Here is a 72,089-nt window from a genome sequence, read left to right on the forward strand (position 1 = left end):
TGGGTCGCTACTCAAGTCGTTGACAAGTCCAGTCTTCTTAAGATGTCTGGACACAGGTCCTATTTCGTGCGTAGGTCGCCAAAAAACGGCCCAGAGCATAACCCCCGTTACCTACGCTTGCTCCAGCCCACTTAGATCTGTTCCGATTTCGGGAAGGTTCTGGAAACTTCCGAGGAATGGTTTATTTTTTTATGTATTTTCCATTCTGTGTTTTCTGCAATTTTCATACTCGTTCTTTCCTTTCCTTTTTCTGTTCTTTCTTGATTTTTTTCATGTCCGTATTTGTTTTCTTTTTATCATTTATTTTTTATTTTCTCTTTTTAATATTTACATCTTTCAAATTGTGGAAATTTCTTAATAATTGTTAAAACCTTTTGAAATCAGGAACATATTTTGAATTCGCAGAAACAAATTAAATGAACATTTTTTAATTGTAAACAGTTTCTCACAAACTTTTTTTTACCAATTCACAGTTTTTTCAGATTCTGAACTTATTTGAATTCGTGATCAAGTTTTGAATTTTTCAAAATGTTTTTGGAACTCATGAACATTTTTTTAATTGTTGAGTGTTTTTTTCAATTTGGCAACATTTTGTGAAATGCATGAAAATTCTCAGAATTGATGAATAAACGAATATTATTATCATGAACATTTTTATAAATTGTGAACATTTTTTGAGTATGCGAACATTTGTTTTTTAGAAATCACGAACTTATTTCATGAACATTTTAATTTCTGTATATTTTTCAAAATCATGAACATTTTCTGAATTCATGAACACTGTTTTATGAGTTCTTAATTTCTTATAAAAAGTCCGGATTCTCATTAAAATAAAAAGAGGACAAAAAGAGTTTAAAAAAAAATGAAAAAATTGGGGGATTGTCGCCCCACAAATGGGCTGGCCCAAAAGAGCACACGGGGTGAACGTTTTGGGCGCGTTGGCTGGTTTCCCAGCATGCACCATGCCTCCAATAGAAAGCAAAAACCCTGTAATTAGAATAGTTGAAAACTCAAAAAGAAAAAGGAAAATGGGTATTAAAACACAAAAAAGAAAAAAGAAGAGAAAACTGTAAAGGAAATACTACGCAGGCAAGAAAAGAAAGAACATAACTCAATAAAACTGAAAGCAAACCATAAACATAGAAAATGGAAGAAAGTAAAAAGATCAGCAAAATCGAACCAGTTTACAGAAGGGAAGTCCTATGGTTTTCTTTAGTTCTCCTTCTCCTTTTTTTTTCTTTGGGTTTATTTCTTTCTCGGTTTTCACCAGTTTTCTTAAGTTTTCACTTGTTCCATTTTTTGGTTTACTTCCGCTGTCTTTTTTCTTTTCCTTTTTGTTCAACACATATCTAGTTTTTTCACACATAATGCACATCAAGAACAGATTTCTATATGTCTTTAATATTTTCAAAATACACTATTATAACACTTAAAAGAATATGGATATCTACATTTTTCTTATACATCAAGAAATGTTTCCTATAAGTATTTAACAATTTCCAGTACGTGATTAACATTTTTATTCAATAAATGCTTCTATGTCTTTTTTATAAACGTTCTAAATTTTTTATATACAAATAAAATAATTTTGATGCATCTTTAATTATTTTGGAAATACAGTATTATAATTGTTACAATATGTCTTCATATCTCCTTTTTAAATATACATTGTATATTTTTGTATACATGGTGAACATTTTTTCTACACATTTAAACTTTTTTGAATGCAATGATTAACAATTTATTAAATACATATTTTCTTAGATATTGTAAATTTATTTTATACAGATGAAAAATTTATTTTTATTCATTTTTTAAATACTTGTTTAACTTTTTTTTTCAATCACATTGTTTTGATTTTTATTGAATTCGTGTTAAACATTTTTCAAATATGCGTTGTAATATTTTTTATTCCAAATGCTATCAACATGTTTTGAAAGTTCCGCAAACATTTAAAAAAAATTGAAGTATTTTTGTGTGGAATATTTGTCTTTTAAATAGTTTTTTATAAATATATGCAAAAAAAGACAAAAGGGAGGAAAAACGAAACAGGGTGAAGAAAAATAGAAGCCTGCTACTGGGCTGGGTCACTAGGGGCGTTACTTCAGACAATGTTGTCTTCTGTCTCGCTACAAGCCATACATAGTCGCGCACATGGGCGGAGACAGGCCCCAGGCAGCCCAGGCGGCGGCCTGGGGTGTGCGACCCATCTCCTTCGTGCCATGGCCCAATTCGCCTGGGGCGTAGGGCACCGAGGCCCATCTCCTTCGTTCGCTTTACTTCGTTGCCTGCCTGCCTCGCGTCCACTGTGCTCGACTTGGACGGACGAATCGATGGCTCGCCGCCCCTTCCCCCGACTTGGACGAACCCTAGGCGTGGCTGCATGACCTGCGCTCCGGCGCCGCCCGCAGCCGCTTGCCGTCGTGCGTGCCTACCCAGCCGCCGCCCCCCCCATTCGATCCACTTTTGCGACATCAGGTTGCGCCGCTGCAGGCTGCTGTCCTGTCCGGCGAGGCGGCAGGCTGCCCGGCGTCCGACAATGCATCCGTTGTTTGCCAGGAGTCTCGCAAGTGCAACCCACCCCATCAGCCTTTGTCCTCAACCGAGCCGCATCACAGAGCAGATAGCAGAGCAAAGGTAGCTATTTCCAAATCCCATTCTTTTTGCTTCTAGAGCAAAGGTAGCTATAAATTTAGTCATATAGCTTGTAGTTTTTGTAAAAATGTTGATAATGATTTACTGTAATGCACTGTTAGATAAAGATGGAACATGGCAGCGTAGTCCAATTTTGACTAATTTGAATGGGTTTGCTTTTATCAAATAGGAGCATGTCTTCTACACAGTACTTCCTATGTTAGTCATTCTTCCAAGTTTATTTAGAGAGGTAGTAGAAACAGGCAAATGGGTCTACAACCGATCCAGCTAATCTACTAGCTCCAAATCTTTGCGGTACTGATCTATATATATATATGCTACATATTGTCCTTTGATTTATCTCGCTTTATTAGTTGACCCGTCATGGAACAAATGTTTAGTTTCTTAGTAGTTATGCAACATAGATTCACTTTTGTATGCCTTGAAACTAGAGTTTTTAGGGGTAGTTTTTAGCTCATAAGTTTCTCGCCTGGGGCGTCAGCCATTCCTGGCTCCGCCATTGGTCGTGCACACTCTTTTATTTGGTGCTTTAGCTGCCATTTGAAGTCAAATTCGTACAATGCGCACACCCTTCTCCCCGCATTGGGCCGGCAGGTTTAAGGCGCCGGCGGGAAGCTCCTATTCCCGGTTTTGGGAAGCTACCATAAGCTTCCCGCCTTGTTTTGGGTAAACTTCTGTCCTGTGTTTTTGGTTTATTTGGACTGGTTTTGTTCGGTTTGCTTATTTTATTTTACTTTTCATGAAATGCCTGAAACTTTTTGAGTCAATTGTTTTTCAAATTCAGGATTTTTTTCAAATTCACAAACATTTTTACAATACCCCATGAACTTTTTTCAAATATGTGAACTTTTTCCAAATCCACAGTTTTTCAACTTTTTTGAAGTTTTCTGGAAATTCATGAACTATTTTTTACATCCTTGAATTTGTTTTCAAACTTGAAAATTTGTATGAATTCATGATATTTTTTATAACATATGAACATTTTTGATTTTTTCATGAACTTTTTTCACATTTTTAAACTTTCCGCCACAACCGTGATTTTTTGTTGCGAATTCATAACTTTTTGAAAACCAAGTTCTTTTTTACGAATTTTCAGATTTTTTTACAAAAGTCAAATGGTCAATGGTTGACCGGTCAACCATCAACCAAACAAATGAAGAGACAAGCGACCGTGCGACCCGAACTAAGAGATGTGCGATTGTGCAACCCGTATATTGGGCCGGCCAAAGCGAGTGGGGCGCGTGAGCGCTAAGTGGCGAGTTGGCGTAAGGCCCTAGGGAGGAGCTCTCACATGTATCTGGTGTGTAATTCTAAAAAAACTATCTAGGCTTTTTTTGCGGGGTAAAGAAAACTACCTAGTCTGTATACCCCTAAAAAATGTAGCTTGTAATAACTTTCATAAAAAATGGTTTGTAATAAATCATGTTTAGAAAAAACAGGTGTTCGCTCAAGAAATGAAAACATAAATAAGATGATTTTAGTTTTTCAGAGTACACCCATGCCATCCCATATACTTCCAACATCCAATAGGAGGAGGCAGATGTCATCTTATTAGGCTTTAAATTGTGATTCCAAGCTTTAAATTGAGATTTCAAGATTCATGAACCATGTTCCAATGCCCATCGAGAATATTCATCTGATATATCATGTAATTGTTTTTTGTGTAATTCGTGAAGTACTCCAAAAGATCACAAAAGTATGTTCCATCTATTTTATAACTTTGTTAATATAGATTTTGTTGCCTATGGAATATGTCCATCTACATACTATTCACTTAAGTTGTGAGTTACTTCATAATATTTCCAGGACAAACATGACATGTTTTACTAGTGTGTCTTCTCTTTATATCTAAATATAATCGTTACAAGTACTAACCCCTTTTCTTATTGATGCAACAAAGATATATTGTAACATTTATACAAAAATAATGTTGATAAAACTCATACAAAATTATAAAACATAGAAAACCAAAAAAGTAATAAAAATTAAAAAGAGACGATATAAACACTTACAAAGCTAATGGAAATCAAGAACGAAGATCAAATAGTTCTTCCCCAAGTCCTAAGAAAAGGAGGGCTTAAATTCCGCTCCGGCCTTCTCCTCTATCTCCGGACCGAGTTCGGCAAAGAGCGCGTTGGTCACTGCCCACTCCTACCGGAGGAACTGCCGGTTGGCCTCCATATAGGCCTCATCCTGCATGGACTCCAGGATGGCCTGCTGCTCCACCATCTCCGCGTCTTGGGCGATGGCGAACTCTGCCTCCACCTCCTCCATGTTGAACCCCGGAGCAGGCTGCTCCGCCTCGTCCTCCTCCAGATCTGCCACCTCCATCGGCTCCGGCAGCAGCTCTCCCTCCTCCTCCTCCTGCCCCGGCGAGTTCGGAAGCAGCCCGGCAGCGATGCGGGCGGCATGCCTAGTCTGGGTCTCCTCCACTATCTTCGTCCAGCACTCCGGCGTGAGCATAGTGTATGTGGTGATCTTCTGCCAGACCATGACGATGTCAGAGAGCATGGGAGAGCGGAGGAGAGGAGGCAGACGGGCTCGGGTGACGGTGCAGAGAGGGAGAAGGTGGATGGGCTAGGGTTGGGGGATGCCGGCCGGCTTAAATAGCTGGATTTGGCCTCGGGCGACGAGCCGGAATGGTGCCACATGGTGTTCAAACCATGGCGACGGAGGAGGCGTCTGTTGGACTGCGGGTTTTCGGGTGATTCCACGTGGGACCTCATCGTCAGTTCCACATGGCGGACGCGCCTGGGCGCACCCATATCCACCCCATATTTGGGCTGGATATGAGGGGTGCCAGTCAGACCTGGTGTTTGGGGCCCATTTGAGGCACTCGGCTGTAGATGCTCTTACTCTAATGGAGTGTTCACGAAAGAGTGGCCTTGTTCTCCATGAGGAGCCGTCTTCAAGTGTTGAAATCTCTCACTAGGGGGATAGATAAGCTAAGCTCTATCAAATGAGTTCTATCCTTAGCTAACCCTAGAGAGGAGATGATAGAGGAGTATATATAGGTTCTCCTATGAAGGATAAAGTTAAGGGACAAATGGGGAAAGAAACATGGGCCTTTGATCCCCTTTCTCTCGCAGACAGGCGAGCCAGGAGGTCCAGTGTCAGAACAGATAGGTAGCCCGCCAGAAGGGCCATGGAGCTCAGGGTACAAGGCCCTGGATCCGGAATGTCTAGAAGCTCTGCCATGATGTCTTCGCCTAGACGTTCGTCGATGCTTCCAGAACCCCTCCTTCGTCATTTCGATTCCTTCTACTTCCATGTTTGCCTTTTAGATGGCGCAAATGTTCTCTTGTGCTTGATATTCTCCGTGCCATACATGACGTTCGGGTCAACCCTTTGCAGTGATGGCACACACGTCAGTTGGTGATCACTCTGTCACAGTTCTATTTTTGTTACTTTCCTACATTTAGCTTTAAAGATTTTCTACAGTTAGCCACACGGGAATGACACACCTGACAACTACGAGCTTCGCGGCTTCGCCCAATAACACACACACACCCCCGCCGACGCGTTGTCCTGACAGTTTCTGCTCTTGCACAACCCAGGCCGTACCAACCCTCCCGGTCATGGCCTCCAAGTTGACGGCGACCCGATTCATGGGAGCGAGATCTCGCCAAACCCGGCTCCAAGAGAACAAAGCAACGATTGCATTCACTGTGACGCAACACGCGAGGGAGGACTCTTCTGTTCTGTCAGGGCCGAGGCAAGCGTCAGCTCTCACGTCAGGTGTTCGTCTTCGATGATCCGGCCGAGACGGTGACATTACACGAAAGTAACAAGCTCGCAAAGCATGCGTGTGGTGAGGCACGAGGCATGGTGTCGGTCGATCTACTTGTACATACTCGAGTCATGAACTGTGTTGAGAAATAAAAATATATGATCAATTGTATGGGAGGAATACCTCCCAGAAGGTGTCTGTTGGAAAAGAGATGTCTTCCCAACACACTCCTTCAACATGTATATAAATGACCACATTGCAATAGATCTAAGAGAATCACTTATGTCTCTACTTTGTCTCTTACTTTGATATTACAACAAACTGCACCCAAATAACTTCTGGCGACCCAAATAACTGGTAGACGGACGCATACCCTACGGAGGGAAAGAGAGCCGTACTAGCCTGGATTGCACCTGTCAAGTTCGTGTCGTGATGCAACCAAGTGAAGTGGTCATGTCCAAAAACACCAGGTCTTGACAAACACTGTTAGCGTTGCATGCGAAGCCACACATGCATGGACAGTAGGACACACACCGTCAAGCACACCGCGTCATGCATGCTACCTGTACACATCTGCAGAGGCGGCCAAACGCATCTTGTCGCTCTCCCGTTGAGGGTGGGTGGCAGTGAGATAATCATCGATGGACTCTAAGCTAACAATGTCACAAAATGATTTGAAATTGGTACCTTGAGGAAATTGCTTGATGAGTTGGTTAAGCAAAACTACAAGGGAAAACATTATGCCATGAGAATAAAGGGTACAGAAAATACGCTAGTAATATATATTCCACTGTATCAGTGAAGCATCTAATCAATGTAAAACCTGAATATAAATGGCATATGTATTATGGAGGGGAGCGGCGAGTCCTTAAAAAGGTAATGTTCACAAAAGTGTACCCCTTCTCTAGCTGATCACAATCATGCATTGGATGCTTCTTTTAGCCTTGATGCCAACTATTTTCTATATATGTTAACATGTCTTATATAAATCCCTCTTTGTTATTTACAACCATATATATTTTTTGAGGCAAAAGACAGTAGTTTACAACCATATTTTACCGATCTCTAGTACTACACATATATAAGGACCCACATGCAGAGTGAATGTTAGAAATATCTCTCACAAACTACTCTTGTTTTCCCAAGTCAAACAAAGTGCGGTAGGTGAGTGCTTTAAATACTAGTTCTTGAATCCCCCCTCCCGACCACGCGTCCCCCCCCCCCCCCCCCCCCCGGCGGGCGACTCGGGGGCGACTAGGGTTCCGCCGCCGCCGCCCCTCCAACCCTCTCCTCCCCCCTCGCCGCCACCGGAGACGGCCGCCAGGACAGCCAGCGCGGGCACCGGTGAAGGTGGCAACGGGGACTGCGGCGCTTTGTCCCTCTCGAAGGCCATTGGTACCTGGGGCGGCGGCGCCGCGCGACCGCCTGCGTTCGCAGGCGGTGTGCTGGCCAGCATGCTCGGCCGTGAGGGTGGCGTGCCGCTGGTAGAGTTTCTGTCGCGGCACAGATCTCATATGCGTCAGATCTGGAGGTACGAGATCCCGCCTCCTTGCTGCCTCTCTAGCTCTGTATGCCGTGGACTGCAATTCGCTCGTTGGCTTAGGTGTTGGTGAGCATGGTGGAGTAGCTTGGGGCCCGGGGGAAACCCTGGCCGACTTGGCTGGCCCGGCGGGGTGACGCCCAAGGGCGCTACCAAGTATCCCAACTCTCCACCCTGACCTCCTGCCAGGGTGAAAACCCACAATCCCCTGTGGATTTGGCGGTGGCGGCGCCTTGCGCGTCGTGACCTTCTTGAAGTCGTCGTCATGGGTGTAGGGGCTCGGATGGGAGGATGTGCAGGCGCGGGATTGAGGTTGCTTGTGTCTCGAGCTTGTGTGGATGCGGTGTGGGCTGTAGGCACCGTCGTCTCTTCTGGTTGGTGCTCTCCGGTGGTGGTGGACGCCTCTCGGCCCCAACCATGCGGCATCTCGATCCTGACGGTAGGGGATATGGTTCCCCTTCCCGGCGGCTGTGGCTTCATGTAAACCGAAGAGATCTGGGTCATCTCAACGGTGGTGCTTTGCTGCCTTGCCTCTCGCATTTTTGCTCGGTTCCCTGCTGCCTCCTCTTTGGCGTCCGACTCCATGAAGCTTTCCTTCTCCAACTAGTTGGGCGCGGTCAGGGCCGTCTCCAGAAATTTGGGGGCCCGGGACAAAAATCAAAATAGGGCCCTAATTTTTTTTAAACCATATAGTTGAAGAACTAATGTAAGTAAAGCATACTCTCCTTAATTATTTAACTTAAAATATGTCTGCTTTGGTACAATATTTAGGAAATATATCAAATACTCATGGTAAAATAGTAAACATGGTGCTAAAGCAGTAAACTTCTAAACTGACCTCATTTTCTACCAAAAAGCAACATTCTTCTAGTATTTCTTGAAATGAAATCTTCGATCAAATCTTCATAATTAATCTTCTCCAAGATATCATTTTCAAGTCCTATAGTTGCCAATCCATTGAGTCTTTCTTGTGACATAGTAGAACGCAAGTAGGATTTCAACAACTTGAGTTTAGAAAAGCTCCTTTCTGCGGATGCAACCGTCACAGGAATGGTTAACAAAATTCTGTATGCAATAACAGCATTAGGATAGATTAAGGAGCGCTTCTTCAAAAAATTCAGAATATCAAGTGGGCCCATAGATTTCTGAAGTGAGTCTTGGAGAAAAAGTAGCTCGCAACACAACTCAAGTCCATCAATATCTTTATTTTCTCCACTCTTAAGTGCACCTTCAAGATTAACACAAGCAGCCAACAAACTCTTATCATCCAAGGATCGCAGCCTATTTGAAGTAAACAAGAAACCAAATATTTTTTCATACCCTTCATACTGTTGAAATCTCGTGTTAAGTGAAACTATAGCTTGATCAACAACATGCAGAAAATAATTGACCCTAAATGACTCCTCTGCCGATTGTGAAACAATAGATGGATCATCTGCACCCTCACCAAATTGCCTTTTCCTCTTGATTTGACGCTTGGTGCGGAACTCTGGATCAATATCCATCTCCATTGCAATTTTTTTTGCATCTTCCAATGCTTTTGAAAAGCCAGATTCTCTGTACTTGGTGAAGAAGGAAATCAAGCCCTTTACAGACTCAATTGCGATATCAATAAGCATATCCTTTGACTGCAACTCTTTGCTGATGAAATTAATAGCTGATAATATTTCATACCATATGATTATTGACACTAAGAATTCAAAGCCACAAAGATCATTTTCTGCCAATGATTGAGCTTCACTACTTGTCGATGGATCTTTATCATTTTCAGCCACTTGTAGTAAAGCCTCCCTTATTTCTGGTAGTTGAATCCTTATAGCCTTAACACTATCAACACGACTCTCCCAACGAGTAGCTGACAATGACTTGAGTGTTACTCCTGTTATATTATTTTTGAGAATTTGCCATCTTTTAGTAGAATTAGCAAATGTTGTGTAGATGCGTTGAATAATGCCAAAAAAATCAGATGCTTTACGACAAGACTTTGCCATATCACATAATGTCAAATTTAGACTATGGCAACCACAAGCCGAATAAAAAGCTCTCCGGTTTATTTCCAAAACTTTACTTTTTACCCCTTGATGTCTTCCTTTCATATTTGACCCATTATCATATCCCTGCCCTCTCAGATTATCAATATCAAGGTCAAGACTTTTCAATTCATTTTTTAGAACATCAAACAATCCTTGCCCGGTGGTATCATTCACATCCAAAAAACCTAAGAATGATTCCTCAATGCAAAAAGAACCAGAAGATGCATCAACATACCTAATTATCAAAGACATCTGCTCTTGGTGGCTTGCATCGGGAGTACAGTCAAGTAAAACAGAGAAGTACTTTGCTTCTTTTACCTTTCTAATGATTTCAGACCTGATTGCAACAGCGAGCAAATTTATTAGTTCATTCTGGATGGAAGGACCAAGATAATGATCACGGATTTTATCATTTGTGATGCGGTCAACATGTTCTTTTATAACTGGGTCAAATTCAGCCAACATTTGAACCAATCCTAAGAAATTCCCATTGCTATCTTGGTACACCTTGCTATTACTGCCACGAAATGCTATATTATGTTCCGCAAGAAATTTCACAATCAAAAGAATCCTGAGCAAAACTTTTCTCCAATGCTCCCTTTCTTTTTCAAGTTCTTGCTGAGCAACTTTATCAATTGTTTGATTCTTCTCCAACCTGAATCGCAAGTCATACCAAGTACTCATATTTGTGACATGTTCTCTGCCATTTTCATGCTCTTTGAGTCTACTGATAAGATGATGCCAGTCACTGAAGCCATCATTTGCTAATTGGCCTCTAACATGTCCCTTCCTAAATAATTTGCAGCAAAAAATACTTTATCAAGATCTTTGCTGTACACAAGCCACTCTCTATCACACTTTTCTCCATTCGAGAGAACTCTAGTGTACGATAATGCAGAAAACCTTCTACCAAATTTGTCTGTACGACCATGCTCAATAGACGGGTCTCTTTTAGGACCACTTTGCGCCAAAATATCAATCATTGTAGGATCAAGTGCATCCCAAGTTCTTGGATCAAATATATCCGGTTGAACAGAATTATTAATGTTATCAGCAACATTACCTTCAGCAACAATATTAGCATCATCACCTTCATCAACATGAATAGAATCATCACCTTCGACTACAGTGTTAGTATCATCATGTTCATCAGATTCTGCAATGTGAGCCTCAACCTCTACTGGATCACCACCATGTGCATCATCAATATTAGCATCAGAAGTTTGGTTTTCAAAATTGCTTTGAGGTTCTTTCACAACAAATTTATCGAGAGCGCCCTTTTGGGTCCGAGCATCTTCTTCTAGCTTTTGTTTCTTCCTACGCTTCGAAGCACCAGAATCATACTTCCTCCCTGGATGCATGAATATTTTTGTTCAATGAAACAAAAAGTAATCTGAGTCAATTCAAACTCTAGAAATTGTAGCACTGTATAGCTAAGAAAATAGATAAAGACTTCACCCAGATGAAATATTAGAAAATATTGTTTAACAAAAAATAGTTTACCGCCTAATGCCTACGCTGGCAAAATAAAAATAGGGTTTTGTCTACAAGGAATTACGCCGGCGAGGGATGAATGATCCGCCGTGGGGCTTCGGTGGCCGGCGGCCGCGTACGAAAGGCTGAACTGACGTGTTTGCTCTGCCGCCGTTGCCTTGCTCTATTGCCGTCACCCAGGCGCCCAGCCGCCATCGCCCCTGTGTGCCTTCTCGTCGTTCACGAGCGCTGATCGATTAGGTCATTGGGATTAGATCGGATGCTAAAACTGCTAAGCGATGGGGGTTAGAGAAACTACGGGCTGGAGGGCTGCACTGCATGCGTACGTGTATATGGGCTGCCTGGCTGCCTGGGAATGCTTTTTTATTGGGCCTTATATATATATGTATACATACGTATTCCTGGACTGGGGCCCCCCAAATTTTGGGGCCCTGTGCGGTCGGCCAATTTGGCCTTGGCCATCGACGGGCCTGGGCGCGGTCAGTGGCGATGCTGCCGGCATGGCTTATCCCAAATTGAGGTGGTCTCCCTAGGTCCACCATGCGATGTGAGGGCGGCATCCTTCTAGTTCTCGGGTGAGTTTCTCTGAATCTCGATGGTATAACACCTACGAGCCATGGCGAGGGGGTTGGGTCCGTCTTCGGTGACAGAAAAGGAAGGTGCTGTTTTCCCTCCTTCCCTAGGTGCTCCTGGAGCAATGTCCATTTTTGACAGCCAGCTTTGTCATGCCCTGCTGCTCCGTCCTTCATTTGTAGGATACTAGTGTGGAGTACTCTGCCTCTAGCAAGCTGTAATCTTCATTTTCCTTTCTTAAGTTAGCTTGTGTAGGCCATGGTTTTGGTTTCTTCCCAGCGTTCCCCTTTGTATCAGTTTGGTCATCGTTCTCTGGGTTGTATGATGTAACTCCTGGCCGGTTGATGGCTTTGTTAATTCAAAGTCGGGCTCTTCACGAGCCTCCATTCCGAAAAAATACCGGTTCTTTGGGTCTATCTTCAAGCATTCCCCAGCTTCTTCTTCGACCATGATGGCACACGTCAGAGCATCGCTCACATCGAGATCTATACTTCCACACCTACCTCTCTATTCAATTTGTAGTATCGATGCTAGTTTCCCCATAAGATCAATTTCTTGTTCTACTCCATGGTCCATCCCAAACCATCGCTTCTAGTGAGATATAAAATTTGAGTTCTACCTCTCGATCCATTTGGAAGACTGCTACTGGTGTTCACATAAGATCTACACTTCATCCTACTTCAAGATCCATGTCAAAGCATCGCTAATGAGAGATTTACTCTTGATTCCGGAAGTCTTATAGCTTTGTTTTTGGTGAGATCTGTACTTTACTCTCCGCCATGATCTTCTGAAAGCATCACTACTGTGATATCTATACTTTGAGCGATACCTTCCCCTCTTACTTGGGGATCTATGGATCCTTATTTATGGTAATTGTGCATTATTTTCCATCTTGAGATCCACTTCTATGTTTTATGTACTCGAAATATTGATAGGTCATACTGTAGTTCCTTACTTCTTTATATCTAGATCTATTATGATATTTTTCTTAAAACGCTTATCTCTAATTTATCTCTATTGCAGATAAAATTTATCCAGAGTTTTGGAGGTTTGTTCCAACTTGCTTTACTATTTTTCCAAAATCATTCTTCTTTTAGTATCTCAGGATCTATCTACGTTGATACCCATTTTCTCTTATGAGTGCGATAATCCAGCTAGAAGCATCGCTCATAGAGAGATCTTTACTTCGAGGCCTATCTCGTTATCTGCCTAGAGAATTGATATTGGTACTTTGGTGAGATCTATTTTTATGTTCTACTTCATGATCCTTCACCAACTACCTATTATAGCGAGATGTAAAATAGGAGATTTTACAATTAACCCATTTGAAAGATCGCTACTAGTGTTGATGTAAGATATATACTTAATTCTACTTCCCGATCCATGTCAAAGCATCATTAGTGACATCTTTAATTTGAAACTGTGAAGTCTTAGAGCATTGTTTCTAGTGAGATATGCACTTTTCCTTTGCATGATCTATCTCAAAGCTTTGCCTCTAGTGAGATTTGTACTTTCAACGATACCTTCACTCTGCTTGAAGATCTATGTGTGGTCTTGAAGATCCATCATGCATTTTTTTACATCTCAAGATCCATTCTTATGTTCTGTGTCCTCATAGAAAAATTTCTAAACTATACTATGTAGTTCATTACTTCCTTATATCTGAATTTGTTATCATATTTTTAGAAAATTCTTATCTAGTTTTTATTGCTACTCTGGATAAAAGTTTTGAAGTGTCTTGAAGTTTTCCACTCGCATTACTTTTTTTGGGTCAAAATCATTACTCTTACAATAACGATTTCGATGACATACTTCTTTCAATACCTCTAGATATATCCCATGTCCATTCTTGTTATCCTATAAAAAATCATCTTCCTGATCCACCACGATTCAGTAGCTCACTTCTTTTATGATCTACCATATAAAACCCCTACATGTTCCATTCAATTTGTCAAGGTCTCTTACAATGATCCATCACAACTTTATTTAAAACCCACTTTAAAATCCACCTAGATCTACTCAAGCTCTTATATAAGATTTATATACAAGCCATGTTTATCTTGTCTTATTTTATCAAACTGTTTGTTCACGATCTATCAAGAGTAGTTGTCACAATTTCTCTATTTGGTCTACCATATTCGACTCAAACTTCTTCCACTATCTACAAATCATGTTGACAAATGATTTTCTCTCATTTTTGTAAAAGAATTTTTCACGATCCAACCGGAATAGTTATTGTCCTACGATTCATATATTTTATAACAGTCTTATTCATCCTTATAAATCATTGCATATTGTCTTCGTGTACGATTGAGGCTAAAGTTTGTATGATCTCTTATTCCTTTTTAGATCCTATTTTTTATGTAAAAAATATTTTTGTTATTTATCTAGACACATTGAAAGAAACTGAAACATTTTTGCCCTCAGAGAGAGAGAGAGAGAGAGAGAGAGAGAGAGAGAGGGAGAGAGAGAGACATTGGAGAAAAGCAATGACATGTTTTTTTTGTTTTAGGTGATCACACATCATGTTGAAGAAGAAGATATAGTGCGGCTAACATCAAAAGAAATGGAACCTCAGATATGTTAGCTTTATCTTTTTTTGTCACCATTTTCCTTTGTTTATTTATTCAATTACTTTTTAGTTGAGTTACACTTTTATAATCTCTAACAGAAATAAATGCGTAAAGGGGTGTTTATCATATTTAGTTATCTCACATAATCTAACATGTTAGTTTTTTGATTTGATACAACGAAACCATGGATATCCAAGTGAGACTTTGACTAGAAAAAAGAAACACCATTTTACTAGGCTAGCTTGGCCACTTTGGAAAAGATAAAATTGTTCTACCAGACTGTATTAGTAATGAATGTTTCACCCTAGCAGTGCAATAAACCATTAAATTCTCATGGAAAAAATCTCAAATGCATTACGCACACGCACACAGGCACACGTGCGCGCGCGCACACACACACAAACACACTTATCTATTCGGTGCGTTATGAAGCCATCAAATTCTCTTAGCAAAATGACAAACTATTTTGTTTGGCAAAATGAGAGGTGTGATTGTTGGTATCTCCTAAAGCTGGCTAACTTTTCCTGTACTGTTGTGCCTTTGCTTACAAATATTTTTTGGTAGATATTTGGATGGATCTAATCAATTGAGGTTGTTGTGCTTTTGTCTTATTCTCCACTAAGTCACGAAATTAATCCTTACCTGTAGTATCATACCATACTTGTTTGACATATTCATAACAAAAAGGGTGGTTCTTCTCTAGCTTATAAAGCCAAGCTTGCATTCACATCACTATCTTTCGCTGGAGCACATGAGATACCCCAAATACACACCATTATTTTTAGGGAAGTGAAATGCATTTTTCCTTTATGTGTAAACAGTGTTAGTGGCATATAATATCATGCATTTAGAACCACGGACATACTCTAAAAGAAGGTTTCAATCATAAACATTACTTTCTTGTAGTGACTCGGGCTTTAATCAAGAATGATGGTTCACGTTTGCTCTTAGGCACTTCCACATTGGAGCACCTTATCGCTAGAGATGTCAATGTAGTACTTCTTTTTTTCCTAAAACACACATACTTGTTTTTGTCCTTTTTTCCGTGCTGCTTGTCTGAGACGCACGCCGACATATTTCTAGTGGGTTGTGTCTATAGTAGTCATGATGAGTATGGACGGTATAGCGAGGCGGAAGGGCCTACGTTATCTGTGGAGAGAGAGCATGGCCACGCTGAGGCTAGGAGCACCGGCGCCGCATGGTGGCATCAGCTTCACTGCCTCCACCCTCCCCGCCTTGCGGTTCCAGTACTTGAGGGATGACCGGTGGCGCACCTCGGCGAGGGGTTAGCTCCGCTCCGGGTGAGGGAGTGTGCGCGGGCTGCTCGCGGTGGCCGCGCCATCGCTTCCTATGACCCCATTGGAGTGGCACGGGCGCGTCTAGCCCTACGGTGCTGTTGCCGCCGCAACTACTGACGTTGGGTGCCTGGAAGGTGTGCATGGCAACGTTGTAGAGATGGTGGCTCACGAGGGAGAGGGTGAGCACACCGCCACTGGCAGGTGTGGGGCGTGACCCAACAACTTGTGCTGCTCGAGCGAGGTGCGGGTGATGCTGGTAGTGCGAGGCCTAGAGGGAGAGTGGGAGGGGAGCGTGTGTTGGCTTACCTGCGTGATTAGGGTAAAACAGCGGCGAAGGAGACAAAGAGGAGGCTACTAGATGAGAGATGATGATCCGACGCAAGGCTCCTCCTCGGTCGAGGTACTTGCGGTTGTTGTTCGGGACATCGTGTCACCTAGCCACTCCATACCGAGCCTGGCGGCAATGGACATGAATCACATGATGACATAGCCAAAATCCCTGTCTCGCGTGGTTTTGCTCTCAGTGTTCTTAGTTCTTCCCGTGTAGTGTTCTCTGAGATTAGTCCAGATTTACCTTTTCGTTTCCTTTCCTTTGGTGTGCGTTCATTTTTTGCAGCAAGTCGGCCGATTGGAGCAGGGCCTATCAGGTTCCTGACAGAGTAACTGGCCTCTTTGCTGAATTTCGCGCAACCAAACTGGCAAAGATTGGAAAAATCCAACAACAAGAACAGATCAGACGACACTGTCAGGTACCAGATAGGCCCTGCTCCAATCGTTCGGCTCGTAACAAAATAAACATGCACACCAAAAGAAAGAAAACAAAAAATAATAATTTCTGACTCGATCTCATATAACACGGCACAGGAAGAAGTATGAAAGCCGAGAGCAAAATCGTGCGAGAGGGGGATTTTGGCCACCTCATCATGTGGTTCATGTCCATTGCCGCAAGGCTCGGTATGGAGTGGCTGGGAGACGCGACATCCCGAGCAGCAACTGTGAGTGCCTCGACCGAGAGGAGCCTTTCATCAGACCAATGTTTCATGTAGCACCCTCCTCCTTGCCTCCTTCTTGGCTGCCATTTCACTCTGATCACGCACGCGAGTCAACACACACTCCCTCACACTCTCCGCCTATGCCTCACGCTGACGGCATCGCCTGCACCTCGCTCGAGAAGCTCAAGTCGTTGGGTCGCACTCCTCCTCCGCCAGCCAGTTGTGCTCGCCCTCTGTGCACGTGAGTCACTTGCTCTACAACGTTGCCACGCACACTTTTCAGGGATCCAACATCGGCAGTTGCTGCGCCAGTGGTATCACGGGGCTGGACGCACCCGTGCTGCTCCAACGAGGCCATAGAAAGCTCCCTTACAACCACCGCGAGCCGCCCGCGCACACTCCCGCTCCCATACCGAAGCTGGCCCTCTCCAAGGTACATGAACCACAAGGTGGTGAGGGCAGAGGCGGCAAATCTGATGTCACCATCGGGCGCCGGTGGTCCCAGCCTCAGGGTGGCCACGCTCTCGCTCCACTGGTACGCAAGGCCGTCCTCCTCACTATACCATTCGTAATGATCATTACTGCGTGTATTGTCGTAGTTCTCTACTAGTTCTTGTCACATGTAGTTCTATGCCTCAGTTACACTTTTTTAGACTCATCCAACACATTAAGCATGCTTTTTTTTTCATGCATGACATCCATCCATCACATTAAGCATCAATGCATCACACTAAACAATGCCATTAATAGTTTTCATTGTCCTTGTTTGTGCCTGCTCGGGATAGATAGATACATATACACATACATATATGATCTTCGTAACCATCTACTGGACATGCATGCTAGATACATAGAAATATATTGTTTTGTTTAGTTGCTAGTAACCCACATAGACAATGACATCGTCGGTGTGAGGCTGCTCAGTGGATCTAGTTCTCGTCATGCCGTTGTCATTGTTGTGTAATACTATTGTTGCTAAGAAGGTTTCCATGACAGTGACCAGATCCGTGGAGGAGACTCACACCAACGTTGGTGAGAAGCAGCCGAAGAAGAAGAAGAAGAAGCAGCTCAGGCAATAGCCGCTGTATCTAGTGCAGGTCCGGAGGCGAAGAAGCTGACCCCCGCAATGACCCATTAAGATTTCAGTTATTTGTGTCGTACAAATTTAAAAATACCCTTAAATTAAAATTCCATGCCCTTCTAACCAAAAACATTCCAAAAAATGGAAGTACAACAAATTTTTTGAACAAATTCTGTAAGATCAATTATAATATACTAATCATTCTTGGAAAGTTTCACATATTTTTTGTCTACCAGATTTATAAATACACTGGAATTACGGTTTCAGCCACTTTTTTTTCGAATTGTGTCCAAGTATTGAAAGTATCCAGCAATATTTGAAATAATTATGTAAAACCAAGACTACTATACTGACAATTTTAGCAAAGGTTTAGATATTTTTGCCAAACATATTTGAAAAGACTCCGAAATTATGATTTCATGCCCATATTTGGTGAAATTTTATCCAAAAAATGGAAGTATCCAAAAATTTGAAATTTTTCTGTAAAACTAAGAATAATTTACTGATCATTGTGGTAAATTTTCATATATTTTTCCTTAACAGATTATACAATATCCTGAGTTTCTAACTCTTTTTTTGTCAAATTATATCAACAAATAGAGGTATCTAAAAATGAAATCATTAAGTAAAACAAGAATAATATACTAATCGTTCTGGTAAAATTTTAGATGTCTTAACCAAACAGATTTAAAACTACTGTGAAATTTCATTTCCTGCCCTATTTTAGTCAATGTGCTAACATGGTTGCTGACTGGATGGCCAACAATGTCAAACCCAACATGCGCTAGCAAAAACAAGGGTTAATTGAGCGGGGGGTTGAATCCTGTCGGTTTCCAGAGTTCGGGGTTGATTTTTTAGAGTCTAGGGTTGAATCTTAGACAAATCGAATAGTGCAATGTTGTAAAGTGGACTTCTCTCATCCCATATAAAGTGTACTATCGAGGGGGAAAATGAGAACAAATGAACTTCATGTGCTATTAATATATATTCCATTGTGTGAGTGAAGCCTCTATTAAATGCACTGAATGTAAAATCTAAATATAGAGGGCATATGTATTGTGGAGGGGTGCGACGCTTCTTTTAAAAGGTAATGTTTACCCCTTCCCTAGAGGATCAAAATCATGCATTGGATGCGTTCTTTTAGTCACGATTTCATGCATTGGATGTGTCCTTTTAGCCATGATGGCAACATTATTCTATATATGTTCCTATGTGTTATATATCTTTGTTATCTACAACCATATTTTACTGATAACTGTTGCCACACACATCTAAGGACCCACATGTCAGAGCGTTAGAAATAGAAAAATCCAGCACCAACTACTCAAGATTTCCCAAGTTAGACAACGTGTAGTAGGTGAGTACTTTCAATATTTGAGGCCTACCTCATTATTCGTCTTAGATGATCGATACTACTCTTTCGGTAAGATCACTTTCTTGTTCTATGCCATGACCATCTCTTACCATCACTTTTGGTTAGATCTAAAATCTGAGCTCAACCTCTTGATCCATTTGAAAGATCGCTACTAATGTTCACATAAGATCTACACATCGTCCTACTTCAGGATCCATGTCAAAGCATCACCCACGAAATATTTACCTTGACTCCGGGGAGTCTCATAGCGTTGTTTCTGGTATGATCCATACTTTGCTCTCTGTCATGATCTTCTCAGAGCATCATTAGTGGGATATATATACTTTGAGTGATACCTTCCCCTTTTACTTGGAGATCCGTGGATCTTCAAGATTTATGTTCATTGTGCATTTTTTCATATCGATGTCCACTTTTATATTTTCTGAAAATTTTGAAATATTGATAGATCATACGTAGTTCTTTGCTTCCTTAGATGTAGATATGTTATGATATTTTTCTTAAAATGCTTATCATTGACTTATTACTATTCCTGATAAAAGTCAATTAGAGTTTCTAAGGTCCGTTCTGACTCAATTTACTCTTTTAGTCAAAATCATTCTTATTTTAGTATCTCTAGATCTATTCACAATGATACCCATTTTCTCTTATGGCGATAATCCACCTTGAAGCATCGGTCACAGAGATCCTTACTTCGAGGCCCACCTCATTATCTTTCTTGGAGAACCAATACTATTCTTTTGGTAGGATCTATTTTTTTGTTCTACTTCATACCCTTGACAATCCTCCAATTATAGTGAGATCTAAAATAGGAGATTTTATAGCTGACCCATTTGAAAGATCATTACTAATGTTGATGTAAGATCTATACTTAATTATACTTCATGATCCATGTACAAGCACCATTGGTGACATCATTAATTTGAAACTGTGAAGTACTTTGTGTCAGCCATGATCAACCTCAAAGCATCGCCATGAGTGATATTTGTACTTTCCCCGATGCCTTCCATCTGCTTGAAGATCTATGTGTGGATCTTAAAGATCTATGTACGAATTTTGACGATCCGTGGCTATCGTGCATTCTTTTTCATATCAAGATCATTCGTATGCTTTATATCCCCATAGAAATATTTCTACATGGTACCATAGTTCATTACTTTCTTAGATCTGGATTTGTTATCATATTTCAAAAAAAAAATCCTTATCTGGTTTTTATTGCCACTCTTGGTAAAAGTTCTCAAAGTTTTCAACTTGCTTTACTATTTTTGTTAAACCATTCTTCTTGAAATAAAAAATTAAGGGCAAACTTCTTTCAGTACATTGAGATCTATCCCATGTATGTTCTTGTTGGTGCCAAAAAAAAACCTCTTCCTGGTCCACCAAGAATCATTAGGTTACCTCTTTTAATATCTACTAGATCAAACCCATACAGGCTTCCTTCCATTTGTCATGGTCTCTTACAGTGATACATCAAAACTTTCAGTTGAGTTTATCTTATTTATCCTCAACTTCCTTTGTGCATTTATTCTGTTACTTTTCAGTTGAGTTACACATTTGTACTCCAATTATAGAATTGAAGCACATCTCTCTACCAAACAACAAATGCGTAAAGTGTTGTTTATCATGTTTAGTTACATCTCTCTACTAAAGACATTTTTTTGAATGAAAAACTTCTAACCTATTCATCAAGCATCATGGAAGTACAAAGAACACAAAAAGTAATTAAACTTACATCCATGTCTGTAGACCACCTAGCGGCGACTATAAGCACTGGAGTGAGCCGAAGGTGCGCCACTATCACCAGCCCTCCCGCCCCATGGCCGGGCAAACCTTGTTGTAGTAGACAGTCGGGAAGTTGTCGTGCTAAGACTCCAAATAACCAGTGCACTAGAACAGCAACCGTCGGCCTGTCATCAATGAAGAGAAATGTAGATCAGAAGGATCTAGGCTATGGATACACTAACACGCCTGAACGAGGACCGGATCCAAGCAGATCCACCAGAGACAAATACCGACCGAATCTTGCAAGATCCTTTGTAGACTCACCTCCACATGCCTTTCGATGACGCTAGAAGCGTCACCGGGACTGGGTATAGGCAATGAGAACCTTGTTCCATCTTCAGGAAGCCACTGTGAGCTGGACACAAACCCTATACAAACTTAAAAAATACCTAAAACCGAAGCATGAGTCGTCCCGCCATAAAAGGCCATGATCCACCATGCCTCCATGGCCCTAAGCCCACAAGAGAGAAAGCAGTTTGGCGCCGACGCCGACAGGAGGCAGGAAATCCCTAGACTCTCAAGGAGTCGCTCGTGCAGGAGGAGTTGGAAAATGTTCGTCGAATCAGAGTCACATAATCTAATATATTAATTCTTTTTATTTGGTACATCGAAACTTGGGCCATCCAAGGAAGAATTTAACAAGAAAAATGGGACATCATTTTCCAGGCCAGCCTTTCCACTTTGCAAGAGATAAAATTGTTCAACCGTACCAGACCGTGCTAGGAATTTATGTTTGCAGCCCAATAGAGCAATGACCCATTAAGTCCTCATGGAAAAAGCGCTAGTAGATTGTAGATTAAATTGTTTGGATTACTTAATTGTTTGATACTAGCTATTCCACACGCTTGTTTATTCGGTATTTTCCAGAGCAACCAAATTCTGTTAGCAAAGTGGCAAAGTATTTTCTCGAAAAACTAGAGGTGCTATTGTTGGTATCTCCTAAAGCTGGCTAGTTTTCTTGTGTTGTTTTGCCTTTGCATACAAATGAACATTTTGGTAGGCATTTGGATGGATCTAATCAGTTAAGAGGTTGTTGTGCTTTTGTCACATTCTCTACTAAGTCATGAAATTAATCCTTACTTGTAGTATCATACCATAATTGTTTGACATATTCATAACAGAAAGGGTGATCCTTTTGTACCTTATAAAGCCAAGCTTTCATGCACTTGAGTACAAAAAAAAAAGAAACTTTTTATCGGAGCACACGAGATGCCCCAAATATATGCTACCAGTTAGTGAAGTGGAAGGCATTTTTTGCTTTTATATGAAAAGAGTGACAATAGTATATTACTCCTTCGTCGCATAATGTAAGACGTTTTTTGACACTAAATGTCTTACATTATGGGACGGAGGGAGTAGATCATAACACCTGCCATTTCATGTCACAGAAAGAAAATCAATTTTCTAATTTAGGCATGATAGCCCATATCTATATTCGAACCTAAGGCATATATCCATTTTAGATGTAGTGAGAACGATGGTACTTTTAGCATAAAAATCAATCTTAATGGCTACCAACATTAGAGATGCTATTACATATGTATAGATAGATAAGCATTTGTTTTTTGCGGTATATAGATAGATAAGCATGCATTAATTAGTCTAAAACCAACGGCGCTTATCCACCCAGTGCGACCTAAGTGTTGATGGGTCACGTGAGCGTGGGGATCGTCACGCTCACGCCTCAGGAGAAGCATTGCGTGGGTGCGCATTAGCCGAGGCCCTAGCTAGCAGCATTCCGCTAATCACATATCTGTAGAGGCTAGGGAGCACGAGGACAAGGCAGAGAGTGGGAGGGGAGAGTGTGTGTGGTGATCGGCAGCCAGGGAGACAAGGAGGAGGCTGAGACGCTGCTCCCGACGCCCCTCCAAACCCAGCCCCGCCGAAATGGACGCGAACCACATGATCAGGTAGCCCTCTTGCCGCCGGGATTTTGCTCCTTGGGGTTCTTCCGGTGCCGTGTTCTTGGTTCTTTGTTCCTTCCTGCCGAGAGATCGGGCACGGGTTTATGTTTTCTTTCTTCTGATCGAGTCCGGAACTCCGGATTCATTCTTTCGCCCGATTGTTTCTGTTTGTGCTCTTTTGTGCGGATTTCCATCGAACAGATCTTCGAATGCTCGGGGTTCGCACTTCAATTTTGCAGTTTGTAAACACGTTTTACTTTTTCTTGTACAGATTTTGGTTCCCAAATCCTGGCCTCGCGTTTTCTTGCTCGGGGAACAAGTGTTTTTTGCTGTTCGTTTCGTGCTGCATCCAAATGTTCAATGGTTCATTTGATTTTGTTTCGTGTGCAGGTCCAAGAGAATCAACCCGGATTCCCTCGCTGATGGCGGCGGCAGCAGCGCGAGCAGGAACCCAGCGGCGCCGGCGCCAGCCCCCAAACCGAGCAAGGACGAGCGCGCCCCGGACGTCGTCGCTGACACCTCACGCCTCGCGCCCTACTTCCCCCGCACCTCGCTCGAGAATCGTCCGGCGTCCTCATCCGCTGCCCTCCTGAGCCACCATCGCTACAACGTCGCCGTGGACACGTCCCACTCCCAGGGACCCAACCTCGGCAGTGGCGGTGGCAGCGGCATCGCCTTGTCGGACTGTCCCTTGCCGCTCCAGTGGTGGGGCCACGGGAAGCGCTCGCGCAGCCGTCGCGAGGCGCCGGTGCCCGAACCCGAGCTGACGCGCGCCGAGGTGCGCCGTCGGAAATCCCTCAAGTACAGGAGCCGCAAGGCGGCGAAGGCGCAGGCGCGAGCAGCGATGGCGCCGCCGGGCAGCCCTGGTCCCAACCTCAGCGCGGCCCCGTCGCCTCCTCCTCGCGCCGGCACCCTCTGGCTCCACGGGTACGCACGCGCCCCTCCGCTTGGCTGTACTATCTTTTTTGTCGCAGTTCTATCTGGTTCGTGTCGCATGCAGTTCTATCTATCTTTCTTTGCAGCATCACTCTATTGCACTTTTTTCGAGTCATCCAACACCATGTTTTGTTTCCATGCTAGCACTGGCATCCATCACATTAATCATCCATGCATCACATTAAACAACGACATTAATAGTTTTCGTTGTCCTTGTTTGTATGTTTACTCAGGATAGATGGATACATGTACACATACATATATGATCTTCACAGCCATCTACTGGCTGGCATGCTGGCTAGATACTTACAAATATATTGTTCGATTGCTAGCTAGTAACCCACGGAGGGGAAGTAGTTTTTAATGTTCATTTTATGTTGTATTCAAATGTTCGACTTGGTTCTGTTTGCGATCCAATAGCTCGCTAACATCGTCTCTCAATTGTTTGTTTGATTTTTTTTTCTGTGCAGGTACCCGAGAATCAACTCGGATTCCCTCCCTCTCGCTGATGGCGGCAGTGGCAGCGTGATCCTTAGGCCAGTGGCACCGACGCCGGGCCCCACACAGAGCAAGGTCGAGCGCACCCTGCTCGTCGTCGCTGACACCTCATGCCTCATGCCGTACTTTGGCCGCACCTCGCTGGAGCACCACATGATACGAGGGCGCCCGACATCCTCAACCGCTGACCATCTCTACAACGTCGGCATGAACACATACCAGGGACCCAACGTTGGTGGCGGCAGTGGCGGCGACATCGTGCACACCCCGCTTGACCAGCACAGGTTGTGGGGTCACGCTCCGCACGTGCCCCAACCAGCGTACTCATCGATTGTCCCCGTGAGCCACTATCTCTTGAACCACGCCATGCACACCTCCCAGGGATCCAACGTCAGTGGCGGTGGCGGCAACGGCATCACCTCACCGAATGCCCATGTGCCGCTTCAATGGGGCCAAAGGAAGCGCCCGCGTAGCCGCCGCGAGGCACCTGCACCCACTCCCGCGCCTAAACCGGAGTTGACCCCCGCCAAGGCGCAGGCGCAGGCGGTGACGTCGATTGTGTCGTCGGGCGCCCGCGAGCCCAACCTCATCTCCGACCTATCGCTCCCTCCTCGCGATGTCACCCTCTCTCTCCGCTGGTACGCAAATCCCTCCGCCTCGCTATATTGTCCATACTCATCATCACTACTGGCATGTTTGTCGCAGTTCCCTACTGGTTTGTGTCGCATGCAGTTGTATCTTTCTTTACAACTTCACTCAGTTAAACTTTTTTGGACTCATCGAGCACATTAAATGGGGCCCGCATGTAAGAGGCGGAGAGAGAGTGTGTGCGCGTCACTCAGTTACAATTTTTTGGACTCACCCAACACATTGAGCATGTTTTGTTTTCATGCTAGCACTGAATCCATCACATTAAGAGTATCTGCAACGAAAAAAAAGCATTAGTGACCCATTCACACCAATGCCATTAAGAGTTACCATTGTTTGTGTGTACGCGGAGCTGGACGGATGAACTGGTGACATCACTGCTAAATTACTACTCTACTCAGGAAAGATAGATACATACACACAAATATGATCCTCGTAACCATCTTATATATGTACTGGCTGGGCAGTCTACATACATACTCTCTCCCTCTCAAAATATAAGAACGTGATGGATTGACTGAAGACAAACCTTTTCTAGCTGGTTGTGTCGTCCTTGTTGCGTCATACTATTTGTTGCTAAGATGATGACAATGATGAGCAGCTCTGCGGAGGAGCTTCACAACACCGTTGGCGAGCAACAACCAACGTTGAAGGAGGAGAAGGTGACGCCGCCGCCGAGCGCCCTTGGTCCCATCCTCTCGACCATCTCTCCTCATGCTGCCACCCTCTCGCACCACAGGTACGCACTCCCCGCCCAATAAGCATACTGTACTCGACATTCTCTGTAGACGCAGGCAGCGCCATGGTTTTCAATTTCAGTTTTAGAAAAATTTCAGCACCAACCGAAATCACCGAAATTCAGTGAATTTCAGTGATTTCAGTTTTCATTTCAGTCAAAGGACCGAAATATTCACTTGAATTCAATTAAAATTTTGAAACTTTTGAAAAATATTTAAATTTATGTGTACTAATGAAATTGCCGAAATATTTTGACCGAAACATAATATTTCAGTGTCTGCTGAAATTATTGAAATTCAGTGAATTTCATTGAAATCCCACTGAAAGTGAAAACCATGGGCAGCGCCCATGGGTCGTCGACGACAGCGTCGCGTCTATTCTTCATTTGTTTGTGTTGTGTCGTCTCGGTCGGGTTTGAGCCGCGGGTCCATGCGATAGGTTTAGGGCCGGCCTGGTCTTTTTTTTCTATTATTATGGGTTCACGTTCGCTCTGGTCTCTTTTTTTTTTGAGGGGTGAAGCATTTATTCAATCAAAGGAAATCTAACAAAGTCTGAAATCTCATCTGCAACAGCCTGCAGAATACAGTCTGGTGGCACCTCAAGCCATTCTTTATTCATAAGAATGCTAACCCCTTCCTTTGCTAACTTATGCGCTACTTCATTAGCCGATCTACGCACCCAGCTCACCTTAAACTCTTGCCGAGTCTATAGTAGCAGCTTGATCTCCTCCACCAACGGACCTACAGCCGACAGGTTCTTGCCGTTACCATTGATCATCGCCACCAACGGACCTTGCTGTCCAGCTGAAGATGTATCCTCTCTACGTTCTGCTGTATCTCCAGTTTGACTGCTTGCCTGCTTGCCAAAACCTCAAGCATCTCCGGGTCGGAAGTGCTTGGGAGGAACGAGCACGCTCCTCCTCTATATGCACCACCATGGTCTCGCAAGACCACTCCTCCTCCGCCGTAAACCTGCAGTTTTGAGGTTGCCCCGTCCGCGTTCACCTTGATCCAGCCAGCATCGGGTGGCTTCCATCTCTCCACCTGTTTTGGCTCCATGGTCCTGGCTGTTCTTTGGTGAACCTCAGTCGTCCACTCCCTCATATGATCATGAACCCGCTCTGCCACAGCTTTCGCGTCCGCAATTCTCTTCCCATCGCGATCGCGTGCCTCATTCCGAGCAAGCCACAGCCCGTAGAGGCCCTGCACCATTGTCTCACGTTCAGCGTCACTAGCACCGGCGGACCACTCCTGCAGCCACTGTGAAACGGCGCTGTGGGAACCATTTAACTCCGGCGGTGTGACTACAGGCGCAGCCTTCTCCTGTCGGAGCACTTTCCAGAACTGTTTGGAGTGTGGAGTGTGGACAGCCCCAAAAGCGGTGAAAAATAGATTCCTCTCTCCCACACGCAGCACAAATACTCCGCCTATGATCAGCCTCCGATCCGGTGCAGCTCCGCTGGCCTCCCACCGCGAGTCCGTTCCGCAGCAGCTCTGGTCTCGTTTGTTTGTGTTATTATGGGTTCATTCAGGCTTCGTCCGATCTAGTTAGTGGCGTGCTGTGGGCTATCACGCCCCCTCGAGGTTCGGGCCTAAGGCCGTCGGCATAGGGGATCATTCCGATGGTGCTCCATATGGGACTGTGGTGCATTTATTTTCCCATTTATGCTCTCTCTGTTTTTATTTACTGTGCATATTAGAATTGACTGAAGTCAAACTTCGTAAAATTTAATCAAATTTATAGAAAAAAGTACAAACATTTATATAACAAATCTATATGATGTGAAATTACATTCAATAATAAATTTGATGATATTGATTTGTTATTGTATATGTTAATAATTTTGTTTATAAATTTTGTCAAAGTTTACAAAGTTTGACTTTGACTAAACCTAATACGCAGACTAAATAAAAATGGAGGGAGTACACCTTCTGTAACCTTTCCATTTACAACATGTTTCGTTTCCATAATATGCTAGCAGTACCAGTGCCACATAACACATTAAGGATCATAATATAGTATATCCGGCAACAAATGAAAACTCAAGAAATATATCCATCCATCACCCCGCTGGGCTCGTCCCGGATCCACTCCAGATTCCTGGGTAGAAAATCATCACCTCCTCACGTCGGGATAAATCTCTCTCTCTTAGCCACCACCCTCGTCCACCGCATCTGTCTCGCGAGCTCAGCCACATCGTGACCACAACCACCGCCGCTCTCTGTCGTGTGTCCTCTTTCGCGTCCCACCATGCCTCTCTACGTAGAAGCTTGGCAAAACAAGTCTCCTTCTAAGTCCTCACCCTCCGGACACCTTTTCCATCTCTACTCCATGTGACTCACTATCCATGCAGAACTCCAGGAGCCCATTCCACTATGCCACACCGATGCTTGCATCCATGGTCAGTCGCTTCTTCCAAATATTAATGCGTGCCTTGAGCCCCTGGCTAAGAAAGGCCAAACCGCGAGTTTCTCCCAGCCATGGTGGCCAATGGCAGCAGCTCCCGAGAAGTCAAAGTCAGGATCATGATGGCGTTCAGATCCACTCATTCTCCCACACACGAGTGAGATCCTCATTTTCCCACTTCTTCTCCGCATGCCTCTCCGACCTTTCGACATGGATCTCGCCGGAGTAGCCGCAGGCGGCGTGCGGCAGCCCAGCATCCGTCCACCCGCCGCACCTGCGTCGTCTTGCAGCATATTTGCTGCCCGTCGTTGTGGTCTGTGTTGCCGAGCATCATTGGCACCGTAGGCCGCCGCTGTGGTCGATGCTGCTGAGCGCGTTGGTGCAACACCGCTGGCGTTGCAGGTGAGGAGCGCTTGGTTCTCCCCGATGTCTGAGGATGCTTCCATGGAGCGCATGTCTCGTGTGTGTGTGGGGGGGGGGGGGGGGGGGGGGGGGGGGCTGCAGTACAACCCAAGTGGTGGTGCTACCATCGCAGATCTCGCCGGCGTACAGGGATGCTTCCGTGCAGCGCGCATGATGTCGCGTCCTTGCAGATCTTGGCGGGGACGGCGGAGCTATAGTGCAACACGCGGTGCTGTGACCGGCGGGGAGGAGTTGCAATAAAATGTTCATGATGTTGTAGATGTCTCATCGACGACACGGCGGAGCTGGAATGCAACAAATGGTGCTATGACCGGTGGACCTCACAGACGAGGGGGTGTGGTTGCTCCAGTGCAACGTTCAATGTGTTGGGACTGTCTTCATTGGTAGTGTGGCGGAGCTGCAGTGCACCATGTGCTGCTGCGACCGGCGGACCTCACTGGCGGCGGGGAGCTGCAGTGTAGCATCATGGCGCGGTGCTTGTCTACCCGTGATGGCCATGCGTCGGCTTCTAGGACAACCGTCGACAACCCTCCCTCGCGTGCCTGCACAACTTAGCGGGCAAGACTGTCTCGGTCCTGCCTCCCACGCCCTATGGTCAAAGGGGGGATCCTAGGCCATGGTGGGGGCTGGTTTCACTCAGCTACTGCATGACACTCTCAATGCTTCACCAACAGTGGGCCTGCTTATTTGATGCCACGAGCTCTTATGTGGCGCATGGTACGCCACCGTGTGGGAAGCTATTATGCGCTTACCACTCACACATATGCATGACCCTACTGCACCTACTCCGGTCCTAGGAACACCGCCGCCACTAGTGGCCTCTGCATCGCCACTTATGGTTGAGTCCACGTCGGATCTCACGCACGAGCATGGGAACCCAGCCCCTAGACCCCACAATGTTGAGACCCCATCGGCCACGTTGTTCCTCATCCGACACTACCCTCTGCTACTTCGCACTCTTCATTGCTATAGGTCGAGGCATCGACTTTGCAGCACGACGTTGTGTCACTTCTTTGCAACAACGCCTGCCTCCAGTCCAAGATCATGTCCACCCTAGTGGCGTGATTGCCAAGAAGATCCGCACTGGCATATGGAGATTATCATCGAGGGCGAGGATGTTACACAGCTTCTATCTCCAAGTTTGATAAATTGTTCTAGGGGAAGCTTTCGTCGGCCGCTGTCAGCGCGCTCCATGCACTCTTTAGGCAGGACTGCGACCTGGCTACCATGATGGAGGATGTTCTGATCCTGCATGGGGGCGAGGAGAGCCTCGACTAGTAAATACAAGAATCGATCAAAACCACGATTGTGGTCTAACTTTGTTTACAAGTTGTTGCTTGAGTTCTTTTAGTCCCAGATGCTAGCAAGCCTTTTTTTGTTTGTCTTTAGGGGAGGGTGTTCTCCCGAACCTTGTTGTTCCTCTTTGTAGCATAATGTTGTGGTTATAGATGGTCGGAACTTGTTTGTAGTCCATTGTTTCTTAAAGTGCAAGTGTTCCTTTTTGTGCTCTGCTTGATTACCCTTTCTTACCAATGTTAGAACACACCCTTAGCATCATTAGTTGTAATGTCATGGGGCTAAACTATCATGATAGAATATCAATTTTCCTTGAGATGATTGTGACCAACTCTCATAAACTCGTGCACATTCAAGAACCCAAGTTGGGAACGACTGGCGCTGCTACTATCATTTATTTTGGCGACGTCAGGCTGAGGAACTTTCTAGTCACACCGGCCCTTGGTACTAGGGGTGGTATTTTGCTTTTCTAGAACAACGACATGCTCGATGCTTCTGGCATCACCAGCGAGGTGTTCCATCTATCAACTATGATCGTGATCAAGCTGACTACGGCCTATGGACCCATGACCTATCTTCAGAAAGATGGTTCTTTTGCAGAGCTCCTCGTCCACAAACTTTGTCTTGGTGTCATGTGGTTAGTCACAAGTGAATTTAACCAAATTTATAGAGCACGATGCAAAAACAGGAGGGACACTAATATTCTGCGCGTCACTCACTTATGCGGTACTCTTGATCCATGCGAGCTTAAAGACATCCACCTGCAGAATAGGAAGTTCACTTGGTGTAATGAGCGGCGGGATCCAACCCTATGCAAGCCGGATAGCTATTTCCGCAACACCTATTGGGATCTTCATATTGAAAATCATGTGCTCGCTGCCCCCTCGTCCTCCCTATCGGGTCATCGTCCCTTGTTTCTTGCTAGTGACCATGGTCTGAAGTAGCTGCGTGCATTCAAGTTTGAGAACTTTTGGGTCAAGCTTCCAGGTTTTGGAATTTTGTTGTGGAGGCTTGGGGGAAGCCCTCGCCAGACAAGGAGCCGCGTAGGGTGCTCTTTGACAAATTAAATTGCACCAACATCCATCTTCGGTGATGGAGCAATGCCGTTTTCTCTACCTCAAGATTCGGTTGTACATGGCGCTTGAGGTCATCCTTAGATTCTATACAGACATAGATTCCGTACCGATTTCACTAGAGGAGAGTGATTTGAGATAAAGGATAAAGTGGAGGGTTGTCGATCTAATGAATCTGGGAAGATCATTTCAAACCTTAAGGAGGGTGATGCAAATACAAAAAATTTACCTCTGCATCAATGCTTGAAGGCACACTAACTTCATCGACACGATTCGGCAGGGCGCCGGCTAGCTTACTTTCGACAATGATAAAGCAAGGGTGGTGCAAGACCATTTCTCCACCATGTCGCATAAAGCACAGGGGTGTCAAAGAGACTTTAATTGGGAAATTCTATAGTTCTCCAACTGCGACCTCTCCGGCATTGGAGATCCTTTCACAGAGAAGGAAATGATTGATGTCATTGCACAAATACCTAAGGATAAGTCTCCATCTCCAGATCACTTTGTCGGGGCTTTTTCCAAGGCTTATTGTGATACGATTAAGCATGGCATCATGGCTATGATCAATAATTTTTCCAGACTCATTATTGAGCACATTAAGCGGCTTAATTCGGCCAACATTGTGATCCTCCCAAAGAAGAATGGTGATGAATGCATCACTGACTTTAGGCCGATTAATCGTATTCGCATGGAGTACTAATGGATGTTAATATCGCCTCATAGATGATGAAGATGCTAACTGAAACACTCCTTCATACCTATGGTGAATTATTTTGTACTGGCCTTTATTAATCATGCTTACCAGTGACGAACTTGCATTGTTACCTTGTTGAAGGTGTTGTCTACTTGTTGTGGTGCTGGTCTCGGCAACCATGATGCAAATCCTGACCGGTCCATCTTTGATAGGATGTGGCGACGACAAGCGAGGACGTTTATCCCTTCTTGAACGCGTTGTTGTGGAAGAAGTTGATTTTGTCCTAGGTGTTTTTTCACAACCTGTAATGTTTCATCCCGAGATGCATTTGTTCAGTACTCCGCTTGACAATTAATATATATGGTTTTGTGCATCACAATGATGCAGAGGCCGAGGGTCTCAACCATACTTGTTGAACAAAGGTATCGATTTCGTTGAAAAAATCCTTTTGAGAAATCATGTGCGACGTGTTCCCTATATAGATGGTTTCATGTCACTTGTTGTTGGGAGATACATGGTACAAGGAGCACCATGCTAAATATAATAGTCGCGCCAACACATATCACATTAATGAGGGTCAGAAATATGGCTTCATGCACGTGCAGGATGAGCCTTTTATTGCTTAGAGGAAAGAACACATTGAGAAGATAAAAGATCACAAAGAAGCAGAAAAGAAGAAGGTCAAAGCTATTGAAATTCTATGGTCTTTGATCAATCTATAAATTAAATATCTCTAAAGGGACTTACTCAAAACCGAGGTCGGATTCATCTCAAGGTCTAGATGATGATACGACCATACATGTTCATGATATTCTTAGCATTATTCCAGTCTGTGATGATAAAGCGTCAATGTACACATTGTACATAAGTCGTAGCCATGCATCTACTTTGCATAGGTTGGACATGAGAAATAATGTATTTGTCCCGGACTGGACAAAAATAACTTCAATTGGGAGCAAGAAGAAACCAGGTATTGATGCATGTGGGCGAGCTGAGGAGAAGAGAAGTCCATGCTTCTATTTTGTCATTTCACAACCACCGTATCAATCATATGAGTAAAAGGAAACCAACAACTTAGTTATAATTTAGGAGTTGGAGATGACAAAATAGAGATTAGTTTCCTACTTTGAAGAAGAGATGGTCGAATTATTTACGGGACATGGTAGAAAGTGAAAGGTGTATGACAAAAACGAAGAGATTGGCTTCCTACTTTGAAGAAGAGATGGCCGGATTATTTAAGGGCCGCGGTATAAAGAGAAAGGTGCATGAACTTGCTATTTTTATTCGTTCCAATCAAGGAGAGATTTGGCTGAGAGGTTCACATGCATGGAATATATTGTGTTGGAAGACTTGCAGTTGGGGTCTACCATGCATAGTATACCACTGTGACGCACCAATTTAAAAGAAGTCGTATTTATTTACGATAGAAATCTAAGGTGTTTGATTTGGGTTGTAAAGCTTGTCTTGCTAACCTATAAACTAAGAAATCTAATAGTTGATAGATTTTAGGCAATTCTTGAGCATGTACATGAGATTTAGTTGGGCAATCAACTTTCTTTCCAAGCTAAGTTAGTTGGGTCATGTATTAAAGCCTATGTTGTGTGCCATGTAACTAAACAAGTTATTTTGAGTAAATAGACATATATTGCAGAAAAATACCCATATCGAGTTTTCAGGGAAGCTGTCTGAAAATCCTATGTTTTGGAGGAATCTTTGAAGACCTGTATATTGTGATTTCTGCATAAAAATTGTCTTGTGCATGAGTTTCCATCTTCTAGATTGGTTATATTGTGTTCAACCGCAAGGTTCAAACCCTCTACTTCGTGTACACCACATGCGGGGCAAGAGGCTACTGCACTGAAGGTGGACGGCCGTGAAAGATAGGGTTGTGATGATAGACCAGATCTTGCCTCGAGGTTCGGTCCTCATCACACTCTCCACGACAATGGTTGGCTGAGGAGAATTGACATGTCCACGGGACTCATAATTTATCACATCAATCAAGTTTGCGCTCTTTGGGCTATGCTTGATCATGTTCATCTTCAGCAAGAGACCGCCAATAACATCGTTTGGAAGCTTGCGGCAAATGGCATCTACTCCGCTGCTTCCGCTGAGGTGTCCATCACCATTTTGATTAAGCATGCAACATTTCATAAGTGGGTGCCCCCAAGTGCAAGTTTTTTGCATGACTTGTCATCAAGAATATGATTTTCGACTACCGAGTCTAGAGAGGAGAGGATGTCCAAACTAGCTTCAGTCAACTTTTTAGGAGGAAGCTTGAGTCCGCTACACACATTTTGTTCAAGTGCAAACCCTCCATCTGTGTTTTCAAGGTTTTAAAGGCATGGCTTGCCTCCTTGGAGTTGAACATCGCTCAATGGGGTGGACTACCACGGTACTCTCGGTCGTGGCCAAAGTAGGAAAGAGATAGCCTCCACCATCATGCTTGTTGTGTGGGAACTTTGGAATGAGAGGAATGCGAGGTCGAATGAAGATAAAAAAGTGTCTGGCATAAACTTAATAAAGCCTACACACCGACAATATACAAACAAGTCACACCACATAGAGGAAACTTGGTTTCCTGAGTACGACATAAATCACTAGGGCATCAAACCAAGGCAGAGCCCGCAGGCTCGGGGAGGATCCAAAAGGATGCCATGACCCTAACACACCGGCGGAGATGAACGAGCTATCGAGTAGACCCGTCATAGCTTGTTGATCGCCAACACTATGCTATCAACGTCGCTTCGCTTCCCAAGCAGCATCCACTGCTGCAGGTAAACATTGCACTGGAAAAAGCGGTCAGCGGGGTGAGGGAGGGCAACCTCAATCGTAATTTTGTTGTCGTTTTGCCGAATGGCCCATAACAGTGGCTCTACATATGGCCACATTACGTGTTTGGACACGCCACGTAACGAGTTCAATAGCAAGATCAACTCTGCACTAGAGGCTAGATCCCAATGCAGCCCCGAAGCTTCACGAACTGCACTCCACAGAAAGCGCGAAAAAGGATATCTAAAGAAGACGTGGTTGGCGTCCTTCCACACCACACACAAAGCACAATGGGCGTCCAAACGGCCATTGCGCTTAACTATATTGTTAGACGTCGGCAGGTGGTTTCTAAACATTTGCCACAAGAATATTTTAACTTTGAGCGGTAGTGGCCTTCCAAATATGGCACATGACAAAAAGTGAAGAAGTTTTAGATAGTTGTGCATAGAGTGATTTTACCGAGAACTGGCTAGAGCTAGTAATCGTGTCTCGTAACCACGTCCTCACCACTGGACATGAGCATGTATTGGAGCCTATCCCAAAGAGAGTTCCGACTAGCATTCTCAATAGTGGTTAGCTCACGATGAAATGCTACAACTAGGGGGAGAAGAGAAATGCCTCGGCTACCGAGATATCTGGCTCCACTATTATGGAGTACAGAGCACATAATTCCATCCAAAGCAGCTGGAAATCCAGCCAATAGTCAAACAAAAATACGGATGGGCTTGCCATTCCCAGTCGAAAACTTTGCCCCCAAAGTGAAAGCCGGCATTCCAAAATGGGTAGCCACAAGCCTTAGATTCAAAACAAAAGAGCAGTCCGGGAAATACTTTGCCTTGAAAAGCTTACCCAAAGCTCACTAGCATTTTGGGAGAGCTTCCAAACCCACTTGGATAAAAGGAAAATGTTCATAAGTTTGAGATTTATTATGCCCAAGCCTCCTGACTTTTTTGGACGGTAAACTGTCGCTCACTTAACCTCATGGTATTTCCTCTTGGCTCCACCTCCTTCCCAAAAGAACTTGGAGCGCGACATGTCCAGTTTGGCGCGAGCCCCGTCAGCTAGAAGGAACAAGCCCGTCGTGGATATGGTAAGATAGGAGATGCTCAAATTTGTTAAGATCAGCCTGGCGCCCGAAGACATGACCTTGCATGCCACGGGCAAACCCACTTAGCTACCGAGCAACACAACGCCTCGCCATCAGAGATTGTAATGTTCGTGTTATTAATTGGGAACCCCTAAGTACGAGATTGGGAAGTGTCCTAACTTGGAACCTGATATTCCTCCAAGTGATCCATCCCCTTGGACTTATGGAAATTAACCTTCATCCCCGACATTGCCTCAAAACATAGAAGGATTAGTTTTACCGAGGCAATACTAAGCTGGTCCGGTTCGAACAACATCATTGTGTCATCTATGTATTGCAATTGCACATCCCCTAGGGATAAGGTGGGCCACCCCCTTCATATGCCCAGTAGCTTGATCCCTATCGAGCATTGCCGAGAGTGCCTCAACAACGAAGTTAAAGAGCAAGCGGTAGAGGGATTGCCTTGTATCAACCCACGCTTGTTGAACCCACCTAGCCTCAAAACCACTGTGAAGAAAAACCTCGTGGAGAAATACCCAGCTGACACAATCATAAGCTTTTTTTGATATCTAACTTAAGTAGGGTAGCCTATTGTCTACATCTCTTAACTCCGTGCATTTTCTCATGCAACGCCACTGACCCTTCAAGGATGTAACAGTCTTTGACAAACGCGGATCGACATCAATTTATGACACGATGGGCCATCGGAGAGGGACGTGAGGCATAGGCTTTTTACAACGGATTTTAAAAGGAACGTTGATCAGCGCTATCGGGCGAAATTGGCAAATGTTTTATCAGCCCCCTTGACTTCAAAATTAACGGAAGCACGCCAAATTTTAACCTAGATATGTCAAGCATACCAACCGTGAAACCAGTGCAGATGACAAGCAAAGGGCCCTTCAGAAAATTCAAGAACATGTGAAAGAAGGCAACCGACCAACCGTCTAGACCGGACACCCTATCCAGTTCCATGGAGAGAAGCTCCGCGTCGATCTCTTGAGCCAGGAAGGAGCACATAATCTAGCATTTTCCTCATGCGAAATGCACTGCGAGTTAACCCGCAGATTAGAGTGCAGCACAACCAATTTGGGCTCATCCGAGCCTGTCCAGCTAATGTAGAAACTATAGATACGCCCTGCTCCGATTGCGGACGCTGGATGGAGCACTTACGCCGACGACCATTCGCTTATGCATGAAAGTAGCGTGTGTTTGCATCCCCTTTGGTAATCCACTTGACCCCACCTCTATGACGTGAGTACTCTTCCTCCGTGTGAAGGATAGCGCGGACCTTGTTCTCGGTGGCGTATCTATGTTCCCGTTCGGCAAGAACACACATTGATCAGCCTGGGCATCTAGCATTGCCAATTTGGCCACTAACTGCTTGCGCAAAGCCTTGTCAAGAGTTCCCACGTTGCCCCCCCCCCCCCCCCCCCAAAAAAAACACGTACAAAACGCGTAAATTTGCCGCAAGCACAATCCATGCCTCAAAAGGGCCATGCGAATTACCAGCAGACGACAAGGCTAGGGCCTAGCGATCCTGAATCAACGATTCATTTTCGCCATCTAACATGCTGATGATCGTCTTCGCGCTCAATAAGGCCGAGGCCATGCTTTGGGTAACCACCCACTAGTGCAAGGCACCTGGGTTCCATTATGCCACGAGAGTATGCCTTTTTTGTCCATTTGTGAAGGAGTAATGGCCTCCTCCCTTAAACCTCTAGTAACCTTCTTCTTTATTGACAAGATGAGGCAAATCTTTTGCGTTTGTTTCGAATTTTTTTAAACACTTTTTGTAGTCTTCTATTTTCATCTTTAGAAACCGAAGTTTATTTTAATCATGTTTTGTTTCCACTACCAGTAGAGTACTAACGTCACATTAAGCGTCACCAGATTATCCCGAGGATAGATAATCTGGCCAATGTCCAGCATTATATATCGAGTATCTATCCAGTGAGCTTGCATATCCATCCGCGTACACTCTGGCACTAATGCCACATTAATAGTTTCTATCTAACCCATTGTTTGCATGTACGCGGTGCAAGGAAGGGACGAACCGGTGACATCACCGGCGCAAAATAGATTGATACTACTACGTACAACATACATAGTCCTGCGTTAGTTCTGTTGTTCTATTTCATGTGGTCGATCGTTTTGATCGTGTCACCCAGACCCTCCCTTTCAAGTTTCAACCCAACAACGCCGCAACGTTGCCGTAAGAGATAAGCTTTTTTGAGTTCTGGTCGTGTCATCGATCGTTCTACTAATGCAAAAATTGATGTTGACCAGTTCTTCGGAGGAACCTCACACCGCCGCCGGCGAGAAGCAGGCAGGGGCGAAGGAGGAGAAGCAGCAGCCAGCGGTGGAGGAGGAGAAGCAGCAGCCAGCGCCCAAAGTGGAGCCTAAGAAGCAGCAGCGTCAGGAGTCGATCAAGGCGACAGCGGAGCAGAAAGGGAAGGCGCCCATGGTGGAGGTGCCGCCACACGTTGAGGAGGAGGAGGAGGAGAAGGCGGCCATGGCGAGGCCGGTGGTGCCGCGGGTCGTCACGCAGCTGACGCACGAGGAGAAAGAGGAGGACTGGCTGGCCATGACGGTCACCAGGCTGCCGCGGTTCCCCCACAGGCGCCCCGGGATAGTCCAGAAGCAAGTCAACGTATGCATGCATGCCCAAAGATTTTTTTATTAATTTTGCCTTTGTTTCATGGATTCGTTTTGGTATCACTGACACGATCTGTTCGTGCGTGCAGAACATCTGCCCAGGGGAGTGGCTCTGGCAGGCCAACAGGACCAGGTACAAAGTCAAGGAAAAGAAGTCCGAGAAGGTACTGACTAGCTTTTCCACTGCTATTTGCACTTCACTTCATCACCATGATTTTGTTATTCTTGATGAATTATATATTTGATTGTGATTCACCTCGTTAGGATTATAATTATATTAGTTGTTTAGATCCAACTGCGTATGTTATTTCTAAATTTCGCATTGTAATTAGATTTCTAGAGATTTATAACACGACTTCAGTGTTTTTGGTTCTAGAAATTTATCACTAGAGTTTGAGTTAAATTTCTATCATAAATTCAACTTACAAAATATGAGTTATATGTTTAACAAAAAATATATTATTAGAAACTTCTTTCAAATACAAATCTGAAAATACAATTATTATAGTATATCACATATTTTGCAAGTGACATCTATATTGAAAATTGTTTTAAGATACGAGCGGGGCTGACAATTTGGATGGAGGAAGTACTTTGTATTGAAGACTTAATTTTCCTAGTACCGTCTTGGGGACAGAATCGCAGCCAAACCAATTGAACGTTTTGCTTTCAGTGTTTTTGGCTTTCAGTTTCTCTCTGTTCGCATGACAGAGACTTGGCATGTAGCCAAAATGGATGATCACCTTGTTGAGCTTTGTGCTATTCTGCAGCGCGTGGGCGGCCTGAAAGGCATGTCGACGGATGACGAGGACTCCGACTCCGACTGAGTTCGAAGAGGAGCTCGGGAGCGACTCCAACAATGGTGCAACAACGGGAGAAAGGATATTTTGGCGTTACCGATGAGGAGAAGCGTCAGGAAAAGGGGTAGCAAGAGAAAGAGAGGTTGAAGATAGTGATCATGGATGGGCATTCCATGAGTTTGAGTCAAATAAAAAACCCGGAAAATAACTTATGAGGTTGATGTTGTGCTACCCAATAATGGTTTTGGAATGTTGCATCTCTGCTACCAATTGCCACCATGCATCTCAAGTTTATGTTTTGCAGGAACTATTTGTTGCTTTGCCTCTCGAGTTTCTATTTTCAGTAACTATTTGTTGCTTCGCGTTGGCAAAAGCACAAAGGGATGAGCTCTTGATGTTATGTCTACCCTACTCAATGTAAATTTTCTGTTGACTTAGCGACGGCTTTAACTAGGGCTAGTGCTAGCCAGTCGATATCAGTTTCGTTAAGTTTCAAGTGGCTCTACACATGTGGATGCGGGAGTGGTGTAAGTCTGGGAAAAGGGCCCTTCTCTAAATATGATCTAATCCGCTCGGCATTAACACTATAGCAGGATGCTGCTAACGCGACACTACGATTAGAGACCCTTTCACGAAACTGTGTGCGATGCATTAATCGCAAACGGGGATGTAAAAACCCGTCAAAAAAGGTGCAAAACATTTGCGATGGCGGAGTCATCAAACACGTTTCAGATTTTAGTTGCGTGTGCGATGTAGGGCACATAGTTAATCCATTCGAACTGTTTGCGATGAGGTAGAACAACAGAATCGGGCAGCCATATCAATGTGTGTGCGATATATGACATACAGTTCGCTCCGATAAACTGTTTGCTATTAGGAGTGCAACCGAAACGGTTAGCCAGATCAAAGTGTGTGTGATATACGACATACGGTTCACTCGGATGATCTGTTTTTGATTAGAGAACACAACAGAAACGCTTCAACTTAACAAGATGTGTGTGATACGTGGCAAACAGCCGACTCGGATGAACGGAGGGCCCCGCGGCCGCCTCAATGGCGAGCAAAACGCTCGGACGGACGTGAGCAGAGCGCGCCGCGGCCGCCTCAGCGGCGAGCAACCACGTGATCAACTTTCTGCCATCAATAAATTTTGACCTTGTTTCTCATCACATTACAGATTACAACGCAATAAGTAATTGTAAATCTGTTCACACCTATTAAACTAATATGTGTTCACACTTAGCACCGGGCTATAAAAACTACCCACTCAAAAATTACTTCACAGTTCCTCTCCTCATCACCCGTAAAACTGATCTTTCCTGTCAAGTCGTTCCGCCATGACCGGTAGGAGGAGTTTAGGGTGGACATATAACCAGGCAGCAAAGACCAAGGCCGCGGAAGCACTAGAGAGGTCTCGTCGCGAAGCCGCAGCCGCAGCAGAGATGTCCCGGCGCGCCGCGGAGCCCTCGAACGAGCTCTCACGCGCACGCGAGGGATCTCACAAGCGCATTCACGGTGTTAGCCATCACGACGAGCTGGCGTTCCTGAAGTCCTTCGCCGGCGACGACGACATTCTCGCTGGCGTCACTAAGCAGCAGGAGCTGGTCGACGGCTTGATGAAGCTGCTCAAGACCAGCGATGCCTCGGTTGACAAGGCGACCGGCCTCGTCGAGCAACTCATGGGTGAAAATACGAAGCTCCTCAGGCGCTCGCCGAGAAGGAGGGCGAGGCCGCCGGCTGGAAGATGCTGCATGAGCAGAGCAGTGCCTCGGGGATGACACTGACAGCGGTCATCGAGGAACTGATGGGTGACTTGAGGAAGCTCCGGATCGAGCGCGAGCAGGAGGTGGAGGAATCTGTGGCTGCTTTCAAGCAAAGTCATGAGGAATTGAAGGAGTTGGAGGATGTTGCCGCCCGGCGATCCATCGACGAGTAGAGACAGTGGCGACCCAGATCGTTGTCTGCAATTTCCTTCTTCTCTTGCCCCATGTCTTCCGGGCTTTGCCGCATGTGGCATTTTAAATTATCCGGAATATGTAAGACAATTATTATCTGCGCCATTGTAAATTTGTCATCGTATTATGTGTTGCCATTTTATTTGTAGTCGTATTATCCGTTGCCCTATGTGGCAATTTAAATTAGGACGGAATACGAGTTGAAAACACGAACAAAGCAAATGCTGCTATGGGATCACAAGCAAACACCCTCCGTCCAGGTGCTTTAATTAACCCATTAATGGAGAAGTTGTGAGCGAGGCGGGCGGCGGCTGGTGCATGGAGGTCAAAGATCTCGCTTCCCGGTGAGTATGGGCGGCCTTGTTGCTCGCACGTGCCCCGTTGAGCCTGCGAGGTGGACAGGATGCACGCGCCCCGTCGAACCTGTGCGGCGGACTGCTCGCACGCGTCCCGTCGAGCCTGCACGGCGGACTTCCCGCGCTCGTCCCGTCTAATCAAACAGCTGCACGCATGCCACCGAGTAGGCTAAATTTCGACACGGTTAATATAATACAACCGTTTGCGATATTAACGTGTCAGCTTTTTGTTTCAAAAAGGACTTCGTTGGCTACTAATTTGTGCGCCTCTTCTCAAACTAGACGATTTTTTTTACCACGGCATATATGTGCCATGTCATGAAACCATGCCAAATTTCATATTTTTTGGGTGAGTTTTTGATTTACTGGGATTTAAAAACCGAGATTCTCAATGTTTTCGAACAACGACAAGTTTGTAATTCATTCACATTCCTTAAATGAGACCTAAACATGCACCCAATGACACATGTATGATTTCCCACCCATTTTGCTTCACTCGAGCATGTGCTTGTAATTCAAATTTGAATTATGGATTACATTAAATGCGTAGAAAACTTAATTAGTAATATATACAATGGCCAAACGAACCCTGATCAGTTTCAAATTTCAGCACGACACTCATGTTATTCTATGTTGCCTGTAGAAAACAAAGTTCAAGGCGAGAAGAGGCAGCGATTATCGTTTCGCCCACAAGAGGGGCATGTTTCCCTACCGGAACCACGAGGGTAGCGACAGGCTCCGGTTTGTAAGAGGCTTGAAATATAGCTTCGCCCAAATTGGACAATTATACGTACCATGTAGTGACACCATGCAAAGTTTCATGATTTCCTGGTGAGTTTTGGATTTACACAGATTTAAAAACCGAGATTCGCAATGTTTGTGGCCAAGCCAGGACGGCGAGACGGTTGAATTCGTTCCCGTTCGTTCCATGGGACCTAAACATGCACCCCAAGGAAACATGTAAGTTTTTTCTAGCCATTTTGGTGCACTGGAGCATGTATTTGTAGTTCGGATTTGAATTATGGATATTAAACGCCTAGAAAACTCAATTAATAAATAAAAAAGGTCAAATGAACCCTGAATAATTTCATAGTTCAGCGTGAATCTCCCGTTGTTCTGTGTTGCGTGTAGAAAAAAATACGAGGCTAGAAGAGGGAGTGATTATCGTTTGGCCCACAAGGGGACACGTTTCCCTATGGAAACCTCGAGGGTTCTTGCAACATGCTTCGATTTGTAAGAGGTTTGTAATAAAGTTTGGCCCAAATTGGACAATGTTTTTACCACGACATATATGTCCCATGACGTGACACCGTGCCATCTTTGATGACTTTCTGGTGAGTTTAGGATTTACGGGGATTTAAAAATAAAGATTCCAAATGTTTGAGGATGAACCAGGACGCGGGTACGGTTGTAATTCGTTCCCATTTCTGGCATGGGACCTAGACATGCACCCAAGGACACATGTATAAATTTTCTAGGCATTTTGGTGAACTGGAGCATGTATTTGAAGTTTAGATTTGAATTATGGACATTAAATGCCTCGGAAACTCAATTAGTGTATAAAAAGGTCAAACAAACCCTGAATAAGTTTAAATTTTAGCACGGATATCATGTCGTTCCATGTTGCCCGTGGAAGAAAATACAAGGGGAAAAGAGGCAGTGATTACGTTTCGCCCACAAGGGGAACACGTTTCCCTATCGGAACCATGAGGCTTCTTTGAGAGAAGCTCCGGTTTGTACGAGGTTTGTAATAAAGCTTGACCCAAATTGGACAATGTTTTTACCACGACATATATGTCCCATGACGTGACACCATGCCATCTTTGATGACTTTCTGGTGAGTTTAGGATTTACGGGGATTTAAAAACCAAGATTCCAAATGTTTGAGGGCGAACCAGGACGCGGGTATGGTTGTAATTCGTTTCCATTTCTGGCATGGGACCTAAACATGCACCCAAGGACACATGTATAAATTTTCTAGCCATTTTGGTGAACTGGAGTATGTATTTGAAATTTAGATTTGAATTATGGACATTAAATGCCTCGGAAACTCAATTAGTGTATAAAAAGGCCAAACAAACCCTCAATAAGTTTAAATTTCATCACGGGTATCCTGTCGTTCCATGTTGCCCGTAGAAGAAAATACAAGCGAAAAGAGGCAGTGATTATGTTTCGCCCACAAGGGGGACACGTTTACCTATCGGAACCACGAGGCTTCTTTGAAAGAAGCTCCGGTTTGTAAGAGTCTTGTAATAAAACTTGCGCCAAAATGGACAAAAAAAATTCCTCGACATATATGTGCCATGTCGTGACACCATGCCAGGTTTCACGATTTTCGGGTGAGTTTTAGATTTACGGGGATTTAAAAACCGAGATTCTTCTCACGAAATGTTTTCAAATAGCACAGGGTTCACTCACGAAAGCCGTGTGCCTACCAAACTGTGGCCGATGCCCCCTCCCTCCCCTTGCTGCGTGCGCGATCTGAGTCGTGCGTTCTGATTGGCCAGAACCCAAACCCCACGGATCGTACGTGTGCACCGTTGGATGCTCCCAGATCGAACGGCAACCCTGAGCCCTTTCGACAGCACATGCAGTACATGGGTAAGCACTGTGCGCATGCGTCGTGCTAGCTCACGCTTCCTTCTCTACTAGGTTTTGTAAACATGCAACCGTTTCTCGCCACTCCTCTCATCGGTTTCCCGCCTCTTCTCCCATTAGTTTCCCACTACCAGTGTCAGTGCGCATTGAAGGCTAGCGGCGACACACCGGCCATGTAAATATCCCACACAGTTTCTAAAAGCACAAATGTGTGTGATAGGAGGGAGTAGATCCCATAGGGTGACCAGCGTGAAACGCCTTAATGGCAAGGAGGCGATTCTTATCAGCAAGGGGCAGCTTCCCATCCGCTAGCCTAGTTGAATAGAACGCAGAAGTTAAGTGTGCTCGGGCTGGAGTAGTCCAAGGATGGGTGACCCGGTGGGAAGTTGCATATCTCAAGCTTCATTTAAATGCCATGACACGGTCATTATAGAGATATATTATGTCTCTATAGTGACCTATCATGGCAATTATATAAACCTTGGGATCCTTGTTTTTCTAATTTGTAGACTATATTTTTATGGGTTATTTTTTGCTCTAAAAAATTAAAGAATGGTTGACTTGACCTGTCATGGCGATTATATAAACCTACTATGTTTTTATGGGTTATTTTTTGCTCTAAAAATCTAAAGAATGGCTTACTTGACCTGTCATGGCGATTATATAAACCTTTTTCAGGTTGCATGCAGGGTATAGGGGGTAGGGTGTTCTGTTGGGGGAACGTAGCAGAAATTCAAAATTTTCTACGCATCACCAAGATCAATCTATGGAGTAATCTAGCAACGAGGGGAAGGGGAGTGCATCTACATACCATTGTAGATCGCGATGCGGAAGCGTTGCAAGAACGCGGATGAGGGAGTCGTACTCGTAGCGATTCAGATCGCGGTTGATTCCGATCTAAGCGCCGAACCACGGCGCCTCCGCGTTCAACACACGTGCAGCCCGGTGACGTCTCCCACGCCTTGATCCAGCAAGGTGAGAGGGAGAGGTTGGGGAAGACTCCATCCAGCAGCAGCACGATGGCGTGGTGGTGATGGAGGAGCGTGGCAATCCCGCAGGGCTTCACCAAGCACCGCGGGAGAGGAGGAGGAGGGAGAGGGGTAGGGCTGCGCCGAAAGAGAGACGTTCTCCTGTCTTGGGCAGCCCCAAACCTCAACTATATATAGGGGGGGGGGAGGGGGCTGCGCCCCCTCTAGGGTTTCCACCCCAAGGGCTGGCGGCCAGCCCTAGATCCCATCTAGGGGGGCGGCCAAGGGGAGGAGAGGGGGGGGCCACTAGGGTGGGCCTTAAGGCCCATCTGGACCTAGGGTTTGCCCCCTCCCACTCTCCCATGCGCCTTGGGCCTTGGTGGGGGGGCGCACCAGCCCACCTGGGGCTGGTCCCCTCCCACACTTGGCCCACGCAGCCTTCTGGGGCTGGTGGCCCCACTTGGTGGACCCCCGGGACCCTCCCGGTGGTCCCGGTACATTACCGATATCACCCGAAACTTTTCCGGTGACCAAAACAGGACTTCCCATATATAAATCTTTACCTCCGGACCATTCCGGAACTCCTCGTGACGTCCGGGATCTCATCCGGGACTCCGAACAACATTCGGTAACCACGCATATCTATTCCCTATAACCCTAGCGTCATCGAACCTTAAGTGTGTAGACCCTACGGGTTCGGGAACCATGCAGACATGACCGAGACGTTCTCCGGTCAATAACCAACAGCGGGATCTGGATACCCATGTTGGCTCCCACATGTTCCACGATGATCTCATCGGATGAACCACGATGTCGGGGATTCAATCAATCCCGTATGCAATTCCCTTTGTCTATCGGTATGCTACTTGCCCGAGATTCGATCGTCGGTATCCCTATACCTTGTTCAATCTCGTTACCGGCAAGTCTCTTTACTCGTTCCGTAACTCACATCATCCCGTGATCAACTCCTTGGTCACATTGTGCACATTATGATGATGTCCTACCGAGTGGGCCCAGAGATACCTCTTCGTTTACACGGAGTGACAAATCCCAGTCTCGATTCGTGCCAACCCAACAGACACTTTCGGAGATACCTGTAGTGCACCTTTATAGCCACCCAGTTACGTTGTGACGTTTGGTACACCCAAAGCATTCCTACGGTATCCGGGAGTTGCACAATCTCATGGTCTAAGGAACTGATACTTGACATTAGAAAAGCTCTGAGCAAACGAACTACACGATCTTGTGCTAGGCTTAGGATTGGGTCTTGTCCATCACATCATTCTCCTAATGATGTGATCCCGTTATCAACGACATCCAATGTCCATGGTCAGGAAACCGTAACCATCTATTGATCAACGAGCTAGTCAACTAGAGGCTTACTAGGGACATGGAGTTGTCTATGTATCCACACATGTATCTGAGTTTCCTATCAATACAATTCTAGCATGGATAATAAACGATTATCGAACAAGGAAATATAATATTAACCAATTTATTATTGCCTCTAGGGCATATTTCCAACAGTCTCCCACTTGCACTAGAGTCAATAATCTAGTCCACATCACCATGTGATTAACATTCATAGGTCACATCACCATGTGACCAACATCAAAAGAGTTTACTAGAGTCAACAATCTAGTTCACATCACTATGTGATTAACACTCAATGAGTTCTGGTTTGATCATGTTATGCTTGTGAGAGAGGTTATTAGTCAACGGGTCTGAACCTTTCAGATCCGTGTGTGCTTTACGAATATCTATGTCATCTTGTGGATGCTACCACACGCTATTTGGAGCCATTTCAAATAATTGCTCTACTATACGAATCCGGTCTACTACTCAGAGTCATCCAGATTAGTGTCAAAGTTCGCATCGACGTAACCCTTTACGACGAACTCCTTTTCACCTCCATAATCGAGAAAATTCCTTAGTCCACTAGGTACTAAGGATAAGTTCGACCGCTGTCATGTGATCCTTTCCCGGATCACTATTGTACCCTCTTGACCAACTCATGGCAAGGCACACTTCATGTGCGGTACACAGCATAGCATACTGTAGAGCCTACATCTGAAGCATAGGGGACGACCTTCATCCTTTCTCTCTCTTCTGCTGTGGTCAGGTCTTGAGTCTTACTCAATACTCACACCTTGTAACACAGCCAAGAACTCCTTCTTTGCTGATCTATTTTGAACTCTTTCAAAATCATGTCAAGGTGTGCGTTCTTTGAAAGTATCATCGGGCGTCTTGATCTATCTCTATAGATCTTGATGCCCAATATGTAAGCAGCTTTATCCAGGTCTTCCTTTGAAAAACTCCTTTCAAACAACCCTTTATGCTTTCCAGAAATTTTACATCATTTCGGATCAACAATATGTCATTCACATATACTTATCAGAAATGTTGTAGCGCTCCCACTCACTTTATTGTAAATACAAGTTTCTAACAAACTTTCTATAAACCCAAAATCTTTGATCATCTCATCAAAGCGTACATTCCAACTCCGAGATGCTTACTCCAGTCCTTAGAAGGATCGCTGGAGCTAGCATACCTTTTAGCATCCTTATGATCGACAAAACCTTTCTGATTGTATCACATACAACCTTTCCTTACGAAAACTGGTAAGGAAACTTGTTTTGACATCCATCTGCCAGAAAATGCAGCTAATGCTAACATGATTCCGACGGACTTAAGCATCGCTACGGATGGGAAAATCTCATCGTAGTCAACTCCTTGAACTTGTGGAAATACTCTTTGCCACAAGTCGAGCTTCATAGACGGTAACATTACCGTCCACGTCCGTCTTCTTCTCAAAGTTCCATTTATCTCGGATTTCATGGCTTCTAACCATTTGTCGGAATATGGGCCCACCATCGCTTCTCCATAGCTCATAGGTTCATCGTTGTCCAACAACATGACTTCCAAGACAGGATTACGCATTACTCTGAAGTAGTACGCATCCTCGTCGTCCTACGAGGTTGGAAGTGACTTGATCCGAAGTTTCATGATCACTATCATAAGCTTCCACTTCAATTGGTGTAGGTGCCGCAGGAACAACTTCCTGTGCCCTGCTACATACTAGTTGAAGTGACGGTTCAATAACCTTATCAAGTCTCCACCATCCTCCCACTCAATTCTTTTGAGAGAAACTTTTCCTCGAGAAAGGACCCGTTTCTAGAAGCAATTACTTTTGCTTCCAAATCTGAAATAGGAGGTATACCCAACTATTTTTGGGTATTCTATGAAGACGCATTTATCCGCTTTGGGTTCGTGCTTATCAGCCTGAAACTTTTTCACATAAGCATCGCAGCCCCAAACTTTTTAAGAAACGACAACTTAGGTTTCTCTAAACGGTGTCGTCTCAACGGAATTGCGTGGTGCCCCTTTTAAAGTGAATGCGGTTGTCTCTAATGCCTAACCCATAAACGATAGTGGTAATTCGATAAGAAACATCATGGTATGCACCATATCCAATAGGGTGCAGTTATGATGTTCGGACACACCATCACACTATGGTGTTCCAGGCGGTATTAATTGTGAAACACTTTCCACAATGTCTTAATTGTGTGCCAAACTCGTAACTCAGATACTCATCTCTATGATCATATCACAGACATTTTATCCTCTTGTCACGACGATCTTCAACTTCACTCTGAAATTACTTGAACCTTTCAATAATTCAGACTTGTGTTTCATCAAGTAAATACACTCAGCATCTACTCAAATTATCAGTGAAGTAAGAACATAACGATATCCACTGCATGCCTCAGCACTCATTGGACTGCATACATCAAAATGTATTACTTCCAATAAGTTGCTCTCTTGTTCCATCTTACTGAAAACGAGGCCTTTCAGTCATCTTGCCCATGTGGTATGATTTGCATGTCTCAAGTGATTCAAAATCAAGTGAGTCCAAACGATCCATCTGCATGGAGTTTCTTCATGCATATATACCAATAGACATGGTTCGCATGTCTCAATCTTTTCAAAAACGACTGAGTCCAAAGATCCATCTACATGGAGCTTCTTCATGCGTTCTATACCAATATGACTCAAATGGCAGTGCCACAAGTAAGTGGTGCTATCATTACTATCTTATATCTTTTGGCATGAACATGTGTATCACTACGATCGAGATTCATTTTAGGTGCAAGACCATTGAAGGTATTATTCAAATAAACAGAGTAACCATTATTCTCCTTAAATGAATAACCGTATTGTGATAAACATAATCCAATCATGCTCAACGCAAACACCAAATCTCGATGGTAGAGGGAGCATGCGATGCTTGATCACATCAACCTTGGAAACACTTCCAACACATATCGTCATCTCACCTTTAGCTAGTCTCCGTTTATTCCGCAGCTTTTATTTCGTGTTACTAACACTTAGCAACCGAACCGGTATCTAATACCCTGGTGCTGCTAGGAGTACTAGTAAAGTACACATTCATATAACGTATATCCAATATACTTCTGTCGACCTTGCCTGCCTTCTCATCTACCAAGTATCTAGGGTAGTACTGCTTCAGTGACCGTTCCCCTCATTACAGAAGCACTTAGTCTCGGGTTTGGGTTCAACCTTGGGATTCTTCACTAGAGCAGCAAATGACTTGCTGTTTCATGAAGTATCCCTTTTTCCCTTGCCCTTCTTAAACTAGTGGTTTTTTTACTAACCATCAACAATTGATGCTCCTTCTTGATTTCTACTTTCGCGGTGTCAAACATCGCGAATAGCGGATCATCATAACTATCCCTGATATGTTATAGTTCATCACGAAGCTCTACTAGCTTGGTGGCAGTGACTATGGAGAACCATCACTATCTCATCTGGGAGATTAACTCCCACTCGATTCAAGTGATTGTGGTACTCGGACAATCTGAGCACATGCTCAACGATTGAGCTTTTCTCCCTTAGTTTGCAGGCTTAAGAAACTTGTCAGAGGTCTCATACCTCTTGACGTGGGCACTAGTCTGAAATCCCAATTTCAGTCTTCGGAACATCTCATATGTTCTGCGACGTTTCAAAACCGTCTTTGGTGCCACAATTCTAAACCGTACGCACTGAACTATCACGTAGTCATCAAAACGTGTATGTCACATGTTTCGCAACATCTACAGACGACGCTGAGGTTCAGCACACCGAGCGGTGCATTAAGGACATAAGCCTTCTGTGCAGCAATGAGGACAATCCTCAGTTTACGGACCCAGTCCGCATAATTGCTACTATCTACTTTCAACTAAATTTTCTCTAGGAACATATCTTAAACAGTAGAACTAAAGCGTATGACATAATTTGCAAAGACCTTTTGACTATGTTCATGATAATTGAGTTCATCTGATTCATGAACTCCCACTCAGATAGACATCCCTCTAGTCATCTAAGTGATACATGATCCGAGTCAAACTAGGCCGTGTCCGATCATCACGTGAGACGGACTAGTCATCATCGGTGAACATCTCCATGTTGATCGTATCTTCTATACGACTCATGCTCGACCTTTCGGTCTCTTCTGTTCCAAGGCCATGTCTGTACATGATAGGCTCGTCAAGTCAACCTAAGTGTTTTGCATGTGTTCCGAGGCCATGTCTGTACATGCTAGGCTCGTCAACACCCGTTGTATTCGAACGTTAGAATCTATCACACCCGATCATCACGTGGTGCTTCGAAACAACGAACCTTCGCAACGGTGCACAGTTAGGGGGAACACTTTCTTGAAATTATTATAAGGGATCATCTTACTTACTACCGTCGTTCTAAGCAAATAAGATGCATAACATGATAAACATCACATGCAATCAAATAGTGACATGATATGGCCAATATCATTTTGCTCCTTTGATCTGCATCTTCGGGGCACCATGATCATCTTTGTCACCGGCATGACACCATGATCTCCATCATTGTGTCTTCATGAAGTTGTCACGCCAACGATTACTTCTACTTCTATGGCTAACGCGCTTAGCAATAAAGTAAAGTAATTTACATGGCGTTATTCAATGACACGCAGGTCATACAAAAAATAAAGACAACTCCTATGGCTCCTGCCGGTTGTCATACTCATCGACATGCAAGTCGTGATTCCTATTACAAGAATATGATCAATCTCATACATCACATATATCATTCATCACATCTTCTGGCCATATCACATCACATAGCACATGCTGCAAAAACAAGTTAGACGTCCTCTAATTGTTGTTGCAAGTTTTTACGTGGCTTGTATAGGTTTCTAGCAAGAACGTTTCTTACCTACGTAAAACCACAACGTGATATGCCAATTTCTATTTACCCTTCATAAGGACCCTTTTCATCGAATCCGTTCCGACTAAAGTGGGAGAGACAGACACCCGCTAGCCACCTTATGCAACTAGTGCATGTCAGTCGGTGGAACCTGTCTCACGTAAGCGTACGTGTAAGGTCGGTCCGGGCCGCTTCATCCCACAATGCCGCCGAAACAAGATAAGACTAGTAGCGGCAAGAAGAATTGGCAACATCTACGCCCACAACTGCTTTGTGTTCTACTCGTGCATAGAAACTACGCATAGACCTAGCTCATGATGCCACTGTTGGGGAACGTAGCAGAAATTCAAAATTTTCTACGCATCACCAAGATCAATCTATGGAGTAATCTAGCAACGAGGGGAAGGGGAGTGCATCTACATACCATTGTAGATCGCGATGCGGAAGCGTTGCAAGAACGCGGATGAGGGAGTCGTACTCGTAGCGATTCAGATCGCGGTTGATTCCGATCTAAGCGCCAAACCACGGCGCCTCCACGTTCAACACACGTGCAACCCGGTGACGTCTCCCACGCCTTGATCCAGCAAGGTGAGAGGGAGAGGTTGGGGAAGACTCCATCCAGCAGCAGCACGACGGCGTGGTGGTGATGGGGGAGCGTGGCAATCCCGCAGGGCTTCGCCAAGCACCGCGGGAGAGGAGGAGGAGGGAGAGGGGTACGGCTGCGCCGAAAGAGAGACGTTCTCCTGTCTTGGGCAGCCCCAAACCTCAACTATATATAGGGGGGGGGGCTGCGCCCCCTCTAGTGTTTCCACCCCAAGGGCTGGCGGCCAGCCCTAGATCCCATCTAGGGGGGCGGCCAAGGGGAGGAGAGGTGGGGGGGCGCCACTAGGGTGGGCCTTAAGGCCCATCTGGACCTAGGGTTTGCCCCCTCCCACTCTCCCATGCGCCTTGGGCCTTGGTGGGGGGGGGGGGGGCGCACCAGCCCACCTGGGGCTGGTCCCCTCCAACACTTGGCCCACGCAGCCTTCTGGGGCTGGTGGCCCCACTTGGTGGACCCCCGGGACCCTCCCGGTGGTCCCGGTACATTACCGATATCACCCGAAACTTTTCCGGTGACCAAAACAGGACTTCCCATATATAAATCTTTACCTCCGGACCATTCCGGAACTCCTCGTGACGTCCGGGATCTCATCCGGGACTCCGAACAACATTCGGTAACCACGTATATCTATTCCCTATAACCCTAGCGTCATCGAACCTTAAGTGTGTAGACCCTACGGGTTCGGGAACCATGCAGACATGACCGAGACGTTCTCCGGTCAATAACCAATAGCGGGATCTGGATACCCATGTTGGCTCCCACATGTTCCACGATGATCTCATCGGATGAACCACGATGTCGGGGATTCAATCAATCCCGTATGCAATTCCCTTTGTCTATCGGTATGCTACTTGCCCGAGATTCGATCGTCGGTATCCCTATACCTTGTTCAATCTCGTTACCGGCAAGTCTCTTTACTCGTTCCGTAACTCACATCATCCCGTGATCAACTCCTTGGTCACATTGTGCACATTATGATGATGTCCTACCGAGTGGGCCCAGAGATACCTCTTCGTTTACACGGAGTGACAAATCCCAGTCTCGATTCGTGCCAACCCAACAGACACTTTCGGAGATACCTGTAGTGCACCTTTATAGCCACCCAGTTACGTTGTGACGTTTGGTACACCCAAAGCATTCCTACGGTATCCGGGAGTTGCACAATCTCATGGTCTAAGGAACTGATACTTGACATTAGAAAAGCTCTGAGCAAACGAACTACACGATCTTGTGCTAGGCTTAGGATTGGGTCTTGTCCATCACATCATTCTCCTAATGATGTGATCCCGTTATCAACGACATCCAATGTCCATGGTCAGGAAACCGTAACCATCTATTGATCAACGAGCTAGTCAACTAGAGGCTTACTAGGGACATGGAGTTGTCTATGTATCCACACATGTATCTGAGTTTCCTATCAATACAATTCTAGCATGGATAATAAACGATTATCGTGAACAAGGAAATATAATAATAACCAATTTATTATTGCCTCTAGGGCATATTTCCAACATGTTCTTCTCGAGCATGTCTCCCTTGTGCGGCTTATAGACGCGTCACATATCTGTGGGCTCCCCGAGGTATATATACTATCCTTTACCGACAATTAAGGGGGCCCACACAATCTATCCCTTTGACCCAACAACGAGAAGGGTTTGACCATGATGATTTTCTATTGATACTAGTAAGGTACACGTGCATTGCACGCATAAGATTTGCTAACCAAATTATGAATAAATACCACACTATAGCATGCAAGCTTTGAGTCATATATGCATGATGTAGATGTTCGTTTAATTCTTATAGTTCATCTCATCCAAAATCAATTAGTTTTATAAAAAAATCTATTTTAATATTCATGGAATTGTGCATTGTAAAGTATAAAGTAAAAACAAAAAGTGACAATTCATTTAGAATTTTTTTTGGGCAATTAAGATATGGAAGATTCTAGACAACAAAGGAGAAGTGCTGATTGATGTAGTCGAACATCTTCACGATCCAACCGATCCAAGTACCGATTAGTTGTTTAGATCCAACTGCTTTGTTATTTCTGAATCTCGCATTGTAATTAGATGTCTAGAGATGTGGGTGCTCTTACACGTGAGGCCAGGAAGTCGTGTTATATCATCTACTCCCTCCGTAAACTAATATAAGAGTGTTTAGATCACTACTTTAGTGATCTAAACGCTCTTATATTAGTTTACAGAGGGAGTATATCCTTTGACGGTGAAAGCACATACCAGTTTTTTTCCCGAAAAGGGGGGTATGCCCAGCCTCTGCATCTGAATGATGCATACGGCCAATATTATTAATAAGCAAAATATTCAACATAAGTCTCCAAGTCTCGAACAAAGAAAGAAAAAAGGCTCCATAAGATCTTAAGATAAAAAAGGCAAAGCCACAACCGGCTGGCATAAGAAGATAAGAGCACTACATGCCTATCCTATTACATGACCGCCATCCAAACCGGTTGAAAATATCCCGTGCTACCATCTCCCATCGGGTAGACCCAGTAACCAAACGCTCCCTGGCCTCTGTCGGAATGAGTAGCGACCACATACGGATCAACGCAGTGGCTCTGAAGATAACCTGCAAAAAGTTGATATTTGTTGTTTTGTTAAAAACCAAATCATTTCTGCAGTTGATATTCTAGTACGTACTTTACATTGTGTATGGAGCATGGAAAGGTGTGACCCTAGGTGGGAGTGGTTGGCATGGGTCGCTGGAGTGCGGATATCATTAGAGTTTGAGTTAAATTTCTATCATAAATTCAACTTACAAAATATGAGTTATATGTTTAACAAAAAATGTATTATTAGAAACTTCTTTCAAATACAAATCTAACAATACAATTATTATAGTATATCACATATTTTGCACGTGACATCTATATTGAAAATTGTTTTAAGATACGAGCGGGGCTGACAAAATTTGGACGGAGGAAGTACTTTGTCTTGGAGACAGTTAATTTTCCTAGTACCATCTTGGGGCCAGAATCGCAGCCAAAACCATTGAATGTTTTGCTCTCAGTGTTTTTGGCTTTCAGTTTCTCTCTGTTCACGCAACAGTGACTTGGCATATAGCCAAAATGGATGATCACCTTGTTGAGCTTTGTGTTATTCTGCAGTGCGTGGGCGGCCTGAAGGGCATGGTGATGGATGACGAGGACTCCGACTGAGCTCTAAGAGGAGCTCGGGTGCGACTCCAACAATGGCGCAACAGCGGGAGAAAGGATATTTTGGCGTTACCGGTGAGGAGAAGTGTGAGGAAAAGGTGTAGTAAGAGAAAGAGAGGTTAAAGATAGTGATCATGGATGGGCATTCCATGAGTTTGAGTCAAATAAAAAACCTGGAAAACAACTTATGAGGTTGATGTTGTGCTACCCAATAATGGTTTAGGAATATTGCATCTCTGCTACCAATTGCCACCATGCATCTCAAGTTTCTGTTTTGCAAGAACTATTTGTTGCTTTGCCTCTCGAGTTTCTCTTTTTAGTAACTATTTGTTGCTTCACGTTGGCAAAAGCACAAAGGGATGAGCTCTTGATGTTATGTCTACCCTACTCAATGTAAAATTTTCTGTTGACTTAGTGACAGCTTTAACTAGGGCTAGTGCTAGTCAGTCGATATCAGTTTCGTTAAGTTCCACGAGGCTCTATACATGTGGATGGGGGAGCAGTGTAAGTTGGGGAAAAGGGCCCTTCTCTAAATATGCTCTAATCCGCTCAGCATTAACTTTAGTTTAGATCAGCCTCCCATTTAGGGGTGTTCTTTGGGACTCTTCAGCCAACTGTCTGCCGCTGGGGCTACCGAGGGCCTATCAGATTTTGGTCCTACCAGATAAGTATGTTAGACACCCCAAACTATCGAATTTGGGACACAATTCTCCTAACCTTTTTCTAAGGTATAGTTAACCCCCTAACGTAATTTAACCACAACCTTTTTGTCTAGTTCTCCTGACCTGGGTTTTCGACCGGTTCTTACTGACCATTTGCGATGTTGAGATTGGCTAAGTTCAAGTCGAATCGTGCAATCCAAAGATCCCGGCATATCCTTCTCTCGAACTCCATTTCCTCAATAGCGATAGAGCTCCGTTATCATGGCGACTATGGCGTAGAGGCATTGGTCTCAGTGGAAAATCTGAACATGCAACTGGTGAAGTTTGATGCGGAACACATCACTTAAAGGTTTCTTCGTGGCAGAAGTGTTTACTTACTCAGAAAAAAGGTGTATCCTAATTCAACTTAAATATCTCGAGCCCCAATTCAAGTTAAATCGTTAGCCATGGCTAGCATTTGCATCAAATCTCTCTGTGTGTGTGGAACAAAATAAGTGTGCATCAAAGCATTTTTTTATACTCAAATTGCACCGAACAATAGTTAAATTCGAGTAACACACAACCTTACTAAACGTTATTTCACACATGTAACTCCTTGGCCGATTAAGACAGGAACTTGAGGCTGCAGGGGCAGCCATTTGCCTAGCGCTCATTAACCGAAATGCCAACACGGAACACCCGACAGCACGAGGCATCAGTTGCAATGCAGTTCTATTCTAGCCTCACATTTGGTGTTGCAGTTTGTAATGGCATAAATTTTAGGGCAAGCTTACTAACTCCCGTCTAAGTTTGATACATGCTAGTAGCATTAGCACTTGTGTCTACACTCTACACCATCATCTCGGTGGCTTCTTCTGGCCTCGAGAACTTGCATGCAATGTGTGTTTGTGTTGTAAGTTTTCTACTAAAACTAGATGATACCCCGCGCGTTGCTGCGGGAAGTTCTTAGCTTTCAAAGGTAGAAGGTAAATTCTATAAAACCATGTGACTCAACTGTTCAATAGTAGTAATACCCAGAAGAAATGGTACAGAGGAAGTTGAGTAGCAATTGCTAATAATAAACCAATGGATCGTGGAGAAATCCTGACAAAAGGAAATTCAAACATGTCCTGATTAGAGGAGAGAAGAATTCAGATAATGCAAGTTAAAGGGTATAACTAATCACTAACTTATTACACTCACTCATACAGAATGAACTATGTCTTTCGACCTTTTTCTGAAAACTAATCTACATGACTACTATGAATAAGCTAATTGATGTTAGACCATTTTTTAGAATTAGATGCAAGAATCCCAACATAAATTCATGAAAGAAATAAAAAAAAGAAAAATTGATCTGTACCTTTACTGAAAGCTACAGTGAAGGCATTTGTTTATGACTTCTTACATTGATTCCCAGGCCAAGTTATCCTTGAAGAGCCAAATATGTGTCGTTTATAAGCCAAATATATAGTATAATTGTGTATTCCAATCCCTGCTTCAACAACACATAGAAGATGATCAGGTAGTGACAAAAGGAATTCGACAACTTGACAATGAAAAATGTGTGTGTGTGTGTGTGTGTGTGAGAGAGAGAGAGTTTGGCCCTGTTTGGATACTCTAACTCGGTTAGAGGTTAGAGTTAGATTCTAACCCTGAACTAACTCTGAACTAACTCTAACCAAAGAGATGTTTGGATGACAGGGTTAGATTAACAATAAATGCTCTTTCTCAATCATTTGACTACTCTAGGCGAGCCCTGACTGAGAGCTGTGCTGGCGGCAGACGGGGACGCGCCCGGCAAGGAGCCGCGCTGGCTTATCGCGCAGCCCGCCGGCCGAATCCGCGTCCCGACGCAAGGAGCCGCGTTGGCCGAGGCCGACGGGGACGGGCCGCGCAAGGAGCCACGACTGCTTACCGGCGGGCGGACGGGCCACGGGGAGACGAGGGGGTTGGAACGGGAGGATAGGGCGGGGCTGCTTATCGGCGCGGACGGGAGTGCGGATACGGCGAGGCGCCTTCACGGGCAGTGCAAGAGGGAGGGAGGGAGAGGACGAGAAGCTTCGAGGAAGTGGGGAGGGATCTGCTGCGGGAAGAACGGGAGAAAAAAATGTTTTTTAGTGGTCTCTAGGAGAACTAACCCAAATAAGCACCTCTTGGATTGATTAGTTTTTTTGGGTGTTTTTGGGTTAGTTGAGTTCAAACTAACCCAAACTAACTCTAACTCTGGGATCCAAACAGGGCCTTTGTGGGAGATGTGGAGCACCAGGTGGGTCTTGTGTCAAGGAGATGACGGGAATAGGAGAAGACATTCTCGTAGTGGGAGGGGGAAAACTCCACCAAACACTATTAATATGGGCATTAAATGATTGCATTCATATTGGCCAAACGTGAATGGGTGGTGGTAATCAAAATATGGTTGTAGGCTTGAGGTTTCACCTTCGGTTACAACTGAGGGAGAGACGAACTGAATGCATGTGTGAGGAGACGCAGCTACAAAACACATGCAGCAGAATTGTGTGCAGTTTCTATATCATACGATGAATTTTAAATCTGAAAAGAAGAGAAGTTGTTAGTTGAACTGATAAAAAAGACAATAATTAGCCATTCAAAATCATACATGTAGGGGTAGCAAAGCGAAAGATTCTCTGTCCTCAAGAATATGCAACGGTTGCTAATCCAGAGAGTCTCACTGCGTACCACAATTTCTGCAAAAGAAGACAGACAAAATGATACAATAAGATGCACATGTGATTATTTATTAGAAAGAGATGGAGATAGAGAGATATTAATTAACATATAAAATGAATAATGGTCCCTTTTCTTGTGTTTTGGCTTTTCCATGATACTCAACCTTATTAACATTGTTCTAACAAAGTGGTCTATATAGTCAATCTAGTTATGGCGTGCTAATGCATTAAGCTTGGTAAAAATGTTAACGCACATGTGCGACTCATAATGCGAACTTGGCTCATCTCCAAACATACTCAAGAAAGGCATAGAAAAGATAGTCTACGGGCCAAGTGACTATAGAGAAGCAATGGTGAGGAAAACGGGAAATAGAGGAATAATCAGGAGGAACCTGGTATGGTGGGGGATTGAAACGGGTCGAGGGCGACAACGAAGGCTGCAGATGTGTCCCTCGCCATCACGCAAGGCACCTGCAACGATGGGTTTCAACAACAGCTTCGAATTCATTCAAGGGCAAAACTTGGGCATTCTCGATCAGGGCCGCCGCATGTAATTGTGAGATGATGGAACGGATCACCTCCGCCACCTAAAGAAGAAGATCAAGTGCATCGGTACTCCTGCATGAGGGAGATGGTAATCAATTTGTCTCTTCTGGAAAACAATCGTGGAGAGTAGGGGAATGGGATTTAATTGAGAAGGTGAAGAGAGAGAGGAGAATCAATGTACAGTTTAATTGAGAAGGTGAAGAGGGAGAGGAGAAACAGTATGTGGGAGACTACCGTGGTCTTTGGAGAATATAGGAGGCGCTGCTGGGAGGGAGAAGGACACTCCTTGGGCTGCAGTTTTCAGAAAAATAAAATGCAAAAAATGATGTAAGGAGATGATGTGGCTTCACCATATGGCAGGAAACGCTGATGTGGCATGCAAGTTGATGTGGACAGCGTGCATGGTGAGAGAATAGGTAGAAGTGGGGAGCAACTTCTTAAGAATGGTAGATACATATGTGTATATACATGTCATAAAACAAGCGGCAAGAGTACGCATACTATAACTGCTGGAATTTTATCTATTTATGGGCCAGACCAATAACAATTTCAGAAATTCTTAATCTTTATCTTTATCTAATAATAAAGGACGGAAACTTTTATAGTTCTCCATACGTTATTGTTTTATATCCGTCAATTATATGTTAACTATAAAAATCAACGGCTGAGATTTAAAAGGCAAAAAACAAGTTTTCACTCGCGAGGTGGTACTAATCCTCTCGCGAGGTCACAGCCGAGTTTTCTTGCATGAGGTGGCAGCCGGCCCAGTCAAAAAACTAGGCGACTTGGAGAGGGATTGAACTCCCGACCTCTCATGCGACGCAACACACATAGTACCAAATGATCTAGCCATCGTTACGTGTTAAAGTAACAATTATGTTGACTATTAAATAGTACCATCTCGCTTTTATACACACTTTCCTACCGATTTATATAGAAAAAAAGTCCATTTTACTATCATGAATAAAGTGGGTGGTTCATTTTACCCCCTGATCTATTTTTCGGTTCCTATACCCCCTAAACAATCTCATACCGGACAAAAAAGCACCCTAGGTGGTTTACCCAGACCAGATGATGACGTGGACACAGTCAAAGGTGGTATTTGACCTGCCGTTGGGTCCCACTCGTCAGTTTTTTAAAAAACTAAGAAATAGAAAAAGAAAAAAGGGGTGGCCCCCTACTGCAGTAGCAGCCGGCCACAGCGGCGGTAGCCGGTGCACGCGTAGCCGGCAGGCGGCCGTGGCGGGCGGAGCCGGCGCGCGCTGAGCGGGGGAGGCCAAGCGCGGCCAGGCGCAGCGACGGGTTCGCGCGCACAAGGGCAGAACGGCACGGACCGGCTTGGGCGTGGACTGGGGCTGCGCGCGCGATGGCACAGCATGCGTGGTCGGAGCCTGCGAGCGGAGCCGGTGTGCGTCGAGCGGGGGAGGCTGGGCGCGGCCAGGCTCAGCGATGGGTTCGCGCGCGCGAGGGTAGAGCGGCGCGGACCGGCTTGGGCGCGGACAGGGCCGCGCGGGCAAGGGCAGAGCAGGGGCGGTCGGAGCCGGCGGGCGGCCGAGGACGACGGCGCGAGCAGCGCGCGAGGGCGGCTGGGGTCCACAGCGCAAGCTCGGGGAGGAGGCAGGGCGGCGCAGGCGCGCGGCCGGAGCGGCGACGGGGCGGACGGCGCCGGAGCCAACGCCGCGGAGGAGCGAGGCGAGGCCGAGCGGGGTGCTCACCGAGAGTGCCACGGCGAACGGCGGGGTGGCGTAGCCGCGGGAGGAGGCGGGCCAGCGCGGGGTGGAGCAGGTGGCGACGCGGCTCATCGGCGAGGTTGCGCTGGAGCCGGAACGAAGCGCGAGGGACCGACGGGGATGCCCACGCCCGACCTGACAAGAGGGACCCATCGAGGTCAAAACCACCGTTGACTAGTGCCACATCAGTAGTGAGTGGAAACAAACCAGCCGGGGGGTGTTTTGTCCGGTTTTAGTTTGTTTGTGAGGTAGAAGGAGCCAAAAAATAGATCAGGGGGTAAAGTGAATCACCCACTTTATTCAGGATAGTAAAATGGACTTTTTTCATTTATATATGTCTGGATTCATAATCATCAACGAGCGGTCGGCGTAATACGAGGACGACGGGCTTTGCATGGACCAATGGAAGAACCTTTGACACATACATGTGGTGGGCGTGTTGCTGGAGCAGCCTAAGGACCGATGGCAGAGTTGAAGGTGAGACCCCCGGGCAGCGCTACTGCAGCAAAATAGTGGGGCATGGTGCGGGAGCTCCCGGTGCCGGCGTAAAGGGAAGGGAGAACCGGGTGCGACGGAGCGAAGCAGCCCTGTGGAGTGGTCCGAGGCGAGCAAAGGAGGCAGCGGGCGCCATGGCGTATGCAAGCAGAGCTCGTAGCATCAGAGGAGAGAGGTGACGGAGTAGACCACGGTCTCAAAAGAGAGGGAAGGGGGCCAGAGGAAGGAGGCCAGCGTGACGGCGCATGGGTGCGGGCCATGGGGATCGGGCGCGAGCGCCTGCCCCTGGGTGTGGGTGACGGCACGAGTCTGGCTGTAGCAGGGAGTTAGAGTTTTTGCCCTGAAAATTTGTGGGCGGCGGTGACCACACGTTGCAGAGATGCCCAACTTCATGGACGAATCCAGACACCGGCCCTGGCGCTAGGGGCGACGGCAAGGTGTGCACGCTGGCTTCCAACGATGTCAGGCATGAAGCAGTATTGGTGGGTATGTCAAGGCTAGAGCAGGACTAAGAGTACTACGACTCTGTGCAAGGATGATCTCCTATAGTAGCTGCTTATCGGCTCGTCGGCTGCTAGGTAAAGCACGTGTTAAAAAGCCTATAGATAAATTTTAGCACAAACTTTCTGTTTTAATAAACTGAATTTGCTTGCAGCCTCAAAGAGCAGCGGCTGCGAACTCTCATACAGCACGTATTGGCTTTTGTATAAATGTGCAGCTAATCCAAGTTCTAAACTGCATAACATGTCCATCATCATTAGTATCAATTTTGTGCTGATGCAACTATCAGTAGCTTCTGCAGATGAGTAGATGCTTTTTGTTAAGAGGAGTATATGGGACTCAAAAGTATTCCAGACTTAACTATATTTTCATGGTCATGCTTTTTCCAGTGAGTCAGCATGGCTTAGTTCTTAATAACACCCTCAGTACTAGAGTTTATGTATGCTTTCTTTGACACCTTCTGTACTACAGTACGTATATTTCCTTGCCGATGTGTGTGTGCTTTGCTGAAGCACATGGGTGCCAATCAGATTAATCAATGGTGAGGATTGTTGCTGACTGACGGTGTGACAGAGGGGATGTGAGGATTCTGGCAGACTGCGGAGCTCCCATGGATCTGTGGCGTTTTCGGCAAAAATATTCAAAAATTTGAATTTGAATGCTAGATCTATTGTTTTTTTGCGGGTCATGTATTTTTAATTAAAGCAGCAACTATTATATTTCATGGAAGGTCCTAAGCATTTAGACAAAGGTCTCACATTCAACTCCCGCGGTTGCATATTTTTGCATTGAATTTGTGAAAAATAAAATATATAGTGTATTGTAAAATTAAAACAGCCCATGTAGGGATCAAACTCTCCACCTCAGCCTTCAAACGCAGGTGTGAAGATGACCACTGTGACACTAGCAAATTGATGGCTAAAATGACTACAAAACAAATATATACGTAGCTTAAATAAATTTGAATTTGAAATTCATTTAAATGTTTTGAATAGTAACAGCTCGGTATTTGTCGGTAACCGTGGTAACCGCACCCCCCTCGGTATTTTTCCACGATTTGGTAGCCAAAACTTTGGACAGTGGAGGTGCGGTTTGAGGCAGCAATTTATGATCGTGTAGTTTGTAGGGACTAAAATGGATGGCTGAAGGGGATTTTTTCCTACCCTTGCAACACATATGCATATTTCCTTAGATGGTGGAGACACCAGCCGCCTGCCACCCCAAACTGGCACCGACTGGGGGGCCTTTTAGACTGGATGCTTAGGCAGCTGAGCCTCGCCGTGGACGCACACCTCATGCCGATGCGTGCTCCCCTAAGGTGAATTATTGGGTATAGCAGGACTTGAAGCCCAGGATGCACATTGGGCGGCTGGCCGAGGCCTCGAAGACCTTCGCAACCGCGTTTGGCATCCTGTAGACCATGCGCTCACCGAAGCTACCATGCCTTGCCGATCCATTACGGTGAAGCCGAGTGTCCGGGCTTCATGACTGAGCTAAGGCGGATTACTGTCAAGATCTTAGGCAATGACACATGCATGCCTAAAAGGTGCAATGACACATGCATGCCTAAAAGGTGTCAACCAGGATGCAGGTGCGAAGGAAAAAAATGATATGCAATCCTCATGTTTTCTTTTTTGCCCATTCTTGATATCATGATAGTGTTTTATAGTTGGATCTCCCGTTGCAAAGCACGGGCAATTTTCCTAGTAAATCCTATAGGCCCACTTAGCCCATCCGTGCAAGGCAAGGGGCACTACTAAAGTTTAGTCCTACATTGCTAGTTTAGAGAAAGTTGGACCTCTTTATAAGGGAGGTTCTTTCCCCACATGTATGAGCATGAGAACAAGAGGGACATCCACACGCGCTCCTCCTCCGCCGCCCGCCTCGCCACGTCCCTCCGCGCCGCGCCTTGCCTCTTTTGCTTCATATTTCCTCTCGCTGGCCTCTAGCCTCCTTCTCTCGCGCCTATAAAAGGGAGGTCGCACCTCTCAGAGAGACGCATCAGACTACTTCTTCCTCTCGCCACCGGTTCCAATCTCTGAGCTGCTGTGGCTTTGAGTCCTGTACGGGAGAAGGGTGATAAGGTTTTTGGGGAGCGCTCTACGCGACTACTGACTTCTTCGTCATGGACGCCCCGGACTCCGACGACTTCTTCCCCGACGTCGACAACCTCCTCGACGACATGGCTGGCGAGGATGTCGACCCCAAGTCCAGTGCTTCTGCTGCTGCTGCTGTCCCGTATGTGTTCTTGTTTTTTCTGTTAGAGGTCCTGCCACAGTTTCTTGTTCTAATGTCTGCCCTACATATGTTAGTGTTCTACGTATGTGTTCCTTGGTATCACTGACACGATCTGTTCGTGCGTGCAGAACATCTGCCCTGGGGAGTGGCTCTTGCAGGCCAACAGGACCAGGTACAATGTCAAGGAGATGAAGTCCGAGAAGGTACTGACTGGCTTGCCCACTGCTATTTGCACTTCACTTCATCACCATGATTTTATTATTCTTGATGATTATATATTTGATTGTGATTCACCTTGTTAGGATTATAATTATATTTAAATGATTAGTTGTTAGATCCAACTGCGTATGTTATTTCTAAATTTCCCATTATTGTAATTAGATTTCTAGAGATTTTTTTAGGGGAATTTGATTTCTAGAGGTGGAGAGTTTGTGGGAGAGGCGCACCTCCCTTTTTCACCTCGTGTCAACGTGGGGCCAGCCCACTGATGACTGTGCAACTCGGCCTCTGTGTGTGTGTGTGTGTGTGTGTGGGGGGGGGGGGGGGGGGTCCTAGCATTGACGGTGAAAGCACATACCAGTTGATATTCTAGTACTTTACATTGTGTATGGGGCATGGAAAGGTGTGGCTCTAGGTGGGAGTGGTTGACATGGGTCGCTGGAGTGCGGATATCATTAGAGTTTGAGTTACATTTTTATCATAAATTCAACTTACAAAATATGAGTCATATGTTTAACAAAAAGTATATTATTAGAAACTTCTTTCAAATACAAATCTAACAATTCAATTATTATAGTATATCACATATTTTGCAAGTGACATCTATATTGAAAATTGTTTTACGATATGAGCGACACTGACAAAATTTGGGCGGAGGAAGTACCGTCTTGGAGACAGTTAATTTTCCTAGTACCGTCTTGGGGCCAGAATTGCAGCCAAACCCATTGAACATTTTGCTTTCAGTTTCTCTCATTTTGCTCGACAGTGACTTGGCATGTAGCCAAAATGGATGATCAGCTTTCTGAGCTTTTGTTATTCTGCAGCGCGTGGGCCGCTTGAAGGGCATGACGATGGATGAGGAGGACTCCGACTGAGCTCGAAGAGGAGCTCGGGCGCGACTCCAACAACGACGCAACAATGGGAGAAAGGATATTTTGGCGTTACTGGTGAGGAGAAGCGTCAGGAAAAAGGGTAGCAAGAGAAAGAGTGGTTGAAGATAGTGATCATGGATGGGCATTCCATGAGTTTGAGTCAAATAAAAAAACCAGAAAATAACTTATGAGGTTAATTTTGTGCTACCCGATAATGCTTTAGGAATGTTGCATCTCTGCTACCAATTGCCACCATGCATCTCAAGTTTCTGTTTTCCAGGAACTATTTGTTGCTTTGCCTCTCGAGTTACTACTTTTAGTAACGATTTGTTGCTTCGCGTTGGCAAAAGCACAAAGGGATGAGCTCTTGATGTTATGCCTACCCTACTCAATGTAAATTTTCTGTTGACTTAGCGACCGCTTTAACTAGGGCTAGTGCCAGTCAATCAATATCAGTTTCATTAAATCACGAGGCTCTATACATGTGGCTGCGGGAGTGGTGTAAGTCGGGGAAAAGGGCCCATCTCTAAATATGCTCTAATCCGCTCGGCATTAACTTTAGTTCAGACCAGCCTCCCATTTAGGGGTGTTCTTTGGAACTCTTCAGCCAACCATTTGCCGCTGGGGCTACACAGGGCCTATCAGATTTTGGAACTACCAGATAAGTATGTTAGACACCCCAAACTATCGAATTTGGACACAATTCCCCTAACCTTTTTCTAAGATATAGTTAACCCCCTAACATAATTTAACCACAAGCTTTTTGTCTAGTTCTCCTGACCTGGGTTTTCGCCCAGTTCTCCCGGCCTATTTCGCTGATTATTACTGACCATTTGCGATGTTGAGATTGGCTAAGTTCAAGTCGAATCGTGCAATCCGAAGATCTCGGCATACCCTTCTCTCGAACTCCATCTTCTCAATAGTGATAGAGCTCCTTTATCATGGCGACAACGCCGTTGAGGCATTTGGTCTCGATGGAAAATCTGAACAAGCAACTGGTGAAGTTTGATGGGGAACACATCACTTAAAGGTTCTTCGTGTTAGAAGCATTTACTTACTCTTGGAGGGCATGATGGGTGATGGCTTTATTGAGTTCATAAAATTCATCTTTTTTGAGGAAAAAGGGACCCTCGTATTAGTGAGTATTCTTCCTATCATGTCAAAATTAAATATGTGCATGGGTATTTTTTTAGAAGGAAAAGGGCACATGTGTTGTTGGTGTCTAAATATAATAGATATTAATTTGTGGAGTGGTAAATGTTGGTTGTTTGGTCACGTAACAGCGAGCATGAGAAAGGTGTTTGTCACTCCGCACACGGTGGAAATGTATTCTATTGCTAGTCAATACTCCCTCCGTTCACAAATATAAAACGTTCTAACATTTTTCTGAATTGGATGTATTCCTTGCTTATAAGATTTGTCTGAAGTAGAAGTATCTTCGATTTGATCAAACTTATAGAAACGTTCACAATACAAAATCAATATTTATTATATTCATTATGGAATGTAATTTTATATTTTTTATATTTGGTATTGTAGATTTTGATATTTTTTAATATAAATTTGGTCAAACTTTGCAAAGTTTCACTTGATACAAATCTTATACGCGGAATAAAAAGGACCAGAGCGAAAGTATCCTTCTAAACTCGAGCTCAAATGCTCCTGCCATGAACAGTAAAAAACAAGAAAACAATTTCAAAAAATTCTGAATTTTTTTTGTGGCAAACTTTAAGAAACGTGTGAAGTGCATGCAAATTTTCATCATGAAATCACATTGGGGCAAGTACTGGCAATAAAAACAGATTCAGAGCTCCAAAATGCGTTTGAAAATAACATTTCCATTGTACCGATTTTGTATTTTTACCACACCTTGCACCGATGTGATCTTGTGCTTAATTTTTTCATGCACTCCAAATATTATTTAATGTTTGGAGTACATGCAAATTTTGCATTTGCTATTTCCATGCAATGCTTCCTCATGCCTCAGCGAAGGAAAAAAGTTCACATATGTCAAATCTTGGGATCACTCCAAACATTCGTTACGATACCCCATGAATTTTTTTCAAATATGTGAACTTTTTCCAAATCCTATTTTTTTCAAATCCACCGTTTTTCAACTTTTTTGAACTTTTCTGGAAATCCATGAACTATTTTTTACATCCTTGAATTTTTTCAAAATTGAAAATTTTGTACAAATTCATGATATTTTTTATAACTCATGAACTCTTTTCACATTTTTAAACTTTCCACCATATCTGTGATTTTTTGTTGCAAATTCAGAACCTTTAAAAAACCAAGTTCTTTTTTTTAACGAAATTTCTGATTTATTCTTTTACAAAAGTCAAACGGTCAATGGTTGATCGATCAACCATCGACCAAACAAATGAAGAGACAAGCAACTGTGTGACCTGAACTAAGAGATGTGTGATTGTGCAGCCCGTTTATTGGGCCTGCCCAAGCGAGTGGGGCGCGTGAGGCCGGTTTGAGGCACCCGGCGGTAGATGCTCTTACTCTAATGGAGTGTTCACCATGAAAGAGTGGCCTTTTTCTCCATGAGGAGCCGTCTTCAAGTGTTGAAATCCCTCACTAGGGGAGATAGATAAGCTAAGCTCTATCAAATGAGTTTTATCCTTAGCTGACCCTAGAGAGGAGATGATAGAAGAGTATATATAGGAGGTTCTCCTATGAAGGAGAAAGTTAAGGGACAAATGGGGAAAGAAACATGGGACTTTGATCCCCTTTCTCTCGTAAACAGGCGAGCCAGGAGGTCCAGTGTAAGAACAGATAAGTAGCCCGCCAGAAGGGCCCTGGAGCTCAGGGTACAAGGCCCCAGATCTAGAATGTCTAGAAGCCATTGAGGGAGTCCTGGATTAAGAGGTCCTCGGGCGTCCGGACTGTGATACGTAGGTCGGACTGATGGGCTGTGAAGATACAAGACCGAAGACTCTCTCCCGTGTCCGGATGGGACTCTCGTTGGCGTGGAAGGCAAGCTTGGCGCCCTGATATGAAGATTCCTTTCTCTGTAACCGACTTTGTACAACCCTAGTCCCCTCCGGTGTCTATATAAACCGGAGGGCTTAGACCGTAGGGGTGATCATAATCATAGTCAGGCTAGACTTTTAGGGTTTTAGCCATTACGATCTCGAAGTAGATCAACTCTTGTAATACTCATATTCATCAAGATCAATCAAGCAGGAAGTAGGGTATTACCTCCATAGAGAGGGCCCGAACCAGGGTAAACATTGTGTCCCCCGTCTCCTGTTAACCTTAGACGCACAGTTCGGGACCCCCTACCCGAGATCCGCCGGCTTTGACACCGACATTGGTGCTTTCATTGAGAGTTCCGCTGCGTCGTCTTCAAGAGGTTTGATGGTCCCGTCAATCATCTACAACAATGTTGTCCAGGGGGAAGTCTTCCTCCCCGGACAGATCTTCGTATTCGACGGCTTCGCACTGCGGGCCAACTCGCTTGGCCATCTAGAGCAGATCGACAGCTACGCCCCTGGCCATCAGGTCAGATTTGGAAGCTTGAACTACGTCGCTGATATCCGCGGAGACTTGATCTTCGATGGATTCGAGCCCACGGCAGCCGCTCCCTGCCATCGCGATGGACATGACTTAAATCTGTCATCAGACCACACCCAGGAGATAGCGCCTGTAACTGCTCTGGCCCTAGATCCGGAGCAGATCGCGCCGTCCGAGGATGGGAAGCTCAACCCCGCCACGGAAGCCGCAGACTCAGCGGCGTTGGAGCCGCACACAGACCCAACCTCGGGTGGAATCTGCGCCATCGGAACATCGGACTCGTTTCCGGCTACAGGGTCCGAGCCACGTGCGTCCGCGTACGTCGAGCTTGATCGGACATCGATCGTCGAATTCAGCTCCGCGGACATCTTCCGGCACTCACCTTTAGGCGATGTGCTAAATTCATTAAAAACACTCTCCTTAGCGGGGGACTCACAACCGAACTATATCCGGTTCGAACTGGAGGCTGATGACGGAGAATTTTGCTCCCCACCCACCACCCACTTCATAGCCACTGTCGAAGACTTAACTGACACGCTCGATTACGGCTCCAAAGACATCCTCGGTATAGACGACGATGCCGAAGAGGAGCAGGGACAAAATCCGCCGTTTATCGGGCGCTGGACAACCACTTCTTCGTATGACGTGTACATGGTGGATACACCTAAAGAGAAAAATGGCGATAACGAGAAGGATCCAGTCGAGGATAAACCTCCTGAGATACAGCCAAAGCGTTGACGTCAGCGGCGCCGCTCTAAATCACGCCACAGGAAAAACAGCAATACCGACACAGGAGAAGATAGTACTCCGGACAGTGCCGAAGACAGAGAAGACCCCGACGAGCAAACTGCCGAACAGGACGATCGGAAAGATGGGCAAGCTAGCCCTGATGAGCAGGCCATAAACGAAGACACGGAGGACAGCAATTATCTACCACTCTCCAAGGATGAGGTGAGCCTTGGTGACGAAGACTTCATCGTACCTGAGGAACCTCTCGAGCAGGAGCGCTTTAAGCGCTGGCTAATCGCCACTGCAAGGAGCTTGAAAAAGAGGCAGCAGCAGCTTCAAGCTGATCAGGATCTACTCAATGACAAGTGGACTACTGTCCTGGCAGCCGAGGAATACGGCATTGAGCGCCCAACCAAAAGTTATCCGAAGCACAAATTGCTACCTCAGTTCGATGACGAGGCGCTGGAGTCCGTACCATCATCGCGCAATGCGGCTGACCGACCACCACGTGGCCGGGACAAAGCGGCAACTCAAGCCGAACACCAGCGCGCACTACCTCACCGTAAAAGCAAAGATAAAACAGCTCGGGGACATATATATGACCTGTGGCATAACCTGGACAGTTGAGCAGGGCAGAACAGATCAATCTATGGATCACGGGGGCGTGTCCCGACACGCGACAACGACTACCTAGCCAGGCGCAACAATCATAATCACGCCCGGGCCGAGAGCCGCAGACGGGCTCCATCCGAGCTACGTCGCGAGGTGGCCCGATATAGAGGTGTCGCACACCCACTTTTCTTCACTGACGTGGTAATGGAGCATGAATTCCCAGAAGGGTTCAAACCCATGAATATCGAATCATACGATGGAACAACAAATCGTATGGATCGAAGATTTTCTTCTCCATATCGACATGGCCCGCGGTGATGATCTCCATGCCATCAAATACTTCCCACTGAAACTAAAGGGACCAGCGCGGCACTGGCTAAACAACCTTCTAGAGAACTCCGTTGGCAGCTGGGAAGACCTAGAAGACGCCTTTCACGATAACTTCCAAGGTACATATGTCCGGCCACCAGATGCCGATGACTTAAGTCACATCATCCAGCAACCCCGAGAATCAGCAAGGAAGCTCTGGACTACGTTCTTAAATAAAAAGAACCAAATTGTCAATTGTCCGGACGCCGAAGCCCTCGCGGCCTTCAAACACAGCGTCCGGGATGAGTGGCTCGCCCGCCACCTCGGTCAAGAAAAACCAAAATCCATGGCAGCCCTTACCGCTCTAATGACCCGCTTTTGCGCGGGAGAGGACAGCTAGCTCGCTCGTAAAAGCAACAACGCCAGCGATCCGGGCACTTCCGAGATGGCAATGACAAGCCACGACGCAATAAACACAAGCGTCGTAATAATAATGAAAGAACGCAAGACACGGCGGTCAACGCCGGATTCAGCGGCTCCAAACCCTGTCAACGGAAAAAGCCATTCAAGGCAAATAGAGACGGACCATCCAATCTAGACAAGATACTGGATCGACCTTGCCAGATTCATGGCACCCCCGATAAACTAGCTACTCACACCAACAGAAGCTGTTGGGTCTTCAAACAAGCCGGCAAGCTTAATGCCGAACACAAGGGGAAGGGACCGCCCAGTGACAACGATGACGAATAGACTTACCAGCCGAATACCGGGGGTCAGAAGCAATTTCCCCCGAAGTAAAGCCGTAAACATGGTATACGTGACGCACACCCCTACAGGGGAGCGCAGGCGCGCACTACGGGACGCATACGCCATAGAGCTGGTCCCCCCAAAATTTAGCCATATCCGTCCCGAAGGTTCGGCAGCTCTGATCATCAATCCAATTATCGATGGGTTCCATCTCACGAAAGTCTTTATGGACGGCGGTAGTAGCCTTAATCTACTCTACCAAGACACTGTCTGCAAAATGGGCATCGATCCTTCAAGAATCAAGCCCACCACAACTACCCTCAAGGGAGCAGTACCCGGCATAGAAGCTCACTGCACGGGCTCCATCACATTGGAAGTCGTTTTCAGTTCGCCGAACAACTTCCGAAGCAAAGGCTTGACCTTTGATATTATCCCGATCCGCAGTAGCTACCATGCACTTCTGGGGCATACCGCTTTCGCTCGTTTTAATGCGGTCCCACTCTACGCCCGCGCAAAACTTAAGATGCCCGGTCCACGCGGCGTCATAACAATAAATGGAAATATGGAACACTCCCTCCGTACAGATGGTCATACTACGGCTACTACAGCCAAAGTACAAAGCGGCCTCATCAAACCGCATATCTCATCGGCCATTAAGCCGCCGGTCTCTGTTAAATGGGACCGATCAATTTCAGAGCTGGATTAGCAGTTCGGCCTCCGTCGTTCGCCTCATATACCTGCGAAGTTTGTACCGCGCCTACATAATTATGTACTTAAAATACCCTGGTCATCGGCGGAGGCACAATACGGACAGGCCTATGATAATCCCCAAGTGAAGGGAATCATCGTAGCAATTTCCAAAGGTGGAAGTGATAAGTATGGAGTGTCGAACCCACAAGGAGCTAAAGGTAAGATCAATATTCTCTCAAGCCCTATCTACCACTGATACGACTCTACGTATATCAAACGTTTGCTTCCAACTAGAAACGAGAAATAAAACTACGTTGTGGGTATGAAGAGGATAACTTTGCATGGTATCGGAGAGCTAAAATATAAAAGTAGGTGCTGTTATCATAAAGTTAGAATATATTACTAAATATTATAAATAGCGAGTGTGGAATAATGATGGGTCGGTGTGCAGAATTATCCTAGGCAATCGTTAACAAGACCGGTAGTAGTCATTGCAATTTCATATGAGCGAGAGGCATAAGCTAACATACTTTCTCTTCTTGGATCATATGCACTTATGATTGGAACTCTAGCAAGCATCCGCAACTACTAAAGAT

General features: G+C 45.1%; 1 protein-coding gene across 3 annotated transcripts; it reads left to right on the plus strand.

The window, feature by feature from the left end:
- The first annotated feature begins 22,625 nt into the window (after window positions 1-22,625).
- Window positions 22,626-39,363, plus strand: LOC109768750 (uncharacterized). 3 transcript variants are annotated; one of them, XM_073501578.1, is made up of 7 exons: window positions 22,762-23,033; window positions 23,418-23,954; window positions 24,434-25,099; window positions 25,711-25,848; window positions 37,885-38,248; window positions 38,343-38,417; window positions 39,024-39,363. In XM_073501578.1, exons 1-7 carry the CDS (start codon window positions 23,011-23,013, stop codon window positions 39,078-39,080), a joined length of 1,860 nt encoding a protein of 619 aa, XP_073357679.1. In that variant the 5' UTR covers window positions 22,762-23,010; the 3' UTR covers window positions 39,081-39,363. The 3 variants fall into 3 exon arrangements, with proteins under 3 accessions (XP_045085289.1, XP_045085287.1, XP_073357679.1); XM_045229354.2 differs by lacking the exons at window positions 37,885-38,248; window positions 38,343-38,417; window positions 39,024-39,363 and adding an exon at window positions 31,326-31,857 and having other exon boundaries at window positions 22,626-23,033; XM_045229352.2 differs by lacking the exons at window positions 37,885-38,248; window positions 38,343-38,417; window positions 39,024-39,363 and adding an exon at window positions 31,881-32,195 and having other exon boundaries at window positions 22,732-23,033.
- Window positions 39,364-72,089: the final 32,726 nt, after the last annotated feature.

Source organism: Aegilops tauschii, chromosome 1 (genome assembly GCF_002575655.3).
Source record: "Aegilops tauschii subsp. strangulata cultivar AL8/78 chromosome 1, Aet v6.0, whole genome shotgun sequence".
NCBI lineage: Eukaryota > Viridiplantae > Streptophyta > Magnoliopsida > Poales > Poaceae > Aegilops > Aegilops tauschii.

Excerpts from the sequence above, each read along its gene's own strand:
- LOC109768750 (XM_073501578.1), top strand. The coding sequence starts at position 23,011 with ATGGACGCGAACCACATGATCAG. Across the intron at positions 25,100-25,710 it reads GTCACCCTCTCTCTCCGCTG|CTCTGCGGAGGAGCTTCACA; the intron begins GTACGCAAATCC and ends AATGATGAGCAG. Across the intron at positions 38,249-38,342 it reads TAGTCCAGAAGCAAGTCAAC|AACATCTGCCCAGGGGAGTG; the intron begins GTATGCATGCAT and ends TCGTGCGTGCAG.